Source organism: Lepus europaeus, chromosome 7 (genome assembly GCF_033115175.1).
Source record: "Lepus europaeus isolate LE1 chromosome 7, mLepTim1.pri, whole genome shotgun sequence".
NCBI lineage: Eukaryota > Metazoa > Chordata > Mammalia > Lagomorpha > Leporidae > Lepus > Lepus europaeus.
This window is the reverse complement of record NC_084833.1, coordinates 16,211,392-16,283,480: the sequence shown is the minus strand read 5'-3', so window position 1 is coordinate 16,283,480 and position 72,089 is coordinate 16,211,392. Positions and strand designations below refer to the sequence as shown.

Sequence of the window (72,089 nt, the reverse complement as noted above, 5' to 3'; positions counted from 1 at the left end):
GAAGTAATGATATAGCTAGTACTGAAACAGTATTTTTACACTTTGTGTTTCTGTGTGGGTGCAAACTGATGAAATCTTTACTCAGTATATACTGAATCGATCTTCTGTATATAAAGATAATTGAAAATGAAAAAAAAACAAACTCGGGGTTAAATTGGAAATCACATAGAAAATTAATCATTTTTTTACAAAAAAATATCATGTAGGATCTCTGTCATTAATGTGCTGTACACTGTTATTTAATGCTATAACTAGTTCCAACAGTATTTTTCACTTTCTGTTGCTATGTGAGGGAAAACTGCTGAAATCTTTACTTTACATATACTTAGCTGATTTTTTTCATTTATTAATCTTTTATTTAATGAATACAAATTTCCAAAGTACAGCTTATGGGTTACAATGGCTTCCCCCCTCCCATAACTTCCCTCCCACCCACAACCCTCCCCTTTCCCACACCCTTTCCCCTTCCAATCACATCCTGATTCATTTTCAGTTCTCTTTATATACAGAAGGTCAGTTTAGTATATATTAGGTAAAGATTTCAACAGTTTGCCCCCACATAGCAACACAAAGTGAAAAAAATACTGTTGGAGTACTAGTTATAGCATTAAATAACAGTGTACAGCACATTAAAGACAGAGATCCTACATAATATTTTTTAAAAAATTAATTAATTTTCTATGCCATTTCCAATTTAACACCAGGTTTTTTTTTTTTCATTTCCAATTATCTTTATATACAGAAGATCGATTCCGTATATAATTAGTAAAGATTTCATCAGTTTGTACCCAAACAGAAACACAAAGTGTAAAAATACTGTTTCAGTACTAGTTATAGCATCACTGCACATTAGACAACCCATTAAGGACAGATCCCACATGGGATGTAAGTACACAGTGACTCCTGTTGCTGACTTAACAATTTGACACTCTTGTTTATGGCGTCAGTAATCTCCCTAGGCTCTAGTCATGAGTTGCTAAGGCTACGGAAGCCTTTAGAGTTCGCTGACTTTGATCTTATTCCAATAGGGTCATAGTCAAAGTGGAAGTTCTCTCCTCCCTTCAGAGAAAGGTACCTCCTTCTTTGATGGCCCCGTTTTTTCCACTGGGATCTCACTCACAGAGATCTTTCATTTAGGACTTCTTTTTTTTTCTTTTTCATGGTATCTTGGCTTTCCATGCCTACAATACTCTCATGGGCTCTTCAGCCAGATCCGAATGCCTTAAGGGCTGATTCTGAGGCCAGAGTGCTTTTTAGGACATCTGCCATTCTATGAGTCTGCTGTGTATCCTGCTTCCCATGTTGGATTCGTTCTCTCCCTTTTTGATTCTATCAGTTAGTATTAGCAGACACTTGTCTTGTTTGTGTGATCCCTTTGACTCTTAGACCTATCAGAACCATCAATTGTGAACTGAAATTGATCACTTGGACTAGTGAGATGGCATTGGTACATGCCACCTTGATGGGATTTTCTGTATATAAAGAGAATTGAAAATGAATCTTGATGTGAATGGAAGGGGAGAGTGAGCGGGAAAGGGGAGGGTTGCAGGTGGGAGGGAAGTTATGGTGGGGGGGGAGCCATTGTAATCCATAAGCTGTACTTTGGAAATTTATATTCATTAAATAAAAGATAAGAAAAAGAAATATAAGTAAGAACATTCATACTGATTTTTGGTCATGTCTGACATCAAATATGTTTAGTATGCACTGCTGTTAGTATAGCTCACATAGCACAGGGGTAATAAGCACTTGCTTGAAATTCCTGAAAAAAAGGGAAAGTTTATTGAAAATTACATAACAGCAAAATTGCAGAAATTCCACTGTACTCAGAAATTTTATTAAGAATTATATGTATTCATACAGACAAGAAAGTTCTATGTATCTGTCATTTTTCCAGAAAATTCACTCTAAATGGAATTATCATAATTTTCCCCTAGAGAACATGACTGAAGATGCTACTTGGGAATCGGTGGATATCACTTCTTAACATAAGGACGAGACTGCAGTGCCCTCCTCAGATAATAGAGATGGGAATGAGAAACTCCAATTGCTTAAGCAGTGTATTTCAGTAATTGCAATAATGAGGTTCAGTAATTGCAATAACTGGCTATAATGTTATTTTTTCTGAGGCATTTATAACAGAACTATAGAATTACTTATATGTTATTTCTGATAACCTTGGATGTAAAAGAATACTAAATGGTGAGTTGTTTATGTGAAAATAACTTTGGGTATGTGGGTATGTGTAAATTAACTTTCAATAAATAAACAATGTTTTCAGTGGAAATAAAATATATCATCTAGAATGTAATCTTTACCAAAAATTTTAAAGTTTTTGAAGCTGAAAATGCTCATGAATGATTGGACTCTGAATTTACTATGATTTGACTAGTTCTTGCAACCAAATTGTCCTGCCTTCAAGCTGTTTCCCATGGGATACCCCTCTACTCAATTTGATTTGATGATGTGAGAGGTGGCAGGAGTTACTAAAATGTTATGAATTTTTTATTTGTTTATGTATATGTTGGAGAAAATAGAAAGTGAAAATTCACTAGCCCTCATTGATATAAAAGAAATGTCAAGTAGAAATTGCAGGGAAATAATTTAAGTATTTAAGGACTGACTGTGTAACTTCAAAGAAATGAGTACAGAAGAGATTATAAAGGAAAATGATAGACCTAAAATAATGAAAATGAATTATTTTCTTCTCACCATTATCCCCATATATATGTGATATTTGTTGACTTTTTAACTCCGGTGTTAAGAAAGCATATGAAATAGCAGCTAATTTTTAATCAGGCTGTACTGTAAGTTCTATAGACAGAGATATTGTTGGGTTAAGAAAGCACTACGTTCAGGGAGGATCTGGTTGTCTGTTGAGAGTGAGAAGACATACTCCAGAAAAATAAGATCAAATTCACAGGATAATATGATCTAGTTTACTGGAGGACTGCACCTGAAAATAAAGGCATGCTGTTTAACTCCAGGGAGATAGTAAAACTGACAAGGAGAAAGAAAATTGAATTCTTAAAAGGACATCACAGGAAAAGGAAATGTTTTTCAGGTACCTGAGGCTAGTCCACTCATTTTACAGGAAGGAGGTGAATAGGCAGAGATGGTTCTCAGAAGGGGCAGCTAAGTCTTGAACTCAATTTCTCTTTCCTACCTATTTTTTTTCTTATATAACCAATATTTGAGAATGTAAAATCACAATTTATTTAGAGATAATAAAAGATATACTGCTTCAAATTTGTTACTTTCTAGAGCTGGCTTGTATGTGTAAGAATCCTGAACCAATTTGATTTGTGGTTTATAATAAGAACTTTGGCCTAATTTATAGTCTCATGCTTCCATTTACATATTTCCCATTTCAATGTGATCTGCGAAAATGAAGGAAGGGGATGAAATTCAGGGAATTCTTTGGGTTTTGCCTGGCAGTTACAAACATCTACACAGACTTCGGTTTTCAGAGACACAGTTAATGTTCCATTTATGCTATTGCTTTAGCTTTGATGCTTTTAGCAGGACATGCCTCAAGGTGGTTATTAGCTTAAATTTTAAATCCTAGCTTGGTATGCACTAGATACGTTACTATGCACAAGTTTTTTAACCTCTGTAAAACTAAAGTGATTTTTGTTATTTTCTGTGGTGCATGAATATTAGCCCAACCATACTGCTATCTTCCTGAGATTTTATCAAGTTATGTATATCATCTGTTACGAAGGTTAAGCCTCAGCACCAATACCCAACTATTTTCCCACATTTCAAGTGAAAAAAGAGTTTTTTAAAAGATGAATGAATTTGTAAAGAACACATCTAAGGTTAGTGGCAGAATTAAGACATTTCACTGGGATTTCCTACAAATTTTAAGCAACGATTAAATAATGATCAGCTGTAGCCTGGTGAACAAAAACAATTAGGGATTCAAGTCATGTGCAAGTTTTACTTTCATTGAGCTCATATTAAATGAAAAAAATGTGGATATATTAGCTTTGAACACCATATTTTGAGCTTTTCTTCATTTAGAGGCTTAATTTCAAGTAAGAGTTTTAATACACTTCAAGGAAGAATAAGCAGTACATTTTAAGTCATACACATATGAATTTATCAATGAAAATAATTCAGCCCCTAGTGAATTCAATAGTATTTTATTTAAATATAATCAATACTCTTTCTTCATAATGGCAGACTACTGTTATAGTTTGATATAGGGAAGTTCAGAATTAGTTCCGTAAAACTTTATCTCAATCTAAGTTTACTTCTTAAAATTCTTCTATGGGCATGAGTGTGTGTTATAAAATTCAGTCTCTATTACAATGCAGTTCTTCATTAAGTGAGTAACAATGTTAATTTAATCCATAGTATGATATAATCTGGAGGCAATTTGAGTACGGTTTAATTTAGAAACCAACTATAAGATTAGGGCTGAAAGTGTATACTATGAAATGGTCAGCATTCTGAGGATGTCTGGGAATAAATAATAATAAAATTAGACTTAAAAGTATTTTTAAAAGTTGGAATACATTGTTAATAATTCATTATTTTAGCATCATCCAGGACTCTGACAGCCTCATTTCAGATATGATCACCACTACTGTAATGTAACCAAGTCCTACTTGTTTAATATCATGTTTACTACATGAAAGGTGATACACACTGTTATAATATCTTTTTGACTTGAAGTTAAGTTTACACACTAATGAATGGAAGGAGGAAAACAGAGAGGTGGATTGAGAGATGTTTTGCTCAAAATACTTTTAAAATTTTATAATGTTATTTTATTTGCTCAGAGCAAAGTTTAAAGATTTTTCCTATTATTTAAAATATGAAATATACTACAAAGTTGCCTAAAATTTACAAAGAAACTTCATGTTAGAAATCTACTTGCACTCTACTTACAATCAAACAAATGGCATTAGTGACACTAAAGGTGGAGATGTATTACGGTCTTATGTAAATAACAAAAACTACAATTCCAACTGGTCTCCTATAAGCACATTTTCTCATGGATTTGTCGCCATCTGAAGAATTTATGGGTTTGATTGAAATTCTTGTATTGCCAAATATAGAAAAAGTAAACACGTAGTCCTTTATAATAAAGTTAAAGGCAATTTCATTTGCCTTTAAAGGTAAAACTTTACTATTCCCTTTTTTTGTTCACTCTTCTTTGAAACATTTTTATTGCTTTTATACTTTCCTTTTGAGGGACATAAGGACAGAGAGAAAGGCAAACAGCAGACGGACAGAGCTTCCATCTGATGGTTTGCTTTGCAGATGCCCACCCCATCTTAAGGCACGATTATGGCTGAAGCCAGGTGCTGTGATAGCAATCCAGGTCTCCCACATGTATGACAGCAACTCAGTTACGAGAGTTATCACCAATGCCTCCCAGGGTCTGCATTGACAGGAAGTTGGGAGTCAGCACCTGGAGCCTTGGGTCAAACCTAGGCACTCTCATTGGATTTGGGGATTTTAACCACTAGACTTTGATTGCTAGAGTTTGCTCCCACAGTCTTCTAAGAGATTTAGTCTCAGATTGATTTGTAAATTCACTAATTTTTGTTTTAATTTAATTAACTATAGGACTACAATTCTTGTGTTTCAAAATGTCAGCGCAAATTTTCACCTAATCACTGATAAAGCAGGTAAATAAGAAAGTAGTAACAACAGCAATAAAATCAAAAGGTTTTCATCAACTTCTTGAAGAGAGAGCCTTCAATCTTATAATATTTGCATATGGATTTTCTCATTTTTATGCTACTGATCTAAAAATGGAGTTAAGATCATGTATATTCCACTAATAAAAACAGCATAATTTTTTTTAACTTTTATTTAATGAATATAAATTTCCAAAGTACAACTTATGGATTATAATGGCTTCCCCCCTCCCATAACTTCCCTCCCACCTGCAACCCTCCCCTTTCCTGCTCCCTCTCCCCTTCCATTCACATCAAGATTCATTTTCAACTCTCTTTATATACAGAAGATCAGTTCAGTATATATTAGGTAAAGATTTCAACAGTTTGCCCCCACATAGCAACACAAAGTGAAAAAAATACTGTTGGAGTACTAGTTATAGCATTAAATAAGAGTGTGCAGCACATTAAAGACAGAGACCCTACATGATATTTTTTAAAAAATAATTAATTTTCTATGCAATTTCCAATTTAACACCAGGTTTTTTTTTTTCATTTTCAATTATCTTTATATACAGAGATCAATTCAGTATATACCAAGTAAAGATTTCATCAGTTTGTACCCACACAGAAACACAAAGTGTAAAAATACTGTTTTAGTACTAGTTATAGCATCACTTCACATTAGACAACACATTAAGGACAGATCCCACATGAGATGTAAGTACACAGTGACTCTTGATGTTGATTTATCAATTTGACACTCTTGTTTATGGCGTCAGTAATCTCCCTAGGCTCTAGTCATGAGTTGCCAAGGCTATGGAAGCCTTTAGGGTTCGCCGACTTTGATCTTATTCCAACAGGGTCATAGTCAAAGTGGAAGTTCTCTCCTCCCTTCAGAGAAAGGTACCTGCTACCTTGATGGCCCCGTTCTTTCCACTGGGATCACAGTTGCTGAGATCTTTCATTTAGGTCTTCTTCTTCTTTTTTTTTTTTTTTCTTTCCAGAGTGTCTTGGCTTTCCATGCCTACAATACTCTCATGGGCTCTTCAGCCAAATCCGAATGCCTTAAGGGCTGATTCTGAGGCCAGAGTGCTTTTTAGGACATCTGCCATTCTATGAGTCTGCTGTGTATCCTGCTTCCCATGTTGGATCATTCTCTCCCTTTTTTGATTCTATCAGTTAGTATTAGCAGGCATTAGTCTTGTTTGTGTGATCCTTTGACTCTAGACCTGTCAGAGTCATCAATGGTGAACAGAGATTGATCCCTGACTTTTGATGTAAAATGTAATACTTTATTCTTTTTAGTATTTTTGTTTCGCTGTTATTGTTGTTGTTCTAGTACTAGTGGTTGAACTCTGTAATTAACACACAATTATGCTTAGGTGTTTAAATTTTAACTGAAAAGTGATCCCTGTTAAATATAAGAGTGGGAAAAAGAGAGGGAGGAGATGTACAATTGGGGAAATGCTCAATCGAACTTGCCCCAAATGGTGGAGTTAGAAATGTCTCAGGGGATTCCAATACAATCCCATCAAGGTGGCATGTACCAATGCCATCTCACTAATCCAAGACAGCATAAATTTTACACAGTGAAAAAAATCTATGTGGGTTATACTCTGTTCCTTAATGAATTTTGAGTTCCAGAGAGTAACAGAAATGTTTTGGCAAAGATTTAATGTTTAACATTTTAGGCTTTGGAAATACACAATTCCTAAAATAAAAATTTAATAATGATGAAATAAAGATATTCTTGCCTCCTGAGACAGGAATTGATGGCAATTTGCTGCAAGAATGAATGAAAATCATATAGTTTATGTTGAGAGAGACTCTTATTTGTGAGACATTTTAATGGAACTTCAAATTTTTATTCTCTGGGGCACTTGACTATGATAAATGAAATCTAGTTAGTTCATAGAACAGAGTATCAGTACCATCCTTCTCAACATTACAAATTATGTCATTTCAGGTGATTTATATGTTCTGTGTACACCAGATCATGGAAAAAAACAGCAACATCACTGTGTTTATTCTGTTGGGACTTTCACAAAACAGGAACATTGAAATCCTGTGCTTTGTAATATTTTCATTTTGTTACATAGGTATTTGGACAGGAAATGTGCTCATAATGATTTCTATCACATGCACTCAACTAATTGACCAGCCCATGTATTATTTCCTCAATTACCTCTCACTCTCTGACCTTTGCTACACAACCACAGTGACGCCCAAACTAATGACTGACTTGCTGACAGACAGGAAGACCATTTCCTATAGTAACTGCATGCTACAGCTCTTTACCACTCATTTATTTGGAGGCATCGAGATCTTCATTCTCACGGGAATGGCCTATGACCGCTATGTGGCCATCTGCAAGCCCCTGCAATACACTGTCATCATGAACAGGCAACGATGCAACACAATCATCATAGCTTGTTGCAATGGAGGATTTGTGCACTCTGCCAGCCAGTTTCTCCTCACCATCTTCTTACCATTCTGTGGTCCCAATGAGATAGACCACTACTTCTGCGATGTGTATCCTTTGCTGAAATTGGCCTGTTCTAACACACGTATAATTGGCCTCTTAGTCATTGCTAATTCAGGGCTAATTGCTTTAGTGACCTTCATTGTTTTGATGTTGTCTTATTTTTTAATACTGTACACCATCAGGGCATACACGGCTGAGAGCCGCAGCAAAGCTCTTTCCACTTGCAGTTCCCATATAACAGTTGTGGTCCTGTTTTTTGCACCAGCTTTATTCATTTACATTAGACCAGCCATAACATTCCCAGAAGATAAAGTGTTTGCTCTTTTCTACACCATTGTTGCTCCCATGTTCAACCCTCTGATCTACACACTGCGGAATGTGGAGATGAAGAATGCCTTGAGGAAGGTGTGGTGTCATCAGACACTCCTGAAGATAAAGTGACTTTTGTGATTAGCACTGCTCTTCATGACATGGTTTCATGAGGCCATAACTGTGGAAAAGACCCGTTCTCATCATCTTCCTGTCCTAGTTGGTTAGCCTAGTGGGTTAAGTCACTGCCTGTGAACCTACCTCATGGGTGCCAGTTCTAGTCCCTGCTTCTCCACTTCCAATCCAGCTTCCTGATAATGTACTTGGGAAAGCAGCAGAGAATGGTCCAAACGCTTGGGCCCTTGCACACTTGTGGGAGACCTGGGAAAAGGCTCCTGGCTTCTGTCTGGCACAGCATTGGCCGTGGTAGCTATTTGGGGGAGTTAACCAGCCAGCAGATGGAAGACCTCTCTCTCTCTCTCTCTCTCTCTCTCTCTCTCTCTCTCTCTCTCTCTTCCCCCCACTGCTGTCTCTGTAACTCTCTTTTTCAAGTAAACAAAAATAAATAAAATCCTCAAAAAAGATTATGTTTATCTGGTATGATTTCTGTGATACGTATCAGATAATATAGAATAATAAAAAGATCTAAATGAAATGGACTTCCTGTGATATGATTGTCTTTGTAGCCTTTGTTTACACTCCTATGGAACTATGGTCTTTCTACATTTTACTTGTTGAATATTATGGTTAGTGGTGAATTAAACCTGTGATTACAGTGCATTAAAATGATATCTTTGCAAATTCTGGTGAAAGAAAGAAAGGGGAGGGAGGGAGGGAGGTTGGAGCAGAGAGAGAGGAAGTGAAGTGTGCTCATCTTCTTGGAACTATACTCATGGAATGCATGGAATCTGTTTTTTATATATAGAAAAAGGAAGGAAGGAGGGAAGGAAGGAAGGAAGAAAAGAAGGAAGAAATAAGTTTTTTAAAAATAAATAATATAGCATTGCATTAACAATAAACTAGTATATGCTTTTGCTAGTCATAGATGCTGAAAAGCTGAATCAAATATCACCTCCAATTTTTAAACTTTTATCAAAGTATAAATACAGAAAATTGTATTTTGCACTTTATGTTCTGTGTGGGTGCAAACTGATGAAATCTTTACTTACTACATACTAAATCAATCTTCTGTATATAAAGATAATTGAAAATGTATCTGGATGTGAATGGAATGGGAGAGGGAGTTGGAGCGGGAGATGGGAGAGGGAATGGGAGATGAGAGGGGTGCGGGTGGAAGGGAATTTTTTGGGAGGAAAGCCATTGTAATCCATAAACTGTACTTTGGAAAATTATATTTACTAAATAAAAGTTAAAAAATTGTATTTATCATCCATATGCAACTCATGAATGTTTGCAAACCAGGTGCTACTATGTAATGAGCAATCAATTGTGAGCAGAAGTTAGCAGTACACCAGGAGTCTTTAACATTCCTCTTTAAAATTAATATTTTCCAAAAAGGAACACAACATACAGCTCTTAAATCAATTAATTTTACTTGTTCTTATCCTTTGTAGAATAAGAATGATATAGATTATACTCTTCAGTTTCTGTCTTCCAAATCATTTTTCGTGAATTTTTAAAATTGATGTGTAATACCTCATTGTGTTATCATATGATAATTAAACTATGCAATTTCCCATTTAGAGCCATGATGTATAACATGCTTCAAAAGTTTTTGAGTAAGACTACTATTGGTTCTGAATCATGCTTTGGAATTATGACGATTTTTACAAAGTGTTTGTTACTTGATATTGACACTCTTTAAGTGTATCACTGACATAAAATTTTAAAAAAATCAAATTAAAAAGAATTATCAAAAAATTGTCGAGTTATTGAAATAAAAGCTTTGGAAATATATGAAAGTCCTGGTACTTTATTACTGTGGGGTAGGGAATATGTAAATTAGAGTAAAGATGCCTGTCAATGATAGGCAAACTGAAGAGAATTCCTAGAACACTGGCTTTTGCAATGGAGCTTGGATAATCTCCCTGGGGTTTGTCATTATGCTGTGTTATGTAGAGTAATATATAGGGCATCAACATTAGGAAATTTTTTCAAACAGGATCTTCACTGCAGCGTATGTGGTAACTTGGTTGATGAGGTAAAATTGGATGAATTCTGTATTTAGCTTCTAAGGAGGAATATGCTTCAGTGGGTTAATAAGGGAATAGGGTATCAGATTAAGAAGGTAACCTGTGAACTTTGCTAGCATGGAATCACTATGCACCCATTCAAAGACAGACACATACAGATGAACAACACATTGCACAGAAAGTAGTATCTTCCCAGCAGCTTCTGTCTTTGATATAATTAGAATCAATCTACTCACATAGAGTCAAAAAATGAATGGTGGAATATTCAATTATTTCCTCAAATCATGCAATCACATAATTAAAAATATTACTAAATACAGGAGGAAATTAGGTTTGAAAGAGCTATTGCAAAATGCAGAATGCTAGGACAGCATAACTTTCTTGCTGGAACTCAGGCATTCAGCTTCAAACTGAGAGTTACACCCTCAGCTTCCTTACTCTGAGGCTTTTGGATTTGGACTGAACCACACTGCTGGCATTGTAGGACTCTACCATAATCACTTGAGCAAATTCCCCTAATTGGTTCCCTACACCTATGTATACCTATTATACCAATTTTGTCTTATATTGGGGATTCACACATATCATATTAATATATACATGTTGATCATACCATATACATATCCTATTAATTTTTTTTCTCCACAGAACACTAATACAATGGAAATTATTTGGAAAAAATGCTTCAACTAAAGAAAGTATTTGCTCTTAGATCCATTGAAAATACATGTAATCAATAATAGCTTAAAAGAAATTGAAATTAGCCCATTAAAGGCTTATGCAAACTATTGTCCTTGAACTCTATACTATTTTCAAGAAAAGTGATTTGAGGAATGTCCAGTGCAGTTACACAAAATAAAAGACAATAAAAGTGGCTGACAGTTAACTACACTTTCCCTTTCACTGAAAGGCGTTATAGTGCCTACTTTTTGTAAAAATGGTAGATGTTCCAAGAAGGAATGTATGCAATTCAATAACAAATTAGCAATAAGAAAAGTCATAGCCCTGTATATAAACCTAGAAATTGTGTTAAAAATAACAGTGGTGTGGCTATTGCAACAAAGTGGAGTGAGCTACAACTTGCAGTGCCCTTGTCTCATATGGTAGTGTTTAAGACTGAGTTCCACCTATACTTCTGACACAGCTCCCTGCTCATGTAACGTCTGGGAAGCAGCAGATGATGGATCAATACTCAGGTCTCTGCCAACAAGCTTTACGTTCTGGCTCTTGGCTTTGGCCTGGCTTTTTCAACATAAGAGATTTTTCTCATCAGATAGTTTTCCTTACTCAGATTCCTAAGTTAATAACTTCATATTACTATTCCATTAAAATACATTATATAGTTTACCCAAAAGTTGTTTTCAAGCATCTCTTAAATTCTAAAATACAACTTGCAGAGTCAGGAAAAATGTGGAGTGACTTTCCCACAGTTTTACAGCTAACCAACAAACTGTAGTGGCAAAACAGGGGCTCTCAGTGATGTGCACTAACTAATATGCAGCACCTGTGAATATGGTTTGTAACATATAAAACGGAGATTGGGATCGCAAATGGAATCAGGTTTGCTGACCAGTTGACCTTAAAGCAAAGAGTCTGCAACTACACTATGCAAGTGGTCCCAAAGTATTCACAATGGACTTTTTTCTTTCTTGGGGGGGGGGGTGAGGGATGATGGATAGAATGAGAGGGAGAGGAGGAAGGGGAGGGAGAAGAGGAGGCAGAGGGGGAGTGCGTACTCCCATATACCAGTTCAGTATCAAAGTGCCTACAATAGTTGGTTGAGTCAGTGCTAAAGCCAGCAGCTGGTCCCGCAAACCAGGTATCCTAGGTAGGTGGTAGCAGCCCAATTTTTTGAGTCTCCCAGTGTTCAAAATATAAAAAGTTGAAGTCAAGCACTAGAGCCAAATATTGATTCCAGACACTCTGACATGGGACACCAGTGTATCATCGTTGAGCTAAACATGTTTTCACAAAGGTTCTTTAAAGTGGAAGAGTGAGACTGAAGAGGAGATCAGAGTCAGAGAGAGCTATTTGAAGATGCTACACTGTTGGCTTTGAACATGGAGGAAAGATGGGTCAGCACCGTGCCTTAATAGGCTAATCCTTCTCCTTGTGGCGCCGGCACACCAGGTTCTAGTCCCGGTTGGGGCGCCGGATTCTATCCCGGTTGCCCCTCTTCCAGGCCAGCTCTCTGCTACATGGGAAGGCAGTGGAGGATGGCCCAAGTCCTTTTGCCCTGCCCCCGCATGGGTAATCAGGAAAAGCACCTGGCTCCTGGCTTTGGATCAGCGAGATGCGCTGGCTGCAGCGGCCATTGGAGGGTGAACCAACAGCAAAGGAAGACCTTTCTCTCTGTCTCTCTCTCTCACTGTCCACTCTGCCTGTCAAAAAAAAAAAAAAAAAAAAAAAAAAAAAAAAGAACATGGAGGAAAGAGGACACAGGATCGCAGGAAGCTTCTGGAATCTGGAAGAATCAAGGTTATGTGTCTAGGAAGGAGTCCGATCTTCCAGTGCCTTGATGCTAGTTCAGTGAGATAAGTGTTGGACTTAACTCCATAGCTCAAAGGCAATGTATTTGTATTGGTTTAAGCTAATATATTTTTGTTAACTCATTACAGCAACAATAGGAAACTAATACAATAGCTTAGACATGTTGACTGTTTCCACAAAACCAAACACACTCCTTTGTGTCTTGCTCTTTATTTTCACTTATTTCCTCTGTTAACTCATGAGAGTGAGAATATGAACAAAATGTCCTTGGTGTTTTGGTTATTGTGTGATTAAAAAAAAGGTTAAGAGAGGATAAGAAGGAGGAACAAAGGTAAGCATAGCAGGAAAGGAAATAATAGGAATAGGGGAGAAAAATCAAGACTATTAGTGATCAAGGGTCAACTCTAATGATTTAGAGCAAGAAAGTAAATGAGGTATGGGTGTTTCTGGTGCTGGTCAAACACACATTTCTTGTTGGAGTACCTGGGTTTGATTCCTGCATCCAGGTCCTGCCTCCTGCTAATTCAGACCCTGGAAAGCAGCAGTGAAGCTGCAAGTAATTGAGTTCCTGCCACTTACGTGGGAGACATTGATTGGTTTCCCAGCTCCTGGCTTCGGCCCTGGACTAAACCCAATCATTGTGGGCTTCTGGGAGGTGAACCAGTGGACAGGAGCTCGCTCTCTCTTTCTCTGTATCTCAAGGTAAATGAAAAAAGTAACATTTTTGGAAGAAGTAACTAATAAAAGTCAACACCACAAGTATAGTCCACAAATGAATCTTATTCCACCTCTGTTCAGAAGTCAGCAGAGTCTGGACCAGAAAGGAATGAAGCCCAACAGCAAATGAAAACTAACAGCAAAACCGAACCCTCTCTTTTCCATTCAAATAAAATTTTCAAAAAAAGGAAAAATTAAAATCCAATATTAACACAAAACACATTTATTATATATTAAATATATAGTAGATTGTTATATTGAATCACATGAATTGGAAGAACAATTATTACCATTGTTACATTTGTGGATTAAGTTTATAATAATAAATAGAAAAATTGGTAGGGTTTTAAATCTAGCAATAATATTTATTTACTGTTAATTTTGGTACTGAAAATCAAAGATCAGTGTTAGGCTTGCAATTTGGCTTCACCTATGGAGGAAAACTTTAGGGAAAAGTTTTCCCCATGGTCATTATCATTTTGCATCATTCTGTATAAATAGACCTTATATGAAGTTAAGAAAGGAGCATTACTTGCCAAAGGATCTGTGAATGTAGGTTTTTGTTAAGTGAGAAAACCAGCAATAAAGTGTACTGATCTGCACCAGCCTTTGAATTTTGGGGGCCAGGGGTTCCGCGCTACTAACTCTTCACAAAGCAGTTCCTCAAGTGTCAGTCTTATTTGACTTTGAACATCTGCACAGAAAGCATATGCAGAAAAGAGAGGACATAAAGCATCTCAAGACCGGGGTAATACTGGTGAGATCTTGTTTCTTTTTAAACTAGTTCAGAATATGCAAAAAGGAGAATTCAACTGAGGTTTTTGAGTTTAATTAATTTTATTCAATTTTTTACTATGAACAAATTTCATCTATACATATTGAGGAGCATAGTGATAATTCCACTCCTGAGAACTGTGGTTTTTCCGCATAATTCTTTTTGAGTTCTTTATTTAATGGAGGATTAAACTTGTGATTATAAAGAAAATGGAAAGATTGTCATTGCAAAGATGATAATGACACTTATCTATACATGACTATGAGATAAAGTAACTTTAAATAAGAAAATACCAAGCTAATGGTTTCAAAAAAAGTGAGGCTTTATCCTACTTGAATACTCAGAAAGCAGCAGGGTAGGCGGGTCGATCCTTGAGAGGTATCTTGGTTTAAAGGGATATTATTCCTCTAGGATCCTGCAGTATGGATAGTAGAGAAACAGTTCCAAGTCTTGTCAAGGCTGTTTCTTCTAGATGGAAGTCAAAAAACTTCAATAACAATTGCCAAAAAATGCTACAATTTGATCTCCCTTAAACTGCAAGGCTTTCATAGTAGAGGATCATATATGTATGTGTATATTTGAATATCATGTATATATGTATATAATTATTCAGGAAAACCAAAGGGGAAGGGACATTTACAACAGGAAGTGTGCTTAAGTCTGCATTTGAATTATTAAATTACTATTACTACTCTATTAATGTCATCATTATTTTATAATGCCCAAGAGAAGGTATTCCTGTACTGACTACTTTAGCAATGCTAATATACACAGATGAAGAAACATAGATGCGTAGTGCCCCCCAAAATGATAGCCCATGGCACAATATTGCTGCAGAGAGCTAGCTACACTCACAGCTCAGCAGGAGCTCCAAGCGTGAAGGTTAAGGCATATCAAGGAGCTGGAGTCTCAGCTACACAACCTGTAACTAGAGGAATCATTTACATCCATGGTCTGATTTGAGAAAGAACCCTGAAAATCTCTTGATTAAAACTGTCCCATATACTTCTTTCCACCCCAACATACCAGTGACTCTACCACAGCACTTGGAATTTTAGCAAACAAGATTCATACATTTAGATAAATATCATATTCTTTATGAGCCCATTACAATATCATGGAGTGATGATCTCTCCCTGAAATATTTAATGTACACAATCAGGGAAAATACCACACAGCATTCAAAACTTGAATAATAAGAAAGATGATAAAGGCAAGAGTAAAAGGCAGAATCTTTCATTATTTTCCTTTATCTGTGTTTCAGTTACCAGAAAAAAAGAAATGTTTAAAATACCATAGGTAAGTAAATACTAGGGGAGCCTTGGGAAACTTGAGCTTGAAGATGGAGAAATCACCCAAGATGGCACTTCTCATGCTTTCAAACAAAACTGATCTTGAATTGTCTCCTGAAATTTCTTCAATATTTTATCTTCTGTTATAACGGCCTTACTATCAAGGTCTACGGCTATTTCGAGCCAGCAGAAGTGATTTAATTTCATGGTAGAACTCACAACTGATATAATGGGTGATCGTAAAATTAAAACTCTATTATTTTCTCAATAGGATAAAGGAAGTTCCATGAAGTTAAATGACTCACCAAGAATTCCAGTATTATTATTTCAGACTAAGATTTGTATAATCTTTTGTCTTGTTTCCACTCTACCACATGACCTTTTGACTAGAAGACTAACCTGAGAGAGGTGTGGGGCATAAGTTCATTTGTACAAAGATCTGAGCTTCATAAAAAGGAGAATTTGCAAATATTACACAGTCTCCTTTACTTTGGTACTCATCTGTGAATTTGATGCTTGGTCATGGTAGTTTATGGGGCATGTTTTCACTTCCAGCTCAAGAATATTTCAAGATATGTAATTGTTACCATATTTCCAAAAGTAGAAGTTGACAAAACAAGAACAAAGCGAATTTTAGAAGCAAGTGAATAAAACTTCATCAAAGGTAAGTGAAGACAGTCACTTGGTAACATGAGAATGTTTACTCTATCTCTTGGAGTTCACTTCCTCATCTGAAAGGAGGGAAAGCAATTCTTTATGAAGGCAAAAAGACAAGAATAGGTTTACATCAATTTCTTTAAGTACGCAAGTTAATCAGCAGTAATTACCTGTTATCCCATTATTAGTTATTGCTAACATCCACGGGTTATGAGTTAGAAATGGATGCTGTGAGTAACTTTAATGTTTCTTTCAGGTAATTTTAAGTGCTTCTTGGGAACTTGGCCTTGTGGACTTATTCCATGGAAAAAATAAACAATGTCAGTGAGTTCATTTTCTGGGGACTTTCTCAGGACCCAGAGGTTGAAGAAATTTGTTTTGTGCTGTTTTCTTTCTTCTACACCATCATTCTACTGGGAAACCTCCTCATCATGATGACAGTTTGCCTGGGCCGCCTGCTCAAGTTTCCTATGTATTTCTTTCTCAACTACTTGTCTTTTGTGGATATTTGTTACTCTTCAGTTACTGCTCCCAAGATGATTGCTGACTTGTTAGCAGAGAAAAAAGCTATCTCCTATGTGGGATGTATGTTGCAACTCTTTGGGGTGCATTTCTTTGGGTGCACTGAGATCTTCATTCTTACTGTGATGGCCTATGACCGTTATGTGGCTATCTGTAAACCACTGCACTACATGACCATCATGGACTGGGAGAGATGCAATAAAATGTTGCTGGGGACATGGGTGGGTGGGTTTGTACACTCCATTATTCAAGTGGCTCTGGTAGTGCAATTACCCTTTTGTGGACCCAATGAGATTGACCACTACTTTTGTGATGTCCACCCTGTGTTGAAGCTTGCCTGCACAGATACCTACACTGTTGGTGTTGTTGTGACAGCTAACAGTGGCACTATTGCTCTGGGAAGCTTTGTTATCTTGCTAATCTCCTATACTGTCATCCTGGTGTCCCTGAGAAAGCAGTCAGCAGAGGGCAGGCGCAAGGCTCTCTCTACCTGTGGCTCCCACATTGCTGTGGTCATCATCTTCTTTGGTCCCTGCACTTTTATGTATATGCGGCCTGACACTACCTTCTCAGAGGATAAGATGGTGGCTATATTTTACACCATTATCACCCCCATGTTAAATCCTCTGATTTATACTCTGAGAAATGCAGAAGTAAAGAGTGCAATGAAGAAATTGTGGAGAAGAAGGATTTTCTTGGAGGCTAACAGCAAATAGTTTAAAATAGTAATTTAAGCTGGATAACCTGATATTTTCTCAGCCTTGGTTGACTCATCTGTATGGTAAAGATAATAATAATAAAAAAACTAATAAGATTCATGAGAATTTCAGAGAATAGCATAGTCTAAAGCAGAAAGAGTATTATTTTCATTTTCACCTCAATATTTCTTTTTTAAATATTATTTATTTATTTACTTGAAAGGCAGAGTTACAGAGAAGCAGAGGCGAGAAAAAGAGACAGAGAAAGAGAAAAAAAAAGTCTTCCACCCGCTGGTTCACTCCTTTAATGGCTGCAAGGGCCAGAGCTGAGGCAATCTGGAGCCAGGATCCAGGAGCTTCTTCCGGGTCCCTCACAAGGGTTCAGGGGCCCAAGGACTTGGGCCATCTTCTACTGCTTTCTCAGGCTATAGCAGAGAGCTGGATTGCAAGTGGAGAAGCTGGGATACGATCTGGCTGCCTCTATGGGATGCCGGCACTGCAGGCTGCAGCTTTATCTGCTACACCACTGAGCCAGCCCCTCACCTTAATATTACATAAGGACTAAAAAATCCTGAAAGATATATGACTGAGAAATCTTGGTAAATCAGAATCAGTATATACTAAGTAAAGATTTCATCAGTTTGCACCCACACAGAAACAATAAAAATACTGTTTTAGTACTAGTTATAGCATCACTTCACATCAGACAACACATTAAGGACAGATTCCACATGAGATGTAAGTACACAGTGACTCTTGACGTTGATTTAACAATTTAAAAATCTCTTGTTTATCGCATCAGTAATCTCCCTAGGCTCTAGTCATGAGTTGCCAAGGCTATGGAAGCCTTTAGGGTTCGCCAACTTCGATCTTATTCCGATAGGGTCATAGTCAAAGTGGAAGTTCTCTCCTCCCTTCAGAGAAAGGTACCTGCTACCTTGATGGCCCCGTTCTTTCCACTGGGATCTCACTCACAGAGATCTTTCATTTAGGTCCTCTTTTTTTTTTTTCTTTTCCATGGTATCTTGGCTTTCCATGCCTACAATACTCTCATGGGCTCTTCAGCCAGATCCAAGTGCCTTAAGGGCTGATTCTGAGGCCAGAGTGCTATTTAGGACATCTGTCATTCTATGAGTCTGCTGTGTATCCCGATCCCATGTTGGATCGTTCTCTCCCTTTTTGATTCTATCAGTTAGTATTAGCAGACATTAGTCTTGTTTGTGTGATCCCATTGACTCTTAGACCTATCAGTGTGATCAATTGTGAACTGAGATTGATCCCTGATTGTTGAGGTACAATGTAATACTTTATCCTTTTTAGTATTTTTTGTTTTGTTGACAATGTTGTTGTTCTAGTACTAGTGTTTGAACTCTGTAATTAACAAACAATTATGCTTAGGTGTTTAAGTTTTAACTGAAAAGTGATCCCTGTTAAATATAAGAGTGGAAAAAAGAGAGGAAGGAGATGTACAATTTGGGAAATGCTCAATCGGACTTGCCCCAAATGCTGGAGTTTGAAATGTGCCAGGGGATTCCAATACAATCCTATCAAGGTGGCATGTACCAATGCCATCTCACTAGTCCAAGACAGCATAAATTTTACACAGTGAAAAAAATCTATGTGAGTTTTACTCTATTCCTTAATAAATTTTGAGTTCTAGAGTTTTACAGAAGTGTTTTTTTCAAAGATTTAATGTATAACATTTTAGGCTTTGGAAATACACATTTCCTAAAATAAAAATTCAATAATGTTGATAAAATAAAGATATTCTTGCCTCCTGAGACAGGAATTGATGGTAATTTGCTGGAAGAATGCATGAAAATCACATAGTTTATGTTGAGAGAGACTCTTATTTGTGAGACATTTTTTTTTTTTGACAGGCAGAGTGGACAGTGAGAGAGAGAGACAGAGAGAAAGGTCTTCCTTTTTGCTGTTGGTTCACCCTCCAATGGCCACCGTGGTAGGCGCGCTGCGGCCGGCGCACTGGGCTGATCCGATGGCAGGAGCCCGGTGCTTCTCCTGGTCTCCCATGGGGTGCAGGGCCCAAGCACTTGGGCCATCCTCCACTGCACTCCCTGGCCACAGCAGAGAGCAGGCCTGGAAGAGGGGCAGCCGACACAGGATCGGTGCCCCGACCGGGACTAGAACCTGGTGTGCCAGAACCGCAAGGAGGAGGATTAGCCTAGTGAGCCACGGTGCCAGCTGTGAGACATTTTAATGGAACTTCAAATTTTTATTCTCTGGGGCACTTGACTATGATAAATGAAATCTAGTTAGTTCATAGAACAGAATATCAGTACCATCTTTCTCAACATTACAAATTATGTCATTTCAGGTGATTTATATGTTCTGTGTACACCAGATCATGGAAAAAAACAGCAACATCACTGTGTTTATTCTGTTGGGACTTTCACAAAACAGGAACATTGAAATCCTGTGCTTTGTATTATTTTCATTTTGTTACATAGGTATTTGGACAGGAAATGTGCTCATAATGATTTCTATCACATGCACTCAACTAATTGACCAGCCCATGTATTATTTCCTCAATTACCTCTCACTCTCTGACCTTTGCTACACAACCACAGTGACGCCCAAACTAATGACTGACTTGCTGACAGACAGGAAGACCATTTTCTATAGTAACTGCATGCTACAGCTCTTTACCACTCATTTATTTGGAGGCATCGAGATCTTCATTCTCACAGGAATGGCCTATGACCGCTATGTGGCCATCTGCAAGCCCCTGCACTACACTGTCATCATGAGCAGGCAACGATGCAACACAATCATCATAGCTTGTTGCACTGGAGGATTTGTGCACTCTGCCAGCCAGTTTCTCCTTACCATCTTCTTACCATTCTGTGGTCCCAATGAGATAGACCACTACTTCTGCGATGTGTATCCTTTGCTGAAATTGGCCTGTTCTAACACACGTATAATTGGCCTCTTAGTCATTGCTAATTCAGGGCTAATTGCTTTAGTGACCTTCATTGTTTTGATGTTGTCTTATTTTTTAATACTGTACACCATCAGGGCATACACGGCTGAGAGCCGCAGCAAAGCTCTTTCCACTTGCAGTTCCCATATAACAGTTGTGGTCCTGTTTTTTGCACCAGCTTTATTCATTTACATTAGACCAGCCATAACATTCCCAGAAGATAAAGTGTTTGCTCTTTTCTACACCATTGTTGCTCCCATGTTCAACCCTCTGATCTACACACTGCGGAATGTGGAGATGAAGAATGCCTTGAGGAAGGTGTGGTGTCATCAGACACTCCTGAAGATAAAGTGACTTTTGTGATTAGCACTGCTCTTCATGACATGGTTTCATGAGGCCATAACTGTGGAAAAGACCCGTTCTCATCATCTTCCTGTCCTACTGGGTTAGCCTAGTGGGTTAAGTCACTGCCTGTGAACCTACCTCATGGGTGCCAGTTCTAGTCCCTGCTTCTCCACTTCCAATCCAGCTTCCTGATAATGTCCTTGGGAAAGCAGCAGAGAATGGCCCAAACGCTTGGGCCCTTGCACACTTGTGGGAGATCTGGGAAAAGGCTCCTGGCTTCTGTCTGGCACAGCATTGGCCGTGGTAGCTATTTGGGGGAGTTAACCAGCCAGCAGATGGAAGATCTATCTCTCTCTCTCTCTCTCTCTCTCTCTCTCTCTCTTCCCCCCACTGCTGTCTCTGTAACTCTCTTTTTCAAGTAAACAAAAATAAATAAAATCCTCAAAAAAGATTATGTTTATCTGGTATGATTTCTGTGATACGTATCAGATAATATAGAATAATAAAAAGATCTAAATGAAATGGACTTCCTGTGATATGATTGTCTTTGTAGCCTTTGTTTACACTCCTATGGAACTATGGTCTTTCTACATTTTGCTTGTTGAATATTATGGTTAGTGGTGAATTAAACCTGTGATTACAGTGCATTAAAATGATATCTTTGCAAATTCTGGTGAAAGAAAGAAAGGGGAGGGAGGGAGGTTGGAGCAGAGAGAGAGGAAGTGAAGTGTGCTCATCTTCTTGGAACTATACTCATGGAATGCATGGAATCTGTTTTTTATATATAGAAAAAGGAAGGAAGGAGGGAGGGAAGGAAGGAAGGAAAGAAGGAAGGAAGAAAGAAGTTAATTTTAAAAATAAAGAATAATATGGCATTACATTAACAATAAACTAGTATATGCATTTGCTGCTCATAGATGCTGAAAAGCTGAATCAAATATCACCTCCAATTGTTAAACTTTTATCAAAGTATAAATACAGAAAATTGTATTTTGCACTTTATGTTCTGTGTGGGTGCGAACTGATGAAATCTGTACTTACTACATACTAAATCAATCTTCTGTATATAAAGATAATTGAAAATGAATCTGGATGTGAATGGAATGGGAGAGGGAGCAGGAGATGGGAGGGGTGCGGGTGTGAGGGAAGTTATGGGGGGGGAACGATTGTAATCCATAAACTGTAATTTGGAAAATTATATTTGCTAAATAAAAGTTTTAAAAAATTGTATTTATCATCCATATACAACTCATGAATGTTTGCAAACCAGGTGCTATTATGTTATGAGCAATCAATTATGAGCAGAAGTTAGCAGTGCACCAGGAGTCTTTCACATTCCTCTTTAAAATTAATATTTTCCAACACAACATACAGCTCTTAAATCAATTAATTTTACTTGTTCTTATCCTTTGTAGAATAAGAATGATATAGATTATACTCTTCAGTTTCTGTCTTCCAAATCATTTTTCGTGAATTTTTAAAATTGATGTGTAATACCTCATTGTGTTATCATATGATAATTAAACTATGCAATTTCCCATTTAGAGCCATGATGTATAACATGCTTCAAAAGTTTTTGAGTAAGACTACTATTGGTTCTGAATCATGCTTTGGAATTATGACGATTTTTTACAAAGTGTTGGTTAAATGGTATTGACACTTTTTAAGTGTATCACTGACGTAAAATTAAAAAAAAATCAAATTAAAAGTTATTATCAAAAAATTGTCAAGTTATTGAAATAAAAGCTTTGGAAATATATGAAAGTCCTGGTAATTTATTACTGTGGGGTAGGGAATATGTAAATTAGAGTATAGATGCTTGTCAATGATAGGCAAACTGAAGAGAATTCCTAGAACACTGGCTTTTGCAATGGAGCTTGGATAATCTCCCTGGGGTTTGTCATTATGCTGTGTTATGTAGAGTAATATATAGGAGATCAACATTGGGAAATTTTTTCAAACAGGATCTTCACTGCAGCGTATGTGGTAACTTGGTCGATGAGGTAAAATTGGATGAATTCTGTATTTAGCTTCTAAGGAGGAATATGCTTCAGTGGGTTAATAAGGGAATAGGGTATCAGATTAAAAAGGTAACCTGTGAACTTTGCTAGCATGGAATCACTACGCACACATTCAAAGACAGACACATACAGATGAACAACACATTGCATAGAAAGTAGTATCTTCCCAGCAGCTTCTGTCTTTGATAAAATTAGAATCAATCTATTCACATAGAGAGTCAAAAAATGTATGGTGGAATATTCAATTATTTCCATCAATCTACTCACATAGAGAGTCAAAAAATGAATGGTGGAATATTAAATTATTTCCTCAAATCATGCAATCACATAATTAAAAATTACTAAATACAGGAGGGAATTAGGTTTGAAAGAGCTATTGCAAAATGCAGAATGCTAGGACAGCATAACTTTCTTGCTGGAACTCAGGCATTCAGCTTCAAACTGAGAGTTACACCCTCAGCTTCCTCGCTCTGAGGCTTTTGGATTTGGACCGAACCACACTGCTTGCATTGTAGGACTTCCAGCTTGCAGACAATCTGTCATGGGACATCTCAGCTACCATAATCACTTGAGCCAATTCCCCTAATTGGTTCCCTACACCTATGTATACATATTATACCAATTTTGTCTTATATTGGGGATCCACACATATCATATTAATATATAAATGTTGACCATACCATATACATATCCTATTAATTTTTTTTCTCCACAGAACACTAGTACAATGGAAAATATTTAGAAAAAATGCTGCAAATGAGAAACGATTTGGTCTTAGATCCATAGAAAATACATGTAATCAATAATAGCTTAAAACAGAGTGGAGGAGAGCGGCAAGATGGTGGAATAGAAAGGGTGCACACTGATAGTCCGGGAAGAGACAGTTTAATAAAAGTGGAGATACTGCAGGTTCAAGGAAGAGTAGGGGAAGAAACAGCAGAGGAAACTCTTCCAGAACTAGTGATTCACTGTGGACCTGCGTGGAGAGCATGGGAGCCCAAGTTCGGGACACCAGCGGCAGACTAAAACACCAGCGCTGGAACGCGAGGTGAGCTGAACCTCAATAGCCTGAGACACCAGCAGGAAAGTGGAAAGAGGACACTAGAGGGAACGAGGCTTGAAATTCCATGGGGAAAAGTTCACCAGGCTAAGTAGAAGAAAAAGAGAGAGAGGAAAAAAAAAGTGACCGATATGGACACGAGTTTCTCTCTCTCTGCTCACCTCTCAAAGTCGAGCAAGACAAAGAGCAGGCACCATTTTGGACATACGTCATAAGCAGGGCGACCTCAGGGCTGCACCGGCCCTGAGCCTAGCAGAAAAACCTGACTCTGGGGGGAGGGATGAAATAACAGGAGATTAGCATCTAACTTGGCAAGCCAGTGGGAGACTGCAGAAGAATTGGAGACCACACTGAGGGCAGCACATATTCCATGTGTGGTCCTTGGGAGAGAGCTTCCGATCTCTGGCTCCTGTGGGTATATCCTTCGCCTGCTAACTACCTCCAATTCCAATCAGCTGTGTGGAATTCCTTCCCTTTAGAATCAAAAAAAAAAAAAAAAAAAAGAAAAAGAAAAAGAAAAAAAAGAAAGAAAGAAAGAAAGAAAAGAGAGATTTACCATGCCTAACCTGGGAGTGTCACCTTTGGCACACCCTCAACCCTGAGGAAACAAACAGAGCTCTCAGGCCACATCCATCTCAAGCATCTAAGGCTCCATCGAAAGCCTTAATCTGGAATCATAGTATAACAAGGAAAAACACCACAGTGAAAAAACCAATCTACATGCCAATATGCCAATCAACAAACGCAACAACAGAAGTAACAAGAACAAGAAAGACACTATGATGCCCCCAAATGAACAAGACACCCCAATTCAAGATTATGAAGATGATGAGATAGAGGAAATGCAAGAAGTGGATCTCAAAAAATTGATAAGAACATTAAGAAGTTCTCAAAAACAAATTCTGGAACTACAGAAATCCTTAACGGACAAGATAGAAAATCTCTCTCTCGTGAAAATGAAATATTAAGGAGGAATCAAAATGAAATGAAACAACTAGTAGAACAAGAAAGTGTGATAGTGATGAGAAATCATAATGAAATGAAGAATTCAATAGATCAAATGACAAACACATTAGAGAGCCTTAAAAACAGAATGGGCGAAGCAGAAGAGAGAATATCAGACTTAGAAGACAGAGAACAGGAAAGGAAACAGGCAAACCAAAGAAAAGAAGAGGAAATTAGAAATCTAAAAAATATTGTCGGGAATCTACAGGATACTATTAAAAAACCTAACATTTGGGTTCTAGGAGTTCCTGAAGGCATGGAGAGGGAGAAAGGATTAGAAGGCCTTTTTAGTGAGATACTAGCAGAAAATTTCCCAGGTTTGGAGAAGGACAGAGACATCTTAGTACAGGAAGCTCATAGAACCCCTAATAAACATGACCAAAAGAGATGCTCACCACGACACATTGTAATCAAACTCACCACAGTGAAACATAAAGATTCTAAAATGTGCAAGAGAGAAACGCCAGATTACTCTCAGAGGATCTCCAATTAGACTCACAGCAGACTTCTCATCAGAAACCCTACAAGCTAGAAGGGAATGGCGAGACATAGCCCAGGAACTAAGAGAGAAAAACTGCCAGCCCAGAATATTATATCCTGCAAAGCTCTCATTTGTGAATGAAGGTGAAATAAAGACTTTTCATAGCAAACCAAAATTGAAAGAATTTGTCACCACTTGTCCTGCTCTGCAAAAGATGCTTAAAGATGTATTACACACAGAAACACAGAAACATGGTCATCAAAATGAAAGAAGATAAAGGAAGGAAACCTCACAGCAAAAGATCACAGGAAACTCAATATCTCTTTGACATAGAATTAAAATCTGATTCTCTGTTAAAGCAATGTGTTAAAGTAATCTATTATGTTCTCTTGATGTCTGTTAAATTCTAATTGTTCAAAAACAGCTGAACTTTTATTAAGAGCCATGGGTTATTTACAATTGTTTGAGAATTAAAAAGTCTAATGATCTTGTGTTACTAGACATGATAGTTATCTTAATGAGAAAGCCCCTGAGGCCTAAAGGGTTAAATACTTGTAAAATCCTACAGGTGCTTTCAAAAATACTGTGAAGTAAGCAAGTGCCTCTTGTTGGTTGATGAGTTTATAATTTTAAACATGGCAACTTAAAGTCTTTTGTCATCCACAGTTATATATGATGTGCTGCTCATAAAACTAAAGCGTTGTTGGTTCTGTGTTTAGCTGTCCTCCTATAGGTTCCTATGGACTTTTTCCAGCCACTTCTATTGTATTCAGTACTTTGGGATGGCTCTGTAAACAGATGAAGCCAATAATGTATTAACAGTACCAACTGAGAGAAAGTATGGTTAACTGAGGTTACTAAAAACAAAAAGCTATTCAAATCAATTGGCAATCTACAAAAAGAGCTAAAGATTTTAAAAGCTATTATTAAAATTGGTATATTGGTCTGTTATGTTATGTTATATATGTGTACATACTGTATGTCCACATGGGAAATTTTTCTTAAGAGTTTTATTTTATTTTTTATTTTTTTAAATTTTTTTTTAATTTTTGACAGGCAAAGTGGACACAGAGAGAGAGACAGAGAGAAAGGTCTTCCTTTTTGCTGTTGGTTCACCCTCCAGTGGCCACTGCAGTAGCACGCTGCGGCCGGCGCCCCGCGCTGATCCGATGGCAGGAGCCAGGCGCTTCTCCTGGTCTCCTATGGGGTGTAGGGCCCAAGGACTTGGGCCATCCTCCACTGCACTCCCTGGCCACAGCAGAGAGCTGGCCTGGAAGAGGGGCAACTGGGACAGGATCTTTGCCCCGACCGGGACTAGAACCCGGTGTGCCGGCGCCGCAAGGTGGAGCATTAGCCTAGTGAGCCGTGGCGCCGGCCAAGTGTTTTATTTTAATTGGCTTATAGATAAGATTGTCCTTAAATTTAAGCTGCTAAAATTAATCAAAGATACATTTTAATTCATGTGACCTGAATCTCTGCATTATATGTTTATACTTGTTGTTAAAAAGAAACTAAAAACATTTTATATGGTTGTGCTTAAGCTTACTGGTTCAACAAACTACACCATGTTAGATATTTAAGAGGTGTTTTCAAATACATGATTCTTAAAATTTATAGAAGGCATTGGACTTTCTGGTAAATGTTTTCTTAAGTTATTATCTAATGGTTGAAACTGCTAAGTATTCATGTGATATTGTTATTGTAGGCAAGCGATCTAGGACTTGCTCCCTCATTTCTCTATTCTAAGTCCAACTTGTTCTTTCATTTCTCTATTTTCTTCAAGGTAGGAAACAAATTCTATTATGAAGGAATCTGTAGGACGCACAATTTAATCTTTAGACCTTATAAAAGAGATGGCTAACATTGTTCTGTAATAGCATTGCCAAAATAAGAGCATAAATAATAATTTAATAGCTAGATTTACTTTGCCATCAGCAAAGTAAACAGTAAGTAGAAAAAAACCTCCCTTTCAGACCGAAGGGAAAGAAAGTTTTAAAGTGAGAATATAGTTTTCCTCATGGGCATTATCTACCTTAGAAAAACTACTACAGGGCCAGTGCCACAGCTCAATAGGCTAATCCTCCGCCTTGTGGCGCCAGCACACCGGGTTCTAGTCCCAGTCGGGGCACCGGATTCTGTCCCGGTTGCCCCTCTTCCAGGCCAGCTCTCTGCTGTGGCCAGGGATGCAGTGGAGGATGGCCCAAGTGGTTGGGCCCTGCACCCCATGGGAGACCAGGAGAAGCCCCTGGCTCCTAATATCGGATCAGTGCGGTGTGCCGGCCGCAGTGCGCCAGCCGCGGCGGCCATTGGAGGGTGAACTAACTGCAAAAGGAAGACCTTTCTCTCTGTTTCTCTCTCTCACTGTCCACTCTGCCTGTCAAAAAAAAAAAAAAAGAAAAAAAAAAGAAAAACTACTACAGAACATGCCTGTGACTATAGACTTGTAGTTCAGGCCACCAAAGATTAGAGATGGGACTCGGGCACTCCCTTGACTTGCATCCTCTGGTCTGCTTTAACAAAAACCAGGAGGAAAAGAAAGCTCGGCATCAGAAGCAATGGGTGGCAGGCCTATTAATGGCTGATCTGTACAGTGATCTGCCCTCAAGGAGACCCAACAGGCCAGTCCACTGCAGTGGCTTTCAATGTGGTAAGCCTGGGCTTCAGCAGAAGTCAGCTTGTGAAGAGCCCTGGCAGCTCTGCCAAGAGTTGGATCACTGGAAATGGACCTGCCCTGGAGTGGAAAGAGGCCCAGGTCAGAGCCACAGATCTTATTGGCTCTAAGCTGAAAAGCCCTTCACTCAGCCCAACTTCCAAAGTGACCACTGCAGCTGAGGGGACAGCCAAGTAGGGTAAGCAACATTGCAGGCAGAACTGTAAATTTTTTGTTAGAGATGCCACCTGCCTTTTCCTGGCCAGCTCTCCTCCCAGGCCAGCCAAGTAATGAAAGTCAACAGAGTGCCTTCCCCTAGGAGGTTCACACCTCCCTTAGGATGTACCCCATGTGAAGAGATAGATAGGTATGGACCTCTTAACTTACAAGGCCTAAAGCCCAACAGATTATTATCAAGCCCCTTCTGTCAGGTTCTATTTGCCTCTCAATCAGAAAACTTAATTGTAGCTTAGACAGCACCTTTCTTAGCTCCTCTAATAATGACTCTGTCCTTTGTTCTAGACCCTGTCTAGTGTACTTGGGCCTCATTCCTTTGTAATCATAACCTCTACTCTACCACCAATGGCTCTACTCCCAACCTGTGTGTACTGATGGTCCTCTTCCCCACTTATTGCTGTATAATTGTTCAGACCTGGTTAATGCCACTCTTAGGATTATTGGTTACTATCCTCACCCTGTCCTTTATGACCTTGTCCAAATATGATCAGAGTCGGAGAGCTTGGAAGGTTTCCATAGCCTTGGCAACTCTTGACGGGAGCCTAGGGTGGTTACTGGCACCATAAACTAGAGTGTCAATTTGTTGGGTCAACAACAGGAGTCACTTTGCACTTGCTCCTCATGTGGGATCTCTGGCCTTAATGTACTGTCCATTGTGATTTAATGCTATAACTAGTACTCAAACAGTATGTTTCACTTTGTGTTTCTATGTGGGTGCAAATTGTTGAAATCTTTACTTAATATATACTAAATTGCTCTTCTGTATATAAAGAGAATTGAAAATGAATCTTGATGTGAATGGAAGGGGAGAGGAAGCGGGAGAGGGGAGGGTTGCGGGTGGGAGGGAAGCTATGGGAGGTGGAAGCCATTGTAATCCATAAGCTGTACATTGGAAATTTATGTTCATTAAATAAAAGTTAAAAAAAAAACCAGAGTGGATGCCAAAAGAAATTGAAATTAGCCCATTAAAGGCTTATGCAAACTATTGTCCTTGAACTCTATACTATTTTCAAGAAAAGTGATTTGAGGTATGTCCAGTGCAATTACACAAAATAAAAGACAATAAAAGTGGCTGACAGTTAACTACACTTACCTTCTCACTGAAAGGAGTTATAGTGCCTACTTTTTGTAAAAATGGTAGATGTTCCAGGAAGGAATGTATGCAATTCAAAAACAAATTAGCAATAAGAAAAGTCATAGCCCTGTAATAAACCTAGAAATTGTGGAGTGAGCTACAACTTGCAGTGCCCTTGTCTCATATGGTAGTGTTTAAGACTGAGTTCCACCTGTACTTCTGACACAGCTCCCTGCTCATGTAACGTCTGGGAAGCAGCAGATGATGGATCAATACTCAGGTCTCTGCCAACAATCTTTACGTTCTGGCTCTTGGCTTTGGCCTGGCTTTTTCAACCTAAGAGATTTTTCTCATCAGATAGCCTTCCTTACTTAGATTCCTAAGTTAATAACTGCATATTACTATTACATTAAAATACATTATATAGTTTATCCAAAACTTGTTTTCCAGCATCTCTTAAATTCTGAAATACAACTTGCAGAGTCAGGAAAAATGTGGAGTGACTTTCCGACAGTTTTACAGCTAACCAACAAACTGTAGTGGCAAAACAGGGGCTCTCAATGATGTGCACTAACTAATATGCAGCACCTGTGAATATGGCTTGTAACATATAAAACGGAGATTGGGATCGCAAATGGAATCAGGTTTGCTGATCAGTTGACCTTAAATCAAAGATGTTAGTCTGCAACTACACTATGCAAGTGGTCCCAAAGTATTCACAATGGACTTTTTTCTTTCTTGGGGGGGGGGGTGAGGGATGATGGATAGAATGAGAGGGAGTGGAGGAAGGGGAGTGAGAAGAGGAGGCAGAGGGGGAGTGCGTAATCCCCTACACCAGTTACTATCAAAGTGCCTACAATAGTTGGTTGAGTCAGTGCTGAAGCCAGCAGCTGGTCCCGCAAACCAGGTATCCTAGGTAGGTGGTAGCAGCCCAATTTTTTGAGTCTCCCAGTGTTCAAAATATAAAAAGTTGAAGTCAAGCACTAGAGCCAAATATTGAATCCAGACACTCTGACATGGGACACCAGTGTATCATCCATTGAGCTAAACATGTTTTCACAAAGGTTCTTTAAAGTGGAAGAGTGAGACTGAAAAGGAGATGAGAGTCAGAGAGAGCTATTTGAAGATGCTACGCTGTTGGCTTTGAACATAGAGGAAAGAGGACACAGGATTGCAGGCAGCTTCTGGAATCTGGAAGAATCAAGGTTATGTATCTAGGAAGGAGTCCGATCTTCCAGTGCCTTGATGCTAGTTCAGTGAGATAAGTGTTGGACTTAACTCCATAGCTCAAAGGCAATGTATTTGTATTGATTTAAGCTAATATATTTTTGTTAACTCATTACAGCAACAATAGGAAACTAATACAATAGCTTAGACATGTTGACTGCTTCCACAAAACCAAACACACTCCTTTGTGTCTTGCTCTTGATTTTTCACTTATTTCCTCTGTTAACTCATGAGAGTGAGAATATGAACAAAATGCCCTTGGCGTTTTGGTTATTGTGTGATAAAAAAAAGGTTAAGAGAGGATAAGAAGGAGGAACAAAGGTAAGCATAGCAGGAAAGGAAATAATAGGAATAGGGGAGAAAAATCAAGACTATTAGTGATCAAGGGTCAACTCTAATGATTTAGAGCAAGAAAGTAAATGAGGTATGGGTGTTTCTGGTGCTGGTCAAACACACATTTCTTGTTGGAGTACCTGGGATGATTCCTGCATCCAGGTCCTGCCTCCTGCCTCCTGCTAATTCAGACCCTGGAAAGCAGCAGTGAAGCTGCAAGTAATTGAGTTCCTGCCACTTACCTGGGAGACATTGACTGGTTTCCCAGCTCCTGGCTTCGGCCCTGGACTAAACCCAATCATTGTGGTCTTCTGGGACGTGAACCAGTGGACGGGAGCTCGCTCTCTCTTTCTCTGTATCTCAAGGTAAATGAAAAAAGTAACATTTTTGGAAGAAGTAACCAATAAAAGTCAAGACCACAAGTATAGTCCACAAATGAATCTTATTCCACCTCTGTTCAGAAGTCAGCAGAGTCTGGACCAGAAAGGAATGAAGCCCAACAGCAAATGAAAACTAACAGCAAAACGAATCCTCTCTTTTCCACTCAAATAAAATTTTCAAAAAAAGGAAAAATTAAAATCCAATATTAACACAAAACACATTTATTATATATTAAATATATAGTAGATTGTTATATTGAATCACATGAATTGGAAGAACAATTATTACCATTGTTACATTTGTGGATTAAGTTTATAATAATAAATAGAAAAATTGGTAGGGTTTTAAATCTAGCAATAATATTTATTTACTGTTAATTTTGGTACTGAAAATCAAAGATCAGTGCTGGGCTTGCAATTTGGCTTCACCTATGGAGGAAAACTTTAGGGAAAAGTTTTCCCCATGGTCATTATCATTTTGCATCACTCTGTATAAATAGACCTTATATGAAGTTAAGAAAGGAGCATTACTTGCCAAAGGATCTGTGAATGTAGGTTTTTGTTAAGTGAGAAAACCAGCAATAAAGTGTACTGATCTGCACCAGCCTTTGCATTTTGGGGGCCAGGGGTTCTGCGCTACTAACTCTTCACAAAGCAGTTCCTCAAGTGTCAGTCTTATTTGACTTTGAACATCTGCACGGAAAGCATATGCAGAAAAGAGAGGACATAAAGCATCTCAAGACCCGGGTAATACTGGTGAGATCTTGTTTCTTTTTAAACTAGTTCAGAATATGCCAAAAGGAGAATTCAACTGAGGTTTTTGAGTTTAATTAATTTTATTCAATTTTTTACAGTGAACAAATTTCATCTATATATATTGAGGAGCATAGTGATAATTCCACTCCTGAGAACTGTGGTTTTTCCGCATAATGCTTTTTGAGTTCTTTACTTAATGGAGGATTAAACTTGTGATTATAAAGTAAATGGAAAGATTGTCATTGCAAAGATGATAATGACACTTATCTATACATGACTATGAGGTAAAGTAACTTTAAATAAGAAAATACCAAGCTACTCTTTCAAAAAAAGTGAGGCTTTATCCTACTTGAATACTCAGAAAGCAGCAGGGTAGGGTGGGTGGATCCTTGAGAGGTATCTTGGTTTAAAGGGATATTATTCCTCTAGGATCCTGCAGTATGGATAGTAGAGAAACAGTTCCAAGTCTTGTCAAGGCTGTTTCTTCTAGATGGAAGTCAAAAAACTTCAATAACAATTGCCAAAAAATGCTACAATTTGATCTCCCTTAAACTGCAAGGCTTTCATAGTAGAGGATCATATATGTATGTGTATATTTGAATATCATGTATATATGTATATAATTATTCAGGAAAACCAAAGGGGAAGGGACATTTACAACAGGAAGTGTGCTTAAGTCTGCATTTGAATTATTAAATTACTATTACTGCTCTGTTAATGTCATTATTTTATAATGCCCAAGAGAAGGTATTCCTGTACTGACTACTTTAGCAATGCTAATATACACAGATGAAGAAACATAGATGCGTAGTGCCCCCCAAAATGATAGCCCATGGCACAATATTGCTGCAGAGAGCTAGCTACACTCACAGCTCAGCAGGAGCTCCAAGCGTGAAGGTTAAGGCATATCAAGGAGCTGGAGTCTCAGCTACACAACCTGTAACTAGAGGAATCATTTACATCCATGGTCTGATTTGAGAAAGAACCCTGAAAATCTCTTGATTAAACTGTCCCATATACTTCTTTCTACCCCAACATACCAGTGACTCTACCACAGCACTTGGAATTTTAGCAAACAAGATTCATTCATTTAGATAAATATCATATTCTTTATGAGCCCATTACAATATCATGGAGTGATGATCTCTCCCTGAAATATTTAATGTACACAATTAGGGGAAACACCACACAGCATTCTAAACTTGAATAATAAGAAAGACGATAAAGGCAAGTGTAAAAGGCAGAATCTTTCATTTTTTTCCTTTATCTGTGTTTCAGTTACCAGAAAAAAGGAAATGTTTAAAATACCATAGGTAAGTAAATACTAGGGGAGCCTTGGGAAACTTGAGCTTGAAGATGGAGAAATCACCCACGATGGCACTTCTCATGCTTTCAAACAAAACTGATCTTGAATTGTCTCCTGAAATTTCTTCAATGTTTTATCTTCTGTTATAACGGCCTTACTATCAAGGTCTATGGCTATTTCGAGCCAGCAGAAGTGATTTAATTTCACGGTAGAACTCACAACTGATATAGTGGGTGATCGTAAAATTAAAACTCTATTGTTTTCTCAATAGGATAAAGGAAGTTCCATGAAGTTAAATGACTCACCAAGAATTCCAATATTATTATTTCAGACTCAGATTTGTATAATCTTTTGTCTTGTTTCCACTCTACCACATGACCTTTTGACTAGAAGACTAACCTGAGAGAGGTGTGGGGCATAAGTTCATTTGTACAAAGATCTGAGCTTCATAAAAAGGAGAATTTGCAAATATTACACAGTCTCCTTTACTTTGGTACTCATCTGTGAATTTGATGCTTGGTCATGGTAGTTTATGGGGCATGTTTTCACTTCCAGCTCAAGAATATTTCAAGATATGTAATTGTTACCATATTTCCAAAAGTAGAAGTTGACAAAACAAGAACAAAGCGAATTTTAGAAGCAAGTGAATAAAACTTCATCAAAGGTAAGTGAAGACAGTCACTTGGTAACATGAGAAAGTTTACTCTATCTCTTTGGAGTTCACTTCCTCATCTGAAAGGAGGGAAAGCAATTCTTTATGAAGGCAAAAAGACAAGAATAGGTTTACATCAATTTCTTTAAGTACGCAAGTTAATCAGCAGTAATGACCTGTTATCCCATTATTAGTTATTGCTAACATCCACGGGTTATGAGTTAGAAATGGATGCTGTGAGTAACTTTAATGTTTCTTTTAGGTAATATTAAGTGCCTCTTGGGAACTTGGCCTTGTGGACTTATTCCATGGAAAAAATAAACAATGTCAGTGAGTTCATTTTCTGGGGACTTTCTCAGGACCCAGAGGTTGAAGAAATTTGTTTTGTGCTGTTTTCTTTCTTCTACACCATCATTCTACTGGGAAACCTCCTCATCATGATGACAGTTTGCCTGGGCCGCCTGCTCAAGTTTCCTATGTATTTCTTTCTCAACTACTTGTCTTTTGTGGATATTTGTTACTCTTCAGCTATTGTTCCCAAGATGATTGCTGACTTGTTAGCAGAGAAAAAAGCTATCTCCTATGCGGGATGTATGCTGCAACTCTTTGTGGTGCATTTCTTTGGGTGCACTGAGATCTTCATTCTTACTGTGATGGCCTATGACCGTTATGTGGCTATCTGTAAACCACTGCACTACATGACCATCATGGACCGGGAGAGATGCAATAAAATGCTGCTGGGGACATGGGTGGGTGGGTTTGTACACTCCATTATTCAAGTGGCTCTGGTAGTGCAATTACCCTTTTGTGGACCCAATGAGATTGACCACTACTTTTGTGATGTCCACCCTGTGTTGAAGCTTGCCTGCACAGATACCTACACTGTTGGTGTTGTTGTGACAGCTAACAGTGGCACTATTACTCTGGGAAGCTTTGTTATCTTGCTAATCTCCTATACTGTCATCCTGGTGTCCCTGAGAAAGCAGTCAGCAGAGGGCAGGCGCAAGGCTCTCTCTACCTGTGGCTCCCACATTGCTGTGGTCATCATCTTCTTTGGTCCCTGCACTTTTATGTATATGCGGCCTGACACAACCTTCTCAGAGGATAAGATGGTGGCTATATTTTACACCATTATCACCCCCATGTTAAATCCTCTGATTTATACTCTGAGAAATGCAGAAGTAAAGAGTGCAATGAAGAAATTGTGGAGAAGAAGGATTTTCTTGGAGGCTAACAGCAAATAGTTTAAAATAGTAATTTAAGCTGGATAACCTGATATTTTCTCAGCCTTGGTTGACTCATCTGTAGGGTAAAGATAATAATAATAAAAAAACTAATAAGATTCATGAGAATTTCAGAGAATAGCATAGTCTAAAGCAGAAAGAGTATTATTTTCGTTTTCACCTCAATATTTCTTTTTTAAATATTTATTTATTTATTTACTTGAAAGGCAGATTTACAGAGAAGCAGAGGCGAGAAAAAGAGACAGAGAAACAGAAAAAAAAGTTTTCCACCCGTTGGTTCACTCCTCTGATGGCTGCAAGGGCCAGAGCTGAGGCAATCTGGAGCCAGGATCCAGGAGTGTATTCCGGGTCCCCCACAAGGGTGCAGGGGCCCAAGGACTTGGGCCATCTTCTACTGCTTTCTCAGGCCATAGCAGAGAGCTGGATTGCAAGTGGAGAAGCTGGGATTCGATCTGCCTGCCCCTATGGGATGCCGGCACTGCAGGCTGCGGCTTTATCTGCTACACCACTGCGCCAGCCCCTCACCTTAATATTACATAAGGTCTAAAAAATCCTAAAATATATATGACTGAGAAATCTTGGTAAATCAGAATCTCATCACATTCACTCAGCATTATTATGTTTCATCCTCCTCTTTTGCCATTTTCTTTAAAGATTAAGAGTTCACTACAGAGAACTTCAGATTATTTCTTGGATTTAGAACTCTGACTGGAACATATTGAGCCATCTACGTGTTTAAATCATGCAAATGATAGAATACATGAAAAACAACTTTTCTGATCTCATGCATTCTGGTATAAGTCAACCAAGCACAGTTGCAGTGAAAATGTAGCCTAGCAAGCTATACAAATGGAAGCTGAGGTGCATACAAATGTGAAAAATATACAACACAAGCTTAAAAGATAAATAACCGTTTTCATCCTCTAATCTTGGCAATAGCTTTTCCTTAGTACACATTTTCTTTACCAAAACAATAAAGAAATTTGACTGATTAATGTCTCTATGCCCCCCTTTTCTATGGTAATATCCCGTTAAAATCTCCTTGTTCTAGACAAACATTTCATTCCTCTATTAACTCAGTTTGTCTTGATGATACAATTTTCTTTCACCAGAAACCATATGTTTCTGTATTCTCTGACTGTATATAAACATCAGTGATCGTGATTATGCCATGGTTTTGATGTCATCTCCAGAACTCAATTCATCCGTATTCCTAATGTGTATTCAGGCATTAATCATGGTAAAATTTAATAGAATACCCCAAACTTGGTATCTGATGTGGTTGCACCCACAGCATTAAAGACATAAAGGTTAAAAAGCCAGCAGACATCTGACTTAGAAGATGCAACTGCAGTATGAGTCCTGCCTTGAAACCCCAAACATCTGTCTTTATTGTCCTGCCTTAGGCATATTCTCCCTGGTCTCTACATATCTTTGTTTGCTTTATTTTAAAATGAGATACAAAATGAAAGTTTAAAAGCCTTGGAAGATCAATAGAATGATTCTATGATATTTTTTAAATATAACAGAGCATATTCTAGGAGATTGTTAGCAAGTAGGCCAATGCTAAGGATATACAAATTCTTAAACTTCTAATAATTTCCTCTGGTGTTTCTAGAGTTCAAGGGCACACCTAGGAACTCAGGTTTGGAAACAGACTAGATGATCCTTAATGATTTTATGACATAAGCATCTTGAATTAATAGAAACAACCAGCTTTTAGAATAAATATTCCATTTGTTCTGCTATCCAACATGAAGATGCTACAGTTGAACTAAATTTAGAAAATAGAACAACGCATTAAAGTTGTCCATTTGAAATTTCTGCATATTACCCTTTCTTCTATGACTGCGAAAGAGGCTTGACTCTCAGGGTCTACTCATGATATTGAAGGTCTAATGTAGCAGATGACAGATTTCTTGGGACTCAAAGATCAGGGAGTGTAACATACAATTAGCATTGAAGTTTCCATCAGTGGCTTTATAAACATAAGCCTGTTCACAAACTTTCCTGGGAGTCAATCCTTACAGAAGCTCGGAGACTTTCCTCTTGGTAAAAGGAAGAAGATAAGACAGGAATCATGAGAACTTAAGCTCCCCTCACTTCCACTGAAGGTCAGTCTGATCACAAAAAAGGCTTTTATTCAGCACATGTATGATCACAGCTTTGGCTGCTAGCTTTGAAGTTTTACAACTTTTCTGTAACAAGAAGACTAATAGAACTTTGTTTGAAGCCTTCAATCCTTATCATTCTACAGATGGAAAAAAAAAAAGATTTGTTGAATAGTGTAAACCTTTCCCCCTGTGTCTTCTGAACCAGTGATTACACCTCTAGCCCCTGGTTCAGTATGACTTTTTATTTATTTATTTATTTATTCATTCATTTATTTGACAGGCAGAGAGGACAGTGAGAGAGAGAGAGAGAGAGAGAGAGAGAGAAAGGTCTTCCTTTTCTGTTGGTTCACCCTCCAATGGACGCTGCGTCTGGTGCCCAGCCGTCGGCGCACAGTGCTGATCTGAAGCCAGGAGCCAGGTGCTTCTCCTGGTCTCCTATGTGGGTGCAGGTCCCATGGACTTGGGCCATCCTCCACTGCACTCCCGGGCCACAGCAAAGAGCTGGACTGGAAGAGGGGCAACCAGGACAGAATCCGGCTCCCCGACTGGAACTAGCACCCAGGGTGCCGAAGCGGAGGATTAGCCTATTGAGCTGCAGCACCAGCCTCAGCATGATTTTTATAAGCAAAATTTTATATAATGCTTCACCAAATATGCAATATAGTTTCATGTTTTCCCTGTGTGTTATCTTTTTGGCTAGTTATACATATTTAGGGTGCAAAAATACTTATCACATGTGAGGTTCTCCAGAATTTTACTAGGTTTGTAGTACCTGAGTGGGTTTGCCTGATTCAATCAGTTTTCTGTTGTGCCCTATTCTTTTAAAGAGAGCAATTACAGTGAATGCAATCTGTTCAGATGAGCAAGGTGATACTATTTTAAGCATAGGGACAATAAATGATACATGGACATTACTAACCCCATTGTGTAGTCTGGAATTAAGCCAAACCAAATTCAACTGAGGTCAGTGGAGCACCATATCACACACAGACTTGTGAACCGATTCAAATACCTGTTATATAAGCCGTAAGTTTCAGGATACTTTGTTAAACAGAAATATAGACAATGGTGATCCAAGAACAGCCTGGACAAACTGTAAATGTGGGGAGTCTGAGGCATGCCCATGAATTAATAAAAGCTCTAATTTATTCTAATATAATTTGAAAGTAATAGTGTAAAATGACAAGCTACAGAAAATGGATTTATAAAGGTAGCTAAGTAGACATTAACCTATGTGTGTGACAGAGGCCAAAGAAAAATGGCAATTTTGTGTGGTTGAATGAAGGAAGCAATGTGGAAGCAAGTCTGACCAGCAATCTCATACCTAAAGTATTAATTTTGTTCAATGACTTTGTTCATTGATGGGGTGGGTCCCAACCTTCTCCCAAAGGCAGGTTAGGGATATCTCCTCTAATCCACACCAAGGGGGGTATTAAGTCCATTATGGAGTGCTGTGATGAGTCTTGGAGATTCCATGCCCAGGAAGTCCTCCACCCAGCCAAATCCAAGAGAGGGAGTGGGAAGGAGAAGCAGAAGACTATAAGCCATACCCATGAAAACTCCAATGTGGATAGAGACTGAACTCTCAGTTCTTTCTTGAGTGCATTCTTCAGTGTATTAGTACATGATTACCACAAAAATGAAGAAAATTGTTTTTAAAAAATGAATTGCACAGGGTGGCAGGATTGTTCCCATATGATGTATTTGAGGCTCATCAATGTTGTGTGTATTAGTGCTCCATTTTTTCAACTGCTGAATAAGTTGTAAAATAAATTAAGATAAAACAAAAAACACCCATACCATGCACTTTAGAAAATCTCAAGGCAGCATGATGTCTGCTGACTAAAGTAAGTATAACTGAAGTTTTTATCATTTTTGATGAAAGAATTACAGTTCTAATTATGTCTAGGATCACAGAAGACAGAATAAATTGTAAAACATCAGAGCTGGGAGGGAACAGATGTCTTGGGAACCATAGCCCCTTGAATACTGGCTCAGAGAATTCAAGTAGCAGAGATAAAATGGGTGGGGTATGCTCTCTTCAAGGCTTGCAAATTATGATGATAGCCCACACACCTTTGCACCTTTTGTATTTGTCAACATTGATTCTGTGGGTAGAATTTCACCTAACAAATGGCTCCAGCACCAGAGGCTTCAATTCCCTTCAAACATGCCTCAATACCAAACTATCTCCATGATATTCTTCGTGTCTGTATTAATAAGCAGGCAGATGGCAGGGTTGAATAAGAGAGCAGTCAAATATAAAACAGAGCAAAGACCTAGTCTGCCAAGGATGATTGTTGGGCTGTTAAGTAAAGATAATGGATAGGAAACATGCACACAACACTGATGTGTGAGCTGTAGGTGGTGAGGACTTTGCACCACTCTTGGATAAGTAGGTTCTCAAGTTGGATAGGATGGTGATGTAAGAAATAAACAAGTCAGCAAAGTTCCAAATGAATATTAACTCTGTGGTGAAATGATTCATTAAAAATAAAAACAGTCTTAGTGTCAGTGTAGGGTGTGGACTCCTCCTGCAAAGTCAGCCCTGTGTGGGGGAGTGGGGTGATGGTGTTCTTCCTCAAGAAGCATCAGGGACAGGCTTCGGTGAACAAGTCCATCTTTATTCAAGTCCACGTATACTTTTAAAGGGCAGACAGAAGTGTAACTAATACAGGGTAACCATTCATAGGACAGAACCAACACAGCCGCCAATATGCCTCTCCAATCAGCTTGAAGGTCACTTAGCTAGGGTAGCTTTCCAGGTGGGCTTGGGCCACACCCAGGATCAGTTTACCTGATTGGCAGAAGGTAAGGGTGGAAGAAAATGTGGCTGGGGCTCCCGCTGCTTGCCAGCAGTGAGGCTAACTGCATGGGCCAGGCAGTCAGACTCACAGGATCAACCACAGTGGAGCAGTGTCAGCAATGCAACTTCATAGTTAAAAAGTGACCTGCCTGATTGGTGACACAAAAGAAAAGTTTGAAAAAATTGGTAAGCATAAGAGTAAATTCATAAATGATTCAATAATGAGCACACCTGTCTGCCCAGGATGATCCTAGGGAGAGTTGGCTACATGGAAATCATAGGCCGAAGGTCACCAAGATAAAGTTATTGGTGATATTAAAGAAATGCTATTAAAGCCTCTTGGCCAAGAAACCATGGTTGAAGGTGGACTTCCACTGACCCAGTGGTCAATCAACAGTTTCAGAGCAAGCATGGAGGTTAAGCAGACACCAAAGAAAGATAAGTAACTGAGAAGAAAAAACATGAGCTGTTCACTAAGGTGATGAAGAAGGTGGTGAAGAAAATGAGTGAGTTTTCAGAGAGAATCGCAAGACAGCAAAGTAAGAATTGCTCATAGCATGCAGTCTCCCCATGGTCATCACCAAAAGGCCACATGAGGAAAATTCTGTGCAGATTTCACATTATGTTTTTCTGTGGACTTGATGCACTACAGGGGAAGGTTAATATACCTGAAACACCAGAAATTTTGAAATTATTCATTTATTTAAAAATCATGTTATTCAGTAAATATGTTTTTATTACTTTTTCAATGAGAACAATTGGTAGTAAGATACAGCAATGAACAAAATACATAGAATATGTAGTATGGGTAGAGTGCAAATTAGAAGAAAATGTACAACAACTGTAATAGCACAAATAGTCAATTAACTGTAATTGTGATCAACAAAATCTCCTTGTCTATGTACAATAGAGTACATAGATAATTTAAAATGAAGCACACTTTTTCAGTTAAAATGTTTGATGTAGTTTCAGTTTTATATTTTAATCGTGGCCTTCAGGTATCTTGAATGTATGAAACAGCCAGAGGGGTATCTTTACTTCCAAGGCAGGAAGGCTACTATAATTCTCAGTCCTTCTCAGTGACTAAAAGGGAATTGACAAATGCCTTCAGAGTTCAATGGTCTCATTAAGTTAAATACATACTCTGGGCTTGCAAAAGCAGAAAGTGACCTTGTAAACTGATTACAAATATTTTAAATGAAGAGAGAAAAACCCTAATAAAACCCTAGTACACAAAAACTTGGAGAAAAGCTACCCATTGTATGGGTTTTCAATACATCTATGAATATCTGGAATGTATTTTATTTCATAGCTCAGTTTTCATTGTAATTTATATGCTCACATCCTTGTCATCTGGAGATGCAAATGATTCATAACCAAGAACCCAACAATGAGGGAAGAAAAAAAATATTGGAGAAATGTCAGCATCTGCTCAAGACAATATGAACATACAAAATCAACACCTTGTAATTGCTTTACTATATTTTGTCCTTTCCTTAACTACTTTCTTTCTTATATTTTTTATAATTGAGGACTTGTTTTGTTTAGAATTCCATTTTATCTTCTGTCTTATCTTTTCATGTTAAAGACTTTATTATTAGAGAAGTTTCAGTGTAGAGGAGTGTTGAGTATAAAGCACAGATTTCCCATTTGCCCCATGCCTGCATCCGTGTATGGATTCCCTAGTAATTGCCACTCTCCTGCAGGGTGAATCAGTTGTTACAACTGAGGAATTTATGTTTATACATCATTTATCACCCAAAGTATGTAGTTTACAATAGGGTTTCCTCTTAGTGTTCTACATTCTGTTTCTTTCTTTCTTTTTTTAAATTTATTTGACCTGTAGAGCTATAGACAGTGAGAGACAGAGACAGAGAGAAAGATCTCCTTCCATTGGTTCACTCCCCAAATGGCCACTATGGCCAGAGCTGTGCTGATCCAAAGCCAGGAGCCAGGTGCTTCCTCCTGGTCTCCCACGAGGGTGCAGGGGCCCAAGCACTTGGGCCATCTTCCACTGCCTTCCCGGGCCACAGCAGAGAGCTGGACTGGAAGAGGAGCAAGCCGGACTAGAATCCGAGGCCCATATGGGATGCTGGCGCTGCAGGTGGAGGATTAACCAAGTGAGCCACAGTGCCGGACCCCCATTCTAATTATTTCTAAATAATGTGTAATGGTGTCTGCACCATTACAGTGTCATGTCTCTGTGCTCTGGCTACCTATACCTCCTGTTCTCATAACTTGGAACAACCACTCACCATTTTACTGTTTCCCTAGTTTAACATTCCCCTGGACTCACATTGTACTAGTCTTCAGGTTGGCTTCTTTCCTTTAGTAATATGCATTTGACATCCCTCCATATCACTGCATGGCTTGATAGCCAATTTTTTAAGTGTTGAACAATGTTCTGCTTAATTTAGATAGAATATGGATATAGCATGTTAATGTATTTGCTTATTTCTAGTAAAGTACTTATTTATGTCTGTGAAAAGTGCAGAGTAACAGAGATATGCAGAGAGTCAGAGAGGGGAGAGAAAGGGAGAGTGAGAAAGAGAGAGAGAGAGTTTCCATCCACTTGTTTACTCCCTAAATGGCTGCAATAGCCAGGGCTGCGTCAGGCTGAAGCCAAGAACCAAGAATCCATCCAAGTATCCCAAGTGGGATGAGTGAATCTGCAGTAATTAGTTTCAGGGTGATGAAGATTTCAGTAGACATATTCTTTCAATAATACCCAGACATGCCCTGGCTGAAAAATTACAGAACAAAAAGTTTGAGGAAGTCATTGAAACGATGAAGGATGTTCAAAGGAGATGACTAAACGGATCAAGTCAGGATTAAAAATAATGCAATTTATTAGTAAGCTCTTTTAAAAAATATTTATATTCATTTTATTTGAGTGTGTGTATGTGAGTTGGAGAGAGATAGAGATAGAGAGAGAGAGAGAGAGAGAGAGAGAGAGAGAGAGAGAGAGAATCTTCCATCTTCTAATTTAGTTTTCAAATGTTCCAGCCAGCCAGGGTTGGGCCTGGCCAAAGCCAGGATCCTAGTACTCAACCCAAGTCTCGCACATGGTTAGCAGGGATCCAGGTACTTGAGATACCACCTGAGGCCTCAGGGTGCATATTAACAGGAAGCTGGATCTGAAGTGGATCAGCTGGCATTTGAATTGAACACTTCAACATAGAGTGCAAGTGTCCTAAGCAGTGACTTACCTGCTCTGTGCACACCATCCTCCAAGGTAGGATCTTCATCTGCTTCACACTAACTCTAAATAGGATTATTCGTTTCAAGAAGGTGAAGCTGAACAGAGATATGTTTAGTTCTTTGGGCAAGTGTCTTAATTCTGGCGCTCCTTTTCAGCAAACCTATTGTTGGCGTCTATTTAGGCAATGTATATTAACAAGTTAAATTTGTTTACTGGGAAAAACTCACTATTTTGCTTCTTCAAAAAGGAGATATGTCTTTCACAAGTCTATTTGAACATGGCTCATATGTGTTCTTTATTAACTCTTACCTTAATTCCCCCCCCCCCCACAGGCAGAGTGGACAGTGAGAGAGAGACAGAGAGAAAGGTCTTCCCTTTGCCGTTGGTTCACCCTCCAATGGCCGCCGCGGTAGGCGCGCTGCGGCTGGCGCACCACGCTGATCCGATGGCAGGAGCCAGGTGCTTCTCCTGGTCTCCCATGGGGTGCAGGGCCCAAGGACTTGGGCCATCCTCCACTGCACTCCCGGGCCACAGCAGAGAGCTGGCCTGGAAGAGGGGCAACCAGGACAGGATCGGTGCCCCGACCGGGACTAGAACCTGGTGTGCCTGCGCCGCAAGGCAGAGGATTAGCCTAGTGAGCCGCGGCGCCGGCTACCTTAAAATTTTTTAAAAAATAAATGATGAAAGAGATTTACCCAGCTGTGGCTAATACTCTGTCAAAATTTTTTTAAAAAGAATTGTTTTACTTACTTGAAAGGCAGAGTTACAGAGGGAGAAAGTGAAAGAGCGAGAGCGAGAGCGAGAGTGAGAGAGAGAGAGAAAGCCAGAGACACACAGAAAGAAATCTTACATCCTCTGGTCCACTCTCCAGATGGCCACAACATCCAGGACAGGGTCAGGCAGAACCCAGGAGCCAGGGGACCCAAGGAGTTGAGCTATCGGCTTCTGTTTCCCAGTGCACCAGCAGGGAGTGGGATCAGAGATGGAGCATCCAGATCTCAATTTGACACCCATCTTGGATGCCAGCATTGCAGGCAGCAGAGCAGCTCGTAATGCCGTAATGCTGGCACCCTTTGTCCATTTCTTCCTCTGTGTGAATCAAGAATGAAATAGTGAGTGAGGCTGGCCCTATTGTTGGGTATTTAAGATTTGCCCTTTTGTATGTAAACAAGGTTAGATGCTTTCCCTTTTCTATAGCTCAGCATTTTTTTCACTTCTGCTTTCAAAGTAGTTACACTGGGACTGGTGCTGTGGTTCAGTAATCTAAGTGGTAATTGCAACACTTGCATCCCTTTCCAGAGCACCAGTTCAAGTCCCAGACACTCCACTTCTAATGCAGCTCTCTGATAATGTAGCTAGGAAATCAGAGGAAGATGGCCCAAGTGTTTGGGCTCCTGCCACCTACATGGGAGACTGTGATGGAGTTCCTGGCCAGTGGCTTTGGCCTAGCCCAACTCTGGCTCTTGCAGCCATTTGGAGAGTATACCTGCATATGGAAGATCTCTCTCTTACTCTGCCTTTTGTATAAATAAATAAATAAAATATTTTTGAAGCACATTGTGCTAAATATATTGGTGACTTTATTAAATCAAGAATTACCCTCTGAATTTTCACTTACATAGTTTGTACATCAAGTTTTTAACCAAGCTTTACAATATATGTAAAATATACTCTAAAACTCAGAGAAAATGCAATAAGCATTTAGATCTGTTTCATGTGTCTTTGAGTAAACTGGGATTCAGCTGATCCAGGCTGGGCTGGGTTTAATTTCAAACTTTATAATTTCTTTCCTCCTTCTATTCTTGGGTTTGTTGTGTTCTTGATTTTCTAAGTCCTTGAAATACATTCCTGGATCATTTATATGATGTATTTCAAATGATTGTTATAAACTTTCCTATTAACACTGCTTTTCTTGCATTCCATAAGTTTTTCTTTCCAAGAAACCTTTTATTTAAGGAATACAAACTTCATACATTTCAGCATTAGAAATTTAGGAACATGATTCTTTCCACCGTAACCCACCCCATTCTCCTAACCCTCTTCCTCCTCCCTCTCCTATTCCCCTTCTTATTTTTACTAAGATCTAATTTCATTTAAATTTATACACATGTGGCTAACTCTGTGTTAAATAGAGTTCAACAAAAGATATATATATATATAAAACTGTCCCTCAACAGTCGAGACAAGAGCTGTTCAAAGTCATTGCTTCTCAAAGTGTCAATTTCACTTCTACAGATTGCCTTGTAGCACCTCTTTTAGTCAGGGAAAACATACAGCATTTGTCCTTTTGGGACTGGCTTGTTTCACTATGTATAATATTTTCCAATTTCATCCATTCTGTTGCAAATGACCAGATTTAATTTCATTTTTTATAAATACTGTATAGAATTCCATGGAGTACATATCCCCATATTTTAATTATAATTACCCTATAGTACGTATTGAAATCTGATATACTGTTGCCTCCATCTTTATTTTTGTGTATAAGACTGCATTAGCAGTTTGGGTTCTCCTGTATTTCTGTATGAATTTCAGTAATGTTTTAATGTTTTTCAGTATCTGAGAAGAATGTCCTTGGTATTTTGATTGATTTAACATTGAATCTGTAAATTGCTTTTGGTAGTATGCACATTTTGAAGATAATGATTCTTTCAATACATGAACATGGGAGATATCAATTTTTTGTATCTTCTATTTCATTCCTTAATGTTTTATAATTACCATCATAGAGATCTTTGACATCCTCAGCTAAATTTATTCCAAGGTAATTGATGTTTTTAGTAGCTATTGTGAATGAGATTCTTCTTAGAAGTTCTTAGCTGTTTCAATGTCTATGTATACAAGGGCTGTTGATTTTTGTGTGTTGATTTTATATCCTGCCACTTTACCAAGCTCATTTATGAATTCCAGTAGTCTCTTAGTGCAGTTGTTTGGATCCTTTATGTATAGAATAAAGTCATCTGTAAATAGGGATAGTTTGACTTCCTCCTTCCCAATTTGTATCCCTTTGATTTCTTATTCTTGACTAATGGCTCTGGCTAAAATTTCTAGTACTATATTGAATAGCAGTGTTGAGCATGGGCATCCTTGTCTGGTTCCTAATATCAGTGGGAATTTTTGCAGCTTTTTCCCATTCAATAGGACACTGGCCATGGGTTTGTCATAAATTGCCTTGATTGTGTTGAGGAATGTTCCTTCTATACCCAATTTGCTTAGAGTTTTCATCATGAGAGGCTATTGTATTTCTCCAAATGCTTTCTCTACATCTATGGAGATATGGCTTTTATTCTTCAATTTGTTGTTGTGATGTGTCACACTGATTGATTTGCAAATGTTGAACCATCCCTGCATACCAGGGATAAATCCCATATGGTCCAAGTTAATGATCTTTCTGATGTGTGTTGGATTAGATTGGCTAATATTTTGTTGAGAATTTTTACATCTATGTTCATTAGAGAAATTGGGCTGTAGTACTCTTACTCTGTTGTATCTTTTTCAGGTTTAGGAATTAAGGTGGTGCGGGCTTCATAGAAGGAGTATGGGAGCATTTCCTCCCTTTCAGCTGTTTTGAATACCTTGAGAAGAATTAGAGTTAGTTCTTTTTTAAATGTATGATTCAGCAGCAAAGCCATGTGCCATCTGTTTCTGGGCTTTTCTTTGTTGGGAGGGCCTTTATCATTGATTCAATTTCTGTCTTGGTATTGGTCTGTTTAGGTTTTCTATGTCTTTATGGCTCAATTTAGGTACTCTGTATGTGTCCAGGAATCTATCTCTTTATTTTAGGTTTCCCAGTTTGTTGGCATCCAGCTGTTTATAGTAATTTTTGATGATTATTTTTTATTTCTGTGGTGCCTCTTTTGTTATATTTCCTTTTTCACCTCTAACTTTATTGATTTTGGTCTTCTCCCTCCTCTTTTTGTTAGGTAGGCCAATGGTATATCAATTCTTTTTTTTTTTTCAAAAAAAAAAAACAGCTCTTCATTGTTCTTATCTTTTATATATATTTTGATTTCAATTTTGTTGATTTCTTCTCTAATTTTAATTATTTCTTTTCTCCTAAAGTTTTGAAGTTTGGTTTGCTATTGTTTTCCTAAGATCTTGAGTTGCATTGATAAGTCATTCATTTGGTGCATTTCCAATTTCTTGATGTAGGCACAATTGCTATAAACTTTCTTCTTAACACTGCTTTTGCAGTATCCCATAATTTTTGATAGGTTGTATTGTCATATTCATTTGTTTCCAGAAATTTTTTTTATTTCTTTTTTATTTTTTCAGTGACACACCGTTCATTCAGGAGCATGTTGTTCAATATCCACGTGTTTGCAGATGTTCTAGAGATTCTTGAGTTGTTGATTTACAGCTTCATTCCATTGTGGAAAGTGAAGATGTGTGGTATGATTTTGATTTTTTGAATTTGCTGAGTCTTGCTTTAAGGCCTAGTATGTGGCGTCTCCTAGAGAATGATGCATGCACTGGTGAGAAGAATCTGTGTTGTTTGACACTAGGATGGAAAGTTCTTTAGATATCTGTTAGGTCCATTTGGTCTATTGTGTCAATTAACTCTACTCTTTTTTTCCTTGCTGATTTTCTGTCTGATTGATCTGTCAATTGCTGAAATTGGGGTATTGAATCCTCCATTGAGAGTCTCCAATGGTATTGAATTACTATCGTATTGGAGTCTATGTCCCCCTTTGGATCCATTAATATTTTTTTAAATAGCCAGGTGCCCTGAAATTAGGTGCATAAATGTTTATAATAGTCACATATTCCTATTGAATTGATGCCTTAATCATTACATAGTGATGTAGATTGTCTTCTTAGATTGTTGTCTCTTCGAAAAGTTTTTGTGTTAAAGTCTATTTTGTCTGATATTAGGATGGCTACACCAGCTCTTTTGGTTTCTGTTAGCATGGAATATCTTTTTCCATCCTTTCACTTTCAGTCTGCTTGTACTTTTGTTAGTGAGATGTATTTCTTTTTTTTAATTTTTTTTGACAGGCAGAGTGGACAGTGAGAGAGAGAGACAGAGAGAAAGGTCTTCCTTTGCCGTTGGTTCACCCTCCAATGTCCACTGTGGCTGGCACGCTGTGGCCGGCACATCACACTGATCCGAAGCCAGGAGCCAGGTGCTTCTCCTGGTCTCCCATGGGGTGCAGGGCCCAAACACTTGGGCCATCCTCCACTGCACTCCCTGGCCACAGCAGAGAGCTGGCCTGGAAGAGGGGCAACCGGGACAGAATCCAGCGCCCCAACCGGGACTAGAACCCGGTGTGCCGGCGCCGCAAGGCGGAGGATTAGTGAGCTGCTGTGCCGGCTGAGATGTATTTCTTCTAGGCAGCAAATAGATGGGTTTTGTTTTTTAATTCATTCAGTCTGTGTCTTTTAAAAAAGACTTATTTATTTATTTGAAAGAGTTAAACAGAGAGAGAAGGAAAGGCAGAGAGAAGAAAAGGGAGGGGGAGAAGGAAATGGAGAGGCAGAGAGAAGAAAAAGGAGGGGGAGAAGGAAAGTGAGGGCAGAGAGAAGAAAAAGGAGGGGGAGAAGGAAAGTGAGAGGCAGAGAGAGAGAGAGAGAGAGAGAGAGAGAGAGAGATCTTCTATCCACTGGTTCACTCCCCAAATGGCCACAATTGCCAGAGCTGTCTGACCCGAAGCCAGGAGCCAGGATCTTCTGCATTTCCCACATGGGAACAGGGTCCAAAATGTTTAGGTTATCTTCTGCTATTTTCCAGATGCATTAGCAGGAAGCTGGATTGGGAGGGGAGCAGCTGGGACTTGAACTGATGCCAGCACTGCAGGAGGTGGCTTTACCTATTACACCATAGCACTGGCTCTGATATTCAGTTTTCTTGTAGATTTTCTTAATTCTTTTGCTTATTTCAAATGTCTTGTACTCAAGGTCAGAAATTCTTTTCTCCACATGGTTTATTCTGCTTTAAATATCTCAATTATAATTTTGTTTAATAAATTAAAGGTTTCATCTATAAAGTTTCCTTTTTCCTTCTTAATGATTTATATCTCATTCATATTTTCAATCATATCTCTCATTAATTTTGTCATTTCATTCATCTGTCTATACTCTCATTTTTAATTCTATTTCTGGTATTTCAGATATTTCCTTCAGGTCATGATCTAATTATGGAGAACTGTTATGTTCTTTTGGAGGTGTAATGTTACCTCACTACTTCATATTTCCTGTGCTCTTATGTTGCTGTCTGTGCATCTGGTGTGATAGCCTCCTTTTTATGGAGTAAATTTTATTGTAAAAGAGTTTATATGATTTAGATAGAATACAGAGTTTTACTTGCTTGGCTTTGTTTGTAGGTGAGCTCAGAAATACAGTCCCTATGTGATTTCTTTTGCTTTAATCAATGTTAGCTGTGTGACAGAGTGCTCTTGTCTGCTACAGTACATAGGAGTATAAGTGTGACTTTGACATAAATGTGGGTTTCCTAGGATGTGCATCTCAGTCCACAGAGAGTCCAGTGTCAATCATAGGGGTGAATGTGATAGCAATGGACTTGTTCTTGGTGCTGAGGGAGACAAAGGAGTTTGTCCCCTTGTCCCACTAGCAAGCCTGAGTGATGCCTGGGTTTGTGGCCCCAATTTCTGTGACTATAGTACTGTGTGATGTAAATGGACCCTTCCTCGGGTCCTTCACGCAGAGTGCAACTGGTGCTGCTTATGACACTAACAGCCCTGGAGGATGTGAACTGAAACCTGCTGCAGTCCCACAAGGTAAGCAGCAGTTTCTGTTCTGGCAGGTAAGCACCCACAGAGTTGGAATACAGGAAGGTTCTTCCCTAGGCCCACTAGGTAGATTCCATTAAGACTGAGGAAATTAGTACTGATCATGACAGTCATGGTGTTGCAGAGTACAATTGGGTCATTACTCAATTTCCCAGGTTGGGAGAAGATCTTTTATGGGCTGCTACCCCTGGTAGCACCCAGAAGCTAAGAGAAACTCCACTGGATCCTTATGCCTAAAATCTCACAGTTGCAGAATGCAAGGACTTTGTCCTCTGTCCTACAAGGTGCCCTGACTCTGACTTGGCATTTCTGGTAGCAGTGGTGCAGAATTCAGTTGAACAATTTCCACAACTGATCCTGGTGCTCTGCAGCAGTGAGATGGAAGAGACACAGTGAGTGTAGCTTGCTTTTTCAGAGCCAAGCAGTTGCTCAGACCACAGTCAGCTGGTCAGGGTGACTGTGGAATTCCTCCTTAGCTGTGGATGGTGGGCACAGCAACTTTTTCCTACCTTGACTTGTTAAGATGGTGATTCCCAGTTGGTGGATGGCTGTGCTGTGGGGTCAGTCACAGCAGCATCTCTGTCCTCTTTACTCACTGTACCCAAGAGTTTTCATTCTGCTTTGTCACTTCTGTCAGTCAGAACTCTGGCAACGTAGTCCTTCCTTTGTTTATTTTTCTTATCCTAAGAAAGCTATAGTCAGAGTGGCTTCACCATGTTCAGCTACATTGGATTTCCTACATCTAAATTATTTATCATTTCTTTTCTTTTTAAAATTACATACATATATATTTCAAGAAATTTAATATATTCGATTCTCAGGATCACAGCAAACACTTGGTAATTACTACAATTCTCATGTTAATGTAACATTAATGCAAACACAACAGCTTCTATGTGCTTCATAGATACACTATAAGAATATAATGATATTTCAATTATTCCCTCACTCTTTCCTCTCTTCCTTCCTTCCTTCCTTCCTTCCTTTCTCTTTTGAGTTTTCTCCTTTTGCATTATCTAAGTCATTCCACATAGGGGCAGGGCCCAAATATTTGGAACATCTTACACTGCTTTTCCAGGTGCATTAGCAAGTACCTGAATTTGAAGTGGAGCAGCCAGGAATGGAACTGGCACCCATATGGGTTGCCAGTGTTGCAGGTGGCAGTTTAACTTGCTATGTCACAGTGCCAGCCCCAACATAACTCTTTTCAAGAGCATCTTGTTCATTCTTTTTTACATTCCAGATTTCTAATCAACAGTCAAGGTGTCTGACACTGTCTCTGAGTGAGTTTATTTTCATAATGCAAGATGCTTCTATACTATACAAAGTGAAAAACAAATTTATTTCAGAGATTGGTCCACTAGCAGAAATTTCGTTCATTACTTACCTTTAAGACTATCCATTAATTAGGCTACACTAGTAAGCTGTTCTTTTCAGGTTAATTCTACTGTGTTTTGGTTCCCTTTGTGTAAACCATGCCAGAATCCTTTCTTTCTCTGTCAGTTGATAAAAGGATACTTCCTACAAGGCCAAACTTGATAGTTGAGAGGGAAGCATTAATTTAACAGAGGTGGGTGGTAGGAAACACAGATTCATTCATTTGAAGCATTTATCAAGTTACTCTTGCTTCCTTACCTATTCAGGTTCAACTCATATCAGTTCAAGCAGGTGCACCCCCTATTCTAGGCTCTAGATATGAGCATATATCAGGGAAACTATAAGAAGATGATGCTGACAGTGAAAAACAGGAAAAGTTATTGACTTCACATAAATATTTGTATCTCATGTTATATCCTTCACTACATAAGTGACTCAAAATACCTAGTGGATATTTTCAGATTGTCTATTTTTTGAAGACCCTAATCCTATAACCCAATTTAGGATTACATTAAATCCACAAAAAAGGATAACAGATAGTCTTAAGTGTGTTCTATATAATTTGAAACCATTAAGAAGGATTTAAAACCTTTATTCATCTTTTGTCATCTGAGATCAACTTCTTGCTCCACAGTCTCCCCATGGCATTTTTCACCTCTGCATTTCTCAGTGTATAAATCAGAGGATTGACCAATGGTGTTCCAACTGTATAAAACACTGCTATCATCTTATCCATAGGGAAAGTGGTGGCAGGGCGTGTGTATATGAATATGCAAGGACCAAAGAACAGGATGACCACAGTGATGTGAGAGATGCAGGTAGAGAGGGCTTTTCTCCTCCCTTCAGCACTGTGGTTCCTCAGAGAACGCAGGATGATCACATAGGAGAACATCAGCAAGACAAAGCTCACTGTGCAAATGGCCCCACTGTTGGACACCAGGAGTAGGTTGATCACATAGGTGTCTGCACAGGCGAGCTTCAACAATGGTTGCAAGTCACAGAAGTAATGGTTGATCAAATTGGGTCCACAGAAAGGTAAACTCAAGGCAAGAAAAATCTGAGCTGAAGAATGCACACAGGACCCCACCCAGGCCACAGCCACCAACACACCACATACCCTTTGGCTCATGATGGTCAGGTAGTGCAAGGGCTTACAGATGGCCACATAGCGATCAACAGCCATGAGGACAAGGATGAAGATCTCCAGGCAGCCAAACAAATGGGCAGAAAAGACTTGGGTCATGCATTCACTGAAAGAAATAGTAGTATTCTTCAAAAGTGCATCCACAATCATTCTAGGAGCTATGGAAGTAGAGAGGCAAGTATCAGATAAGGATAAGTAGAAAAGAAAGAAGTACATTGGACTCCCAAGAGCCTGACTGGTCTTTATGGTAACAAGAATCAGCAAGTTACCCAACAGTGTGCCCAAGTAGATAAGCAAGAAAATGGCAAACACTATTTTCTTCCTAATAGGATCCTGTGTCAGTCCAAGCAGAATGAATTCAGTCACATTATTATTCAGCTGCATGATGTCATGAATGAGGAGAAGGGGCAAGGTTGAAATTATTTATCTGCAAGAAATAAAGGCATCAATTTACCATCTGCTGTGAATAATTATGAAATATTTTAAGTAAAATTATTCCTCATCAGAAATATTTTAATTGTTAAAAAATCCTTTTTTGAAATATTTTTAAATTATTTATTTGAAAAGCAGAGTTACAGAGAGAGAGAGTCAGAGAGAGAGAGAGAGAGACTCTTCTATCCACTGGTTCACTCCTCAAATGGCCAAAACCACTAGGGCTTGTGCCAAGCTGAAGCCAGGAGCCAAGAGCTTCCTCTGAGTCTCCCACTTAGGCTCAGGGACCCAAGAACTTAGACCATCCTCCATTGCTTTCCCAGGTGCATTAGTAGGGAGTTCGATTGGAAGTACCTCAGATGGAACTGAAACTGGCACTCATATGGGATGCCAGCACTTCAGGTGGTGGTTTAACCTGCAAGCCAGAGCATCAGCCCCTAAAACATTATTCTAATTATTAAAAAGTCACTTCAACAATTTCCTCCTCAATTTTTAATGGCTTTTCATAACATCATTATGAGTCTCAATTAAGCTTATGAATGTGACAATTTCCTATTACAGGGCACAAATACAAAGTCTTGTTAACCTTGATGAGTTTCTAATTGATTTTGCCAATTCAGTGAATGAAAAATAAGATACAATTCTCTTACTTATTTCCTTTATTATTTTTTTTTTTGTATTTAGTAAATCTTGGGCACCCATACTTCAAATGGCATATCACTCAGCATTTAGAATATATGCTTTCTGTACTTGAGAGTTTCATGATATAGACATAAATTTATAAATCACTCCCATCCCAGAAAATTGTCTTAACTCTACATATATTAATTTATTATACATTCATTAGTATGTTGGAATAAGTATGTAATATTTATAAATATAATGGACTACATATCTTCCAGATATTCCAGCTTGAAAAGAGGAACAAGAGATAATTAAAGTCTCTAATTCAACTGGTGCTACCTTGAAATGCCTGTAAGATACTCAGTACGTGGAATATACTAATAGATATAAATGAATATTCTCTGATAGTTAATAACACTTCAAATATCCACATTCCTATTTTTCTTCCAATTTCTGAAAAGCACCCTTTAGAGTATTCATATTCTATTAGGTTATGTTTAATTGAAGCAGAAATAGCGTTATTATGTAGTTGTTCATGATTTCGGAATTCAAGAAATTAGCTTAAGCAATTTACCTGAGGTGGCTGTAGGGTTATCACAAGGCAGCTGGTATATGATCAGATAATGGTAGCCATCGCCAGTAGAGTTTTTCGTTATTCAGCTATCTGAAAACTCTACATTCTCAGAGAGGAGGAAGATAGATGTGGTTTAGGAAAAGGTAGGTAGTAGCTAATTTTTTCTTTCAAGTTCTTTTCTCTTCTGGCAAATGTAATTATTTGTAAAGTTTGAAGTGTTGCTTCTTTCAATGAAGATTTATTTTTTTCCAGTGAGAAAAAAAAATAGCATGAGCTATACTTTCAAGGACAAAATCAGTGTTTTTCTTTTTTTTTCTTACTATTTGTGGAATCTCTTATTTTGTGGAAGATTAATCTAATGATTATAAAATAAAATGAAACTATGTAACTGTAAAAAATTAAAAAATAATATTAAAGAAAGAGAGGAGAGGGATTGAGCTTGGACAGGAGGGAGGGTAGGGTAAAGTGAGAAGTATCGCTATGCCCCTAAATCTGTATATATGAATACATGAAAATTGTTCAACTTATATAAGTAAAAAAAATTAAAAATATTTTTCTAGATGTTTCTTGTCAAGATGAGATCACCACAAAGAAATGTTAAATGCAATAAAAAGGTGAAATATGATATATTTTAAAGCAGTCTTGAAGCAGTTGAAGTTTTTCCCAATCCAATTTCTACCTTCAGTACATTGTTTGGAGAGTTGTAGGTTGGGTTAGACACAAAATGTGATAGTAAAACAGACAAAAAAATTTCATAGATATTAATATATATCAACTTTCTGAAATTCCATATATATGTATATATTCTGAAATTCTAAAATCATGTATATATGTGTGTATGTGTGTCATCTTTGCCCTCTTCAACAGATTTGAAATATCCCTTTCTCTCTCAAACCAAAAATATACTTTTAGGAAAATGTCTAATGAGTTGTTCATTTTGGATTGCTAAGAATTTTAAAAAATTCCCTTTTAAATGTCTGGTGTTTGTGAAGAATCTTAAACTTTAAGGAACTGAGCCTCAATTTTAATAATTACAATAAGATCACTCATCTTTATTCACTTGAAAGAATGATCTCTCATTGGATGTTTTTATTTGAAAACGTGGCAGATTTTGGATAGAAGGTGCTGTGAGAGAATTTCTTTTTTCAACAGATTATGATTTCAGCCATTCCTTTGAGTACATAACTTTGGCTTTGTTTGCTATCAACCTCATTATACTGTCCATTTTTATAGCAAACTTTTCTTATTTATTGTTTTTAAAATACTGTTTAGTTATATAAAATAACAAATTTTATGTATTTCATATATACAGTTTTAAAAACATAATATCTTTCAACTTTCTCTCTCTCTCTCTTGCTCCTACTCTCTTTCCTCCTTCCTTTCTTTTTATTTCAATTTTTGTTTAATTTCTGTTTACTTAAGCTTATTCTTTCAATAAATAAAGACTTTTTGAGTAGTAGTAAGAAAACCACTCTTCCTCTGGAGTATATGCAAGAGTTATAAACAATAATCAAATCTCAAGACATCATCTTCCTTCATATATGTTACATTTTTTAGTATTCTATGTGTAAGTTGTACAAATCAGAGAAAATATGAATTTTTTTGGGGGGGGGGATAGCTTGTTTGTGTCACCAAGCATAATAATCTTCATTTGTATCCATTTTGTTGTGAAAGAAAAATTTAATTACAATAATGGCTGAGTAGTATTCTATTATGTAAAGATTTTTCTTTATTCAGTCATCAAATAATGGACATCTGGATTGATTCCATATCTTAGATATTTATGAGTTTGGGCATTAGTTTTTAAGATAAATTATGCTGTGATTTCATTAGCTTGTTAGTGATTGCAGATCTTCATTAGTTAATGAATAATCAATGGTCTTTTTTCTTGGAATATCTTTCCATTTCCAACTTTCTACTGTTTCAAAACTTTGAGATTTAGTGGACAAATCACTTCTGGGTGGCAATCAAGGAATATCTTTGGATTTTGGAAATTCATTGCTCTGGAAATGCTTTTTTCACAGTATTTTTTCTGATAATTTTATATACTTTTATTTATAAAAAATTAATTGTGTACTTTCTTGACTTCCATACTGGAATTGGAATACTGGAAAACCATATAATTCTAAGGATGTTATTTCCCACAGATTCCAACTAAATGTATTGTACCATGTAGGAACTTACTAAATATTTTAAAATATTTAATATATAACAACATTGAAGTGCTTATTTTTGTAATGTTTTGATTACAAAACACATTCATATCATTAATTTGCTGTGGCCATTTATCTCTGATGAGTGGAAGAGAGATAGTTTATAAATTCAGGAAAAACAAAAACAAAAACAAAACAGAGAAATTGTAAATAATTTAATGAATCAGCTCAAAAACCTGGAGTAGAAATTATTATACTCTGCACAACAGCTAATGACTATGAAATTGTCTGAAGAGTTTCTTTAAAGAAAAAAATTAATGCTTGGCCCTAAAGGAATACAAGGAGAACCTGACATTTTTCAATCCTTTTCAAACTGATGTAGAGTTTCTTGGATTTCTATGTGTGTTATTCCATTCCCATTTTTCTTTTTTTTTTTTCTTTCTTTCTTTCTTTTTTTTTTTTTTTGGTACAGATTCTCAAAGGAAACCAACACAAAAGTATGTTGTAATGATTTTCAGGCATAATAGCATATGTACTTATAGTGCATCTTCTAGAACTACAGATAAAGATTAGGGAAGTTTAAAATGCCTACAATAGTTAAAAGAGTAATACTGTGTTTGTATTGTAGTTAACAGAATGGTTGAAATAAAATTAATAAAGGAAAGGTGAGAATAAGCGATTGTGCAATGCAGGGTTAGGTGGCTTCTTTTCTACTTCTGTATTGCATTGCAGACACAATACAGGAAGAGTGGCTGCTCCTGTAGGATTCTTTCTCAAAAGGCCCTTCCCTCTAAATTCAGTTATGCTAGATTTCTATCTTTGAAAGAAATCCACACTTTCTATTGTTTTGCAGAAGTCACCATATTATGGGAGCATTAACAGGTATTCCCAAACCCTTTATCCCTCAGAAGCTTAAGTGAAAGAGGGATAAAATTGACCCTCCTTGAGAACCTCACTCCATGATTCCAGCTATCTGATCAAGAGATGTTAGGGAAAATGGACTTGGCTGAGAATCAAAGGTTGTCATAAGATTCAGTATTGGGGCTGGCTCAATGGCTTACCTGATTAACCCTCCGCCTGCAGCGCGGGCATCTCATATGGGTGCTGTTTCTAGTTCTGGTTGCTTCTCTTTCAGTCCAGCTCTCTGCTGTGGCTCAGGAGGGCAATAGAGGATGGCCCAAATGCTTGGGCCCCGGCACCCACATAGAAGACCAAGAAGAAGCATCTGGCTCCAGGCTTCGCATCAGTGGTGCTCTGGCCATGGTGGCGACCTGGGAAGTGAACCAATTAAAGGGAGCCCTTTCTTTCCGTGTCTCTCTCTCTCTCTCTCTCTCTCTCTCTCTCTCTCTCTCTGTCTATAACTCTGTCAAATAAATAAATAAATAAATAAAATTCAATTTTAGTTACATATATTTTCAGTATCTAACCATTCCAACTCGCATGTCAATATTTTTTTTTTTTTTTTGGACAGGCAGAGTGGACAGAGAGAGAGAGAGAGACAGAGAGAAAGGTCTTCCTTTGCCGTTGGTTCACCCTCCAATGGCCGCCATGGCCGGCGCACTGCGCTGAACTGAAGGCAGGAGCCAGGTGCTTCTGGTCTCCCATGGGGTGCAGGACCCAAGCACTTGGGCCATCCTCCACTGCACTTCGGGCCACAGCAGAGAGCTGGCCTGGAAGAGGGGCAACCAGGACAGAATCTGGCTCCCCGACAGGGACTAGAACCTGGTGTGCTGGAGGATTAGCCTGTTGAGCCACTGTGCCGGCCCTCATGTCAATATTTAATTATTTTCCTTTTTGAACAAAAGCATGAATGCTATAGAGGGGCCAATGTTGATAAGTTGATAATTTAAATAAGATTTTGCAGGGATAAATATTGAGTAAATGAGTTTTTTATCAAAAATATTTCTAGCTACACCTCTGTCCAAGTTGTCACCCTAATTATACAGTTTTAGCCAACTCAGTATCATGTTTGTTCTGAATTTTGTATGAAAATATAATTCCTCTTTTCTAACTGAATATCTGGTGTATGTTGAATGCAAATCACATTATTAATTCTCTTTAGAAACCTGCAAGGAGTAACAATGTATACCTTGTGACATATAATGTGTTGAAATATGTTTATTGACATTGAAAATATGACATTTTCCAAAATCTTTGCCAAAGTCATCATTCTCTATTAATCTCTTTCCATGATTTTTCATCAGGCATGAACACTTCTAAGTTCTTGTTGCCTGTAATTCTGGGTGAGGGCTCATCCTGCAAGCTTCCTTCTATATGAAAAGCCTTTGTGAATCTTTCTACGGTCTACTACCTCTACAGAAATTGTGGTATACCACATAGCATGTAATTCATCTTTCTCTACCCACATGGCAATAAGGGCTCATCACAGACCTGATGGGGATTCATATTTAAGATGAGAGATCGTTTTATTCCAAAGATTATATTCCATTATATTAGAATAACAGAAAATAATCAAAAACATTGTTACTCATTTTCATGTTCATTTCTCAGGGAATGAGGAAACAATCACAAAACATATGGAAATATTCATATTAAAATTTATATTGGGTTATGCGGCAATGATAAATCTCTGATCTCAAAAGTGGGAAATAATCTGCCACTTACCTACTAGAAGACATTAAATTAGTGTCAAATCTTTCTGTTCCCTTTTGAATGCAACCTTCTTATAAATACTTATAAATACTTAAAAAAAACCTTCTTTCTGTATTCCAGAGGGACTATTTTAAGACATAATGAGACAAGATGTTAATACTCTAGGCATTTTTATTCACTCATGTTTTTCTTCTTTCAGAAGCATTTCAGATTTTGTAATTTATTTAACTTTTGATTTACCTATTTAGCCTGGAAGAATAGCAATTTAATCATCCTCATGCTAATAAGATTTTGTGTGTTGGGTGCCTCAAGCAGAATAGTATCAAATCAAAGGAAGAACAATGAAAATGGACAGTGGGGGGAGTGATGCAGAACACAATAGGGTGAGGCAACAGTTATTGATAATGGAAGTGAGTCTCTAAAACAGAGGTTTTCAGCAGTGCGCCGGCCGCAGCGGCCATTGGAGGGTGAACCAACGGCAAAAAGCAAGACCTTTCTCTCTGTCTCTCTCTCTCACTATCCACTCTGCCTGTCAAAAAAAAAAAAAAAAAAAAAAAAGTCTGTTGTCCATTTTTTTAAAATTGCAATTTCTTTGATTTTCAAGGGCATATTTAGAGCACAGGTTACAATCACAGACAGGTGCGAGATAACGGGCTGCCCACACAGGCCAAGGCCTCAAGTGCTGCTGAACTATGTAGAAATTGGCTACACAAGCTAGAATAGTACCTTCCTAATGCAATCGTTACTAGAAGCCCCAAGTTCAAAGCAGGCCCTTTTTAAATGTATCCCATCTTTGAAGTACTTTATATAGCTCTTATTTCTTTATTGTACATATTTAAATGTTCACTAGATCTATTCCAGAGTTTTGACATCCCAGCCATTGTAGTATTCGTAGCATATATAGAATTAAACTTTTATTAACATGTGTCTTTATTCTAGTGGGAAGTATATACCAGGGAACCTGTTGCCTTTTAATTCTTTTCCACAAACAACTCAACCTTGCATAAAGCATTAACCCTTTCTCCTACACTAACATTCTGCTTGATTAAAATTCTACAAAGCAATGGAAATTTTGAAGAATAATGAGACTAAGTGTTCTTCTCTAAACTTAGGAATACAGCAATCATTAGCGGGGCCACCGGGAAGCTCTGGTTTTCTTACACAGAGTGTAGTTCTCAGCAAAGCTAAAACCACCAAGAGGACCTCAGCTGTCCTTCTCACGCCTTGCTGAGACAGTCCTTCTGCTGTGACCTTGTCAGCAAACCAAAGTTGCCCTGGCCTCACTAGTAATCTATTTGCTCACGTTGCACATTAGTTGGTTAAATGGGACAATGAAAATGTCTACGCAGATTGCGTTTAGGTGCCCCTCATCTGTCCTAGGTAGATTTTTCTGGACCTTAGACCATCAGCTCTCCGTGAATCCTATGTTTCTAATGTCCCTTGCTGGCTATCTATGAGTAATAAGTTTATTAGTTTATTTTGTGAATGTTTGTGTTAGTGGATTTGGGCTGCTGGTAGAAACTGCCAAGATTCAATGTAAATCGTATGGACCCTATTCCTGGTGCTTGACAGTGATGCTCTTTCGTTTTCAGTTGAGTTTGACCTGGAGTTCATAACCAAGCACAGTGAATCTACTTCATGGATTGAACACAATTTTATAACTTTCAAACCAATATGAGGGAAGGTATGTGGCCTAGTGGTTAAGACTGTTGGTTAGGGACCAGCACCATGGCTCACTTGGTTAATCTTCCGCCTGCGGCGCCGGCATCCCATATGGGTGCTGAGTTCTAGTCCTGGTTGCTCCTCTTCCTGTCCAGCTCTCTGCTGTGGCCCGGGAGAGCAGTGGAGGATGGCCCAGGTCCTTGGGCCCTGCACCCGCATGGGAGACCAGGAGGAAGCACCTGGCTCCTGGCTTCGTAGCGGCCATCTGGGGAGTGAACCAACGGAAGCAAGACCTTTCTCTTTGTCTCTCTCTCTATCACTATCTATAACTCTACATGTCAAATTTAAAAAAAAAAAAAAAGAAGAAGACTGCTAGTTAAAGGAGCAGATATTTGGCACAATGGCTGTATGGTATTCTCTCATCCCATATGAGTGCCTAGGAGTCCAGTTTCTCCTCTTCTGATCCAGTTTCCTGCTAGTGCAGGGATGATTCGAGTCATTGCATGTCTGCCTCCCATGTGGGTACCTGAAATTGAGTTTCTGGCTCCTGGCTTCAGTAGAGGCCTAGCTTCAAGTTGTTTCAGGCATTTGGGGAGATAATCAGCAGGTAGGAATTCTCTCTCTCTCTCACTCTGTCTGCCTGTCTCTCTGTTTCCTTCCTTGTATCTGCCTGACTCTCAAAATCAATAGGTTTTTAGGGGACAAGTAGAAGTTACATGGGTATGACAAGCATTTCTCTAGGGTACTATTTCTTGGATCCATAAACAGTACTGAAGTGATGACAATAATGAATTCTGGAATTACCCCTATTTCTGGATAGCTTAGAATTGGCTCATGCAGACGGGAAGAGAAAAGTGTATTTCCTAAGGAAGATGACCAGCTATGGTCAATGTCATCTTTCAGCATTGTCTCTTGGTTTCTGAGGCTGATGCAATATTTTAATTATCATGTTTGCTGCCAAACTCTTTTCCATACTAAGGGACTGTTAACAAATCCCCAGTGATAGTCTTAGCAGTGAACAGATTCTTGGCAAGAGGCTTCAGAGCTGGAAGCTGCTACCCAGCTACCAAAGATTGCTCCCCCAGCAGTCCCAATTACCTCAAAGTCTGAAGTCATTACATCAACCAATAAAGAATATTATGGAGACCTCCTCTGTTCTCCTTTGCAGGAGGCCATGCCAAGTGCCAATCTTTTCACAGAGGAATTTCTTGAGATCTTCCTCTTTCCTGTCAGCCAGAGCATAGGAAAAGCTTCTCTCTCATTCAAGGCAAAACAGGCATGACTTGTGTGATGCCTTGCAGTTGCTGGCATTTAAATTTATGGCACCCAAGGATATCATTATGATGTGTAGACAGTTGTTTCTCAAATTTGAATTCCTTATGGAAAGTTTATATACAGAAATGCTCTGTAGTTCAGCTTTCACCTTCAATTCACTCATTTACTTATCCACTTAGACTTCAAAAGATAGAAACAGGAATACTTCCTAACTCGTTCCGGAAGGTCAGCATTACCTTCACACAAAAACATACAATGAAAGTATTAAAAATTATAAACAAAGAAGATTATACATTAATATACTACATGAAGTAAATATTAAAATGCATCAACAAAATATCAAGAACTTCAATGAAATATTTAAAATAATTATAGACTACAAAAGTAGTATTTAGTTTAGCTAGTTGGTACAGATTCAACATTTGAAAATCAACTAATGTAATTAATCACATCAACATGCTGAAAGATCTCATGAGTATATCAATAGATGCAGAAAAAACACGTTTAATAAAATCTAACACCCACTCATGACACAAATTCTTAGTGAACTACAAAAAAGGTTCTTCTTCAATATGATGAATTATATCTACAAATATACAAAGAACATCCTATTTGCGATTAGATCAGAACCAATCAATAATGTCCCTTCTTCCCACTTCTTTCACCATCAAATTCCTAGGTAATGCAATAAGACAATTAAAATAAAATAAAACAAAATAAATACTATTTTCAAAGAGAAAATTAAAATTGCCTCTTTTCATAGATGCCAGGGTTGTCCATGCAGAAAATTCAAAACAATTCACCAAAATTCCCTTCTGGAACTAACTACCAAGTATAATAAGTTTGTAAGATACAAAGTTAAAATAAAATAATCAATCGCTTTCTTCTATATCAAGAAAGAAAAAGGATATAAAACTAAAAACCTAAGGATTCCCAAAATAGAATATTTGGATAGACATATAAAAACACATGCACAACATGTATATGAGGACAAATACAACTCTTTGCAAAAAGATTTCATTTATTTATTTGAGAGGCAGAACTTTGGACAGAGAGGGAGAGACAGAAAGATAGGTCTTCCACCTGCTGGTTCACTCCCCAAATGACTGCAATGGGCCAGAGCTGAGCCAATGGGCAAGAGCCGAGCTTGTCTGAAGCCAGGTGCAGGATGTTCGTTTGGCTCTCCCACATGGGTGCAGAAGTCCAAGTGCTCAAACCATCCTACACTGCTCTCCCAGGCCACAAGCAAATAACTGTATTGGAAGAGGAGCAGCCAGGACACAAACCAGTGCCATGTGGAATGCCAGTACTGCAGGCTGAGGCACAGCCCACTGCACCACAGCACTGGTCAAGATAAATATAACTCTTGAAAAGTAAATCTAAGAAAATCTAAATACATGGAGAAATAGTCCATGTACATGGATAAGAATTCTTAATATTTTCAGGATGTATGATCTTCCCGAATTGGCATAATTATTCTGCATAATCTCAGTAACAACCCTGGAAAATAATTTTGTGGTTAGTAATAAAGTGAGTCACAGAAAGAAAAAAAATTACTTTATCGAGTGAAATTAAACATTGTTTCCAAATGATTACTTTTTATAGCCTCACATGTTTTTCTGCTGAACTGCAATCTTTTTTAAACTTTCTATTTGTTGGCTGGTGCTGTGGCTCACTTGGCTAATCCTCTGCTTGCGGCACCAGCACCCTGAGTTCTAGTCCCAGTTGGGGTGCGAGGTACTAGTACTGGTTGCTGCTCTTCCAGTCCAGCTCTCTGCTGTGGCCCCGTAGGGCAGCAGAGGATGGCCCAAGTGCTTGGGGTCTCTAAACCTGCATGGGAGACCAGGAGGCAGCACCTGGCTCCTGGCTTCGGATCAGCACAGCGCCAGCTGTAGCGGCCATTAGGGTTGTGAACCAACAGAAGCAAGACCATTCTCTCTTTCTCTCTCTCTCACTGTCTATAACTCTATCTGTCAAAAAAAAAAAAAAACAACTTTCTATTTGTTGAAATTTTTATTTAGTGAGGTTTGAAGCATCTGACTATAATGTAAGTTTAAAATACATTTGCTCAAAAATAATAGATAAAATGTTTTATTGAAGGACCCTTATGGGGGGAGGGACAAGAAACTAGGCCTGGGCAAATATCAGGGGCTTCTTAAGAGGTTAGATGTTCCCCAGAGTCTAGCGGGCAGGACGTTCTCTGGGAAGGAAAAGTCAATCCCATTCAGAGAATCTCTAGGCACGCCCAGAGCAGAGCTGCCCCTCCCCTCCGGGAAACCTCTGGGCGCGCCCAGAGCAGAGCTGCCCCTCCGCTTCGGAGAGTCTCTAGGCCCGCACTTACGATGTCACTGCGTCTGGCCAATCCTGTAACACCTCAGCACTCTCCCTCAGCACTCTCCATCAGCACTCTCCATCAGCATTCTCCGGTATGCTAATTGTCCCTCCGAACCAGCCAATCCCGTGCCACCTCCTCATTCTCCACCAGCACTGTCCACCAGCATTCTTTGCCAGCGTTCTCCCATATGCTAATGGTCCCTCTGAACTGACCAATCCTGTAACACCTCTGCATTCTCCGCCCGCATTTTACACATGCGCAATAGGAATATGCTAATTTGTTGCCTATATAACCTGTGTGAAACTGCCGCTCAGAGCTCCTCACCGCCTGAGGTGGGGGCCCGTTTGCGCAAACCTTCAATAAAAACCTCGTGCTTTAGCATCATCTCGTCTGGAGTCTGGATCTTTGGGCGTCCTCCCGAGCAAGTGGGCATCTCTGCAACTGAGAGGTCCAACAATATTTTTAAATGTTTAACTATAAGGGAAAAACACCTTGCTTATCCACCTCAGCAATGAAGAAAATAGAATGTGTGCTTCTCAAAACACTAAAATAAAATTATCACATAGGCCCTTTGTGAGTATTTATCCACAGGATTCTAAATGAATCTGTCAAAGAGATAGCTGTACTCCTATGTTCATTTCAAAATTATTTATAATTACCAAAATGAGAAAACTACCTAATGGAAGAATTAATCAAGTTAATGTGTATTATTTCCTGTCATAGTGTAGAGCTTTGAAACAGAATCAGAATCTGTCATTTGCAACAACATAGATGAACCTTAATTTGAAGGAGAAAAGAATGTCATCAGAGTGGCATGCCCCAATTCTGATTTACATGAACTCTACAGTAATGAAGATAGAATACTGTTGGCAGGAGAACAGATAAATAGATTTATGGAGAAGACTAGAGAGCTCCAATGTAAGTCCTCATAAAGAAAGTCAACTTATGTTTGAAAGGGGAGCAAGGTAATACAGTGAAGATAGTCATTTACCCATCAGCCCTGGAGCAACTGGATATCTACATGTAAAACAATTAAAAAAAAACTAAATAAAATTGCATTCATTACAAAATTTAACTGAAAATGTATGATAGAGGTAGATGTAACAAAATTTTCCTGGAAAATAACAGGAGGAAGATGCTGCGAGTTTTCTCAAGCAGCACCACATTAAGTCTCAGAGAGTGTAGAGAAATGATCAAAGGTGCAGAGCGATGACTCTGGGACTGTCTTCTTGAGATCAGCCAAACACTTTCTTTTTTCAAGCAAGTTACATAGAGCCTGGTATGTGAGGTTTCACAGGGAGGCTTTGTTTTCCCCAAAGCTGCACATACATCAGTAAGAACTACAAGCTGTGGGAGAGGAAACATGGAGACATGAGATCATCCACAATAGTGAGAAAAGAGGGTGCTGTGCACTTCTCACTCAGCCAACTTCCCTGTTCTACACAGAGTTCTACAGAACCAGGACAGAGTTCACTGTGTTCAGTGCCCTCTTCGCTTCCTTAAAGTTCTGTTGGCCATATGCTGGCACAGAGCCTCAAACTTGTCAATACTGTGGCTGAATTGTTCCCTAACAGAAAGTTTATGTGGACTTTTATAATTGTTTACTTTTGTTTTATTTGAAAGGCTGTGAGAGACATTTGCTATCTGCAGGATCATCTGAAAATCCCTTCAATACCTAGGGGCTGGTCAGGGCAAGGTCAAACCAGGAGCCAAGTCACAAATCAGTTGATCAGGACCCAGTGACTTGAGCCATCACCTGATGTTTTCAAGGAGTTGGTTAGCAGAAAGCAGGAACTGGGAACAGTGCCAGGACTCAAATACAGCAATTCTGATACAGGATCCAGGCATCTTAATGTCTAGGCCAAATTCCATTCCCTAGTAGACCTGCCTGGCTAGACATAACACAAAAAGCAGAGTATATGAGTACCAAAATGCATAAGGTGGACTTCATTGTAATTAAAGTGAAAAGCTCTGTGAAAGACAATGTCAAGAGAATGAGAAGGCAAGCTACAGAGTGTGGGAAAATATTTGCAGCACATTTGTTAAGAGACTATTTACAAGTCAGGATTAAGATAGTGAGAGGGTTGGAGCTTGCTGCTCCAGTATAGGAGAAGATAGATTAAAAAAGTGGAAAGAGTGCAGTCACAGGGAAGACACTTGGATCAGCTCCCGCTGGCATAGATCTGCAAGAGTAGGAAAAGATACATAAACAAGGATTCTTCACCAGGAAGGATTCTTCCCAAAGGGTCTGATTCCATCCAGTATCACACAGATAATAAATATCTTTCTGATCTGACTAGCACAGCCAGAGGATACATGGAACAAAATATCACAGGCTCCTAAAAGTTAACACATTCTGGAGATTTAGGAGTATTTAGGAATGAAGACCCAGAATTTCCAGTTGGGTTGACTGCTAAAGGTCTTCCTCAGGGCTGGCACCATGGCTCACTTTTTAATCCTCTGCCTGAGCCGCTGGCAACCCATATGCACATTGGGTCCGTCTCTCTGCTGTGGCCCTGGAGAGCAGTTAGTATGGCCCTAGAGCTTGGGTCCCTCCACCCATATGGGAGACCAGGAAGAAGCACCTGGCTCCTGGCTTTGGATCGGCATAGTGCCGGCCATAGTGTCCATTTGGGGAGTGAACCAAGGGAAGGAAGACCTTTCTCTCTGTCTGTCTCTCTCTCTCACTATCTACAACTCTACCAGTCAAATTAAAAAAAAAAAAAGTCTTCCTCATTAAAAGCTAGTGAGTAAAAACTAGCAAATTGAACTGATTCAGAAGAGTAAAGTGAAGAAATACACATCAAATCCCCTAATTCCCACATTTATCCATGATTCTCTCATCTTAACTTTTTTTTCTTTCTTTTTTTTTGACAGGCAGAGTGGACAGTGAGCGCGAGATAGAGACAGAGAGAAAGGTCTTCCTTTTGCCATTGGTTCACCCTCCAATGGCCGCTGCGGCCAGCACGCTGAGACCAGCATACAACGCTGATCTGATGGCAGGAGCCAGGTGCTTATCCTGGTCTCCCATGGGGTGCAGGATCCAAGCACTTGGGCCATCCTCCACTGCATTCCCTGGCCACAGCAGAGAGCTGGCCTGGAAGAGGGGCAACTGGGACAGGACCGGTGCCCCGACTGGGACTAGAACAGAGTGTGCCGAGCCGCAAGGCGGAGAATTAGCCTATTGAGCCATGGCGCCGGCCACATCTTAACTTTTGTTAAATATAGCTATCAATCTCTTGCAGAAAATTTACTTAATTCTTCTGTATAATTCAACCAACTTATGTTGAAATGCTTCATTTTGTTTGGAGATATAGTGCTGCGCCCACAGCTGTTGTAACACCTGCGTAGCAAACTTTTGTTATGTCAGGGGTTCACGCTGCAGGGACGAGGTGAGAACCCTGTGGGGTGTGGCCTCGAGCGGCTTCTGTGTAGCCCAGGGTTGTAAAGACTTTCGGCTACGTAACAAGAAGTAAAAGGCCTAATTACTGCTGGTTAATAAGGCAATGTGCCTCAACATTAATAGTGATTTTGTATTTAGTAGTTATGCCACGTAGTGCGTTAGGACAAGTGCACCATGATTAGAAACAAAGGAGTCAAGTAGTGCCAATAAGCATTTCACAAAAATCAACAAAAAGCACTTTAGACTTTGGCCCACCAGTCATTAGGGCAATTTATGAGGAGGCATTAAACACTGACAAAAAACAGCACACCCTAGACAAGATAAAACAAAAGGAGCTGAGGTGTTAGCTTTAGAGAGCTGAGGTGTAATTTAGGTCCCGGGTTATCAGGTTCAAGCAGCATGGGGATGAGAAAGCTACATTCAATCTTACACAGGTGATATATAAAACTTGGGCTAACAAGCACCACCATCTGATAACTCCCCTGTCCCAGGTTCTCCTAATGAGAGGTTAACTAGTAACCTGACCTTTACCTTTTCTTAAAAGTAGGACTGCGAATCATCACCACAATGTCTCCCTGTGTCTCTTGTAAAGTTAATCATGTAACCCCATTAGCCTTAACAAGTTTTTGTAATCTTGGAATTTCTTTTGTCTTCAGCAATGTAAGCTTCCCTATATAAACTCTGGTTTTCCCGCCAATAAACTGCAGACAGACAACTGCAGACAGACAACTGCAGCAACAGCATACTCAAAAAGTGTGTGTGTCTGTCTGTCATTCCCCTCGCCGATTTCTGTTCCTCCTGTGCTTTCGCCCCTCGTTCTCCCTCGGGTCTGGTGACTCCGCGAGAGCCGGTCCGCGGCAATATAGTATAACCCAAATTTTTGGAGAAGTTCACCAAATTTTTGACACCAAAATTAGAACATTTTTTTACTTTTTTTTTTTTTATAAATCCTGATTGTCCTATCTATGCATGGGCCCAGGTATTTGAGAATTCTTAACCTCAGCAGGTACTCCTTGTACCTTCATGTATGTGAATTCATTGTCCCTCCTATGGATCTCACATTACTGTACTCGAGAGTTGGTGCAAATTTCAAAATCATGGTAATTATACACGTCGATTCTGAAATAATGCTGCTGTAACTGAGCATGCCATTTAATTTCATGCAGCTTTTGTTATCCCGTTTGTGAAATGACAGATTTTAATTTCACTAACATCATTCATATCAACAGTAATTTACACCATGAAATAAATTACTCTGTCAGCCAAAGAAGAGCATGAGTTTCTGACAGTGATGCAGAGATAAAAGATAAAGCAATTAAGGAAATCTGCACAGACAAGGAAGTCCTGCATGATTAAAAAATAGGGTAGTGAAGTCTCAAATATTTTCTGCATCTTCAAATCCACATACTTGAGAAATACCACAATGTGCTTTGTCTAGCTGTTTAAACATCTGACAACTGAACAAGCAAAAGAAAACAACAAAAGAAGGAACCTGACCTTTTCACAACACATATGGAAGCATCCTCCTCACCTTCCAAGTCTCATGCTAACTGCTAGTATTTCTCCCAGTTTGGATAAACCCAATATTTGTACAAGCAATTGTCACTGAAAGATGGAAATAGTGAGTCATAGGTAACTTTAGGACTTAAATGTATTGGAAGGAGAATGATTCTTAGGATTAATGAATGAACTTTCAGAATTGGAATTTCACACATTATAGTGTGAAATTGGGTGCATTGGTTGGAAAAGGACATGGGGAATAATTTTGATTAATGGGCTCTCAGGGTTTTTTCTTTTTCCTTTTTTTAATTATTTATTTATTTATTTTGAAAGTCAGAGTTACACACAGAAAGAGAAGGAGAGTCAGAGAGAGAGAGAGAGAGAGGTCTTCCATCAGCTGGTTCACTCCCCAGTTGGCTGCAATGGCTGGAGCAGCACTGATCCGAAGCCAGGAGCCAGGAGCTTCTTCTGGGTCTCCAACATAGGTGCAAGAATCCAAGGACTTGGGCCATCTTCCACTGCATTCCCAGACCATAGCAGAGAGCTGGATCAGAAGTGGAACAGCAGGAACTCGAATCAATGCCCATATGGGATGCCGGCACTGCAGATGACGGCTTTCACACTATGCCATACAGCTGGCACCAGGGTTCTTTCTTATATCAGTCCATAGATGAAATGATTCCCATGGTTATAGGTTTTTCTTTTGAGACCACATCCTCTCAAGATTAACCAGGTTTATGGCTTATATTTCCTATTGAACTCATTGCTCTCAGCTTATTCTTTTAAGCTGTACACTGGAAATTTATATTCATTAAATAAAAGTTAAAAAAAAGAAAAAAAAAGGAAGGCTGTTCTTGAAACTTCAGTTTTAAGAAATTGAAAAAATTGAAAGCTGAGGCATCTAAAAGACTGGCATTGTGATCTAGCTCGTAAAGCATCCCATATGGGCTCCACTTTGTCCTTGATTCTTCACTTTCCAGTCTAACTCCCTGCTAATGGCCTAGGAGAATCAGAGGAAGATGGCCCAAGTCACTGGGCTCCAGCACCTATGTGGGAGACCTGGACTATGCTCCTGGATCCTGGCTTAAATCTGGTCCAACCCTGGCCATTGAGGCTATCTGAGGAGTAAACCAGTGAATGGAAGATCTCTCTCAGATCAACAGAGGATGGCCTAGGAGCTTGGGCCCTGCACCTGCATGGGAGACCAGGAGGAAGCACCTGGCTCCTAGCTTTGGATCAGTGCAGCACACCGGCTGTAGTGGCCATTTGAGGGATGAACCAATGGAAGGAAGACCTTCTTCTCTGTCTCTGTCTCTGTCTCTGTCTCTGTCTCTCTCTCTCTCTCTCTCACTAAATCTGCCTATCAAAAAAAATCTTCAAAGAAAAAAAAAAGACATCTGGTGGACAGTGTTGTGGCGTAGTATATAATGCTGATGCCTGCTTTGCTGGTCCAAATTCAGCTGCTCTGCTTCTGATCCGGGTCCCTGCTAATGCACCTGGGAAAGCAGTTGAAGATGGCTCAGTCATTCATGTGGGAGATTCAGATACAGTTCATGGCTCTTGGCATCGGACTCGCCCGCCTTGGCCATGGTTGCCATTTGGGGGTGAACCAACAGATGGAAGATTTTCACCCTCCCTCCTTCCCTTCCTCTCTCTCTCTCTCTCTCTCTCTCTCTCTCTGTCTATTTCTCTATCTCTCCTATTGAGATAATCATATGGTTTTTCTTCTGCAGTCTGTTAATGTGGTGTATCACATTGATTGTTTTGTGAACACTGAACCATCCCTGCATACCAGGGATAAATCCCACTTGGTCAGTTTGGGAACTGAACCAGAGAATGGAGGCGCTCACTTTCTCTTTGTCTTTCTCCCTCCTCTCTCTTTCCATGTAACTCTGGCATTTAAATAAAGAGATAAATGTTTAAAAAAATGAAAAAGTCTTACAGTAACTTAGTTGGTTAACGGTCTGTCTATTTAGCAGTTACCCTTTCTTGTTACTAAAATATTATGATCTGCTTTCCATTGCCACAGCCCTACAGATAAAGGCACCTCATTGCACATTGGACTTACTGTCAATATTGCAACTGCATCCACCTTTTCTCTGACATTTATAGCTTTCTGCTGCCTGCTATTCTTGAATCTCATCATTCCTGTTGATTCCAGAGAGCAAAAATATAGGTAATTATAATCCTTTCCTGAAGGTTTTTACTGTATTAGAGAAGGCCGTATCTTTTGTGCCTTCAACAAAAACATAGCTCATGGGTTCTGGTCTTAAACATCAGAGTTCTCATCACTCTGAGTTTTCTTTCCTGATACTATGTCAAGGAACCTGGGGATCTTATTTTCATTTGTTGAGTCTACTGTGATAGGCAGAATATTGGTTCCACATAAATAACTGCTACCATCCCTGGAAGCTGCTAATACAATAGTTTACATGACAAAGAATTAAGATATAGTAAAATTAGGTCCTTTAATCAGATGACCTGTTTTGAAGATTTATTAATTTATTTGAAAGGCAGAGTTATAGAGAGGCAGCAGAGAAGAGATAGAGATAGAGAGAGAGAGAGAGAGAGAGAGGTCTTCCATCCCCTGGTTCACTCTGCAACTGGCTGCAACAGCCAGAGCTGTGACATTCCGAAGCCAGGATCCAGGAGATTCTTCTGAATCTCCCATGTGGG

At 38.7% G+C, this 72,089-nt stretch overlaps 5 protein-coding genes across 5 annotated transcripts; 4 read left to right on the top strand and 1 right to left on the bottom strand.

The window, feature by feature from the left end:
* The first annotated feature begins 7,635 nt into the window (after positions 1-7,635).
* On the top strand, positions 7,636-8,565 carry LOC133764303 (olfactory receptor 4P4-like). The gene has a single exon (XM_062197975.1). It carries the CDS (start codon positions 7,636-7,638, stop codon positions 8,563-8,565), a length of 930 nt encoding a protein of 309 aa, XP_062053959.1.
* An 8,239-nt stretch (positions 8,566-16,804) lies between these two features.
* On the top strand, positions 16,805-17,755 carry LOC133764302 (olfactory receptor 4S2). The gene has a single exon (XM_062197974.1). It carries the CDS (start codon positions 16,820-16,822, stop codon positions 17,753-17,755), a length of 936 nt encoding a protein of 311 aa, XP_062053958.1. The 5' UTR covers positions 16,805-16,819.
* Positions 17,756-20,102: 2,347 nt separating this feature from the next.
* On the top strand, positions 20,103-21,032 carry LOC133764301 (olfactory receptor 4P4). The gene has a single exon (XM_062197972.1). The coding sequence runs from the start codon at positions 20,103-20,105 to the stop codon at positions 21,030-21,032; it is 930 nt and encodes a 309-aa protein (XP_062053956.1).
* Positions 21,033-34,499: 13,467 nt separating this feature from the next.
* On the top strand, positions 34,500-35,450 carry LOC133764300 (olfactory receptor 4S2-like). Its single transcript, XM_062197971.1, has one exon. The coding sequence runs from the start codon at positions 34,515-34,517 to the stop codon at positions 35,448-35,450; it is 936 nt and encodes a 311-aa protein (XP_062053955.1). The 5' UTR covers positions 34,500-34,514.
* A 16,843-nt stretch (positions 35,451-52,293) lies between these two features.
* LOC133764299 (olfactory receptor 4C16-like) lies at positions 52,294-53,226 on the bottom strand. Its single transcript, XM_062197970.1, has one exon. The coding sequence runs from the start codon at positions 53,224-53,226 to the stop codon at positions 52,294-52,296; it is 933 nt and encodes a 310-aa protein (XP_062053954.1).
* Between the last annotated feature and the right edge of the window lie 18,863 nt (positions 53,227-72,089).

Excerpts from the sequence above, each read along its gene's own strand:
- LOC133764303 (XM_062197975.1), top strand. The coding sequence starts at position 7,636 with ATGGAAAAAAACAGCAACATCACTGTGTTTATTCTGTTGGGACTTTCA.
- LOC133764302 (XM_062197974.1), top strand. The coding sequence starts at position 16,820 with ATGGAAAAAATAAACAATGTCAGTGAGTTCATTTTCTGGGGACTTTCT.
- LOC133764301 (XM_062197972.1), top strand. The coding sequence starts at position 20,103 with ATGGAAAAAAACAGCAACATCACTGTGTTTATTCTGTTGGGACTTTCA.
- LOC133764300 (XM_062197971.1), top strand. The coding sequence starts at position 34,515 with ATGGAAAAAATAAACAATGTCAGTGAGTTCATTTTCTGGGGACTTTCT.
- LOC133764299 (XM_062197970.1), bottom strand. The coding sequence starts at position 53,226 with ATGCAGCTGAATAATAATGTGACTGAATTCATTCTGCTTGGACTGACA.